The sequence below is a fragment of the Vicia villosa genome, unplaced genomic scaffold (genome assembly GCF_029867415.1).
Source record: "Vicia villosa cultivar HV-30 ecotype Madison, WI unplaced genomic scaffold, Vvil1.0 ctg.000032F_1_1_3, whole genome shotgun sequence".
Taxonomy (NCBI): Eukaryota; Viridiplantae; Streptophyta; class Magnoliopsida; order Fabales; family Fabaceae; genus Vicia; species Vicia villosa.
Window position 1 is genome coordinate 119,972 of NW_026704967.1, and position 72,089 is coordinate 192,060.

General features: G+C 34.4%; 7 protein-coding genes across 17 annotated transcripts; 2 read left to right on the forward strand and 5 right to left on the reverse strand.

Annotated features, from left to right (window-relative positions):
* Nucleotides 1–2,695: 2,695 nt before the first annotated feature.
* Nucleotides 2,696–5,148, forward strand: LOC131622565 (uncharacterized). Its single transcript, XM_058893602.1, has 9 exons — nt 2,696–3,016; nt 3,114–3,179; nt 3,784–3,864; nt 3,975–4,028; nt 4,124–4,192; nt 4,271–4,333; nt 4,412–4,497; nt 4,603–4,668; nt 4,763–5,148. Exons 1-9 carry the CDS (start codon nt 2,798–2,800, stop codon nt 4,791–4,793), a joined length of 735 nt encoding a protein of 244 aa, XP_058749585.1. The 5' UTR covers nt 2,696–2,797; the 3' UTR covers nt 4,794–5,148.
* A 1,511-nt stretch (nt 5,149–6,659) lies between these two features.
* LOC131622564 (LRR receptor-like serine/threonine-protein kinase RGI2) lies at nt 6,660–10,767 on the reverse strand. Its single transcript, XM_058893601.1, has 2 exons — nt 7,705–10,767; nt 6,660–7,392 (listed from the first exon to the last, which is right to left on the reverse strand). The coding sequence occupies exons 1-2, from the start codon at nt 10,523–10,525 to the stop codon at nt 6,935–6,937; spliced, it is 3,279 nt and encodes a 1,092-aa protein (XP_058749584.1). The 5' UTR covers nt 10,526–10,767; the 3' UTR covers nt 6,660–6,934.
* Nucleotides 10,768–18,098: 7,331 nt separating this feature from the next.
* Nucleotides 18,099–24,778, reverse strand: LOC131622566 (LRR receptor-like serine/threonine-protein kinase RGI2). The gene is made up of 2 exons (XM_058893603.1): nt 18,966–24,778; nt 18,099–18,868 (listed from the first exon to the last, which is right to left on the reverse strand). The coding sequence occupies exon 1, from the start codon at nt 24,560–24,562 to the stop codon at nt 22,655–22,657; it is 1,908 nt and encodes a 635-aa protein (XP_058749586.1). The 5' UTR covers nt 24,563–24,778; the 3' UTR covers nt 18,099–18,868; nt 18,966–22,654.
* Nucleotides 24,779–25,196: 418 nt separating this feature from the next.
* LOC131622537 (glycosyltransferase family 92 protein RCOM_0530710-like) lies at nt 25,197–27,971 on the reverse strand. Of its 11 annotated transcripts, XR_009289925.1 has the most exons (5): nt 27,015–27,971; nt 26,766–26,840; nt 26,592–26,645; nt 25,941–26,003; nt 25,200–25,794 (listed from the first exon to the last, which is right to left on the reverse strand). XR_009289925.1 is itself a non-coding variant. In XM_058893577.1 (3 exons), the coding sequence occupies exons 1-2, from the start codon at nt 27,593–27,595 to the stop codon at nt 26,750–26,752; spliced, it is 672 nt and encodes a 223-aa protein (XP_058749560.1). In that variant the 5' UTR covers nt 27,596–27,971; the 3' UTR covers nt 26,037–26,645; nt 26,747–26,749. The 11 variants fall into 11 exon arrangements, 3 of the variants coding, with proteins under 3 accessions (XP_058749560.1, XP_058749561.1, XP_058749559.1); XR_009289922.1 differs by having other exon boundaries at nt 25,197–26,003; nt 26,747–26,840; XR_009289924.1 differs by having other exon boundaries at nt 25,198–26,003.
* Nucleotides 27,972–35,575: 7,604 nt separating this feature from the next.
* Nucleotides 35,576–42,255, reverse strand: LOC131622567 (LRR receptor-like serine/threonine-protein kinase RGI2). Its single transcript, XM_058893605.1, has 2 exons — nt 36,443–42,255; nt 35,576–36,345 (listed from the first exon to the last, which is right to left on the reverse strand). The coding sequence occupies exon 1, from the start codon at nt 42,037–42,039 to the stop codon at nt 40,132–40,134; it is 1,908 nt and encodes a 635-aa protein (XP_058749588.1). The 5' UTR covers nt 42,040–42,255; the 3' UTR covers nt 35,576–36,345; nt 36,443–40,131.
* A 9,080-nt stretch (nt 42,256–51,335) lies between these two features.
* LOC131622539 (uncharacterized) lies at nt 51,336–53,654 on the forward strand. The gene is made up of 6 exons (XM_058893579.1): nt 51,336–51,800; nt 51,908–52,022; nt 52,809–52,890; nt 52,982–53,033; nt 53,145–53,199; nt 53,327–53,654. The coding sequence occupies exons 1-6, from the start codon at nt 51,420–51,422 to the stop codon at nt 53,407–53,409; spliced, it is 768 nt and encodes a 255-aa protein (XP_058749562.1). The 5' UTR covers nt 51,336–51,419; the 3' UTR covers nt 53,410–53,654.
* Nucleotides 53,655–59,925: 6,271 nt separating this feature from the next.
* LOC131622540 (dof zinc finger protein DOF1.2-like) lies at nt 59,926–61,677 on the reverse strand. Its single transcript, XM_058893580.1, has one exon. It carries the CDS (start codon nt 61,479–61,481, stop codon nt 60,510–60,512), a length of 972 nt encoding a protein of 323 aa, XP_058749563.1. The 5' UTR covers nt 61,482–61,677; the 3' UTR covers nt 59,926–60,509.
* Nucleotides 61,678–72,089: the final 10,412 nt, after the last annotated feature.

Consider the following 72,089-nt stretch of genomic DNA (forward strand, 5'->3'; position numbering starts at 1 on the left):
AAGCTATGGTTGGGTAGTTCACTTGCAGAATCACCATTATCATTCTATGTCTTGCTAGGATCACCTGCATCTTAAAATTGAACCCTTCATTAAACCATACATCAAAACCTTCATTAAATTCATTCATCCTCTCTTTTACCTTATCACATCCTCATCACACTTATTTCCCTTATTTTTCTCTCCCACCCTATCCATAAATATGGAGTCACTTGTAGATGGTTCGAGCTCAATGAATATTTCAACATCAGACTTATTTTTTCGGGATAATAGCTATTTTGCCCCCTGCCATATGGACGAGGTTTGAAAAACGCCCCCTGTAAAAAAAAAATTTGGATTCGCCCCATAACATATGAAGATTCCCCTGTTTTACCCCTTCAAGAAATTTAATATTCAAAATTATTGAGGTGGCAACCATTTTTTTAAATTAATTATAATGACGTGGCATGCTTAGTTGGAATTTTTTATTATTTTTAATAATTTTTAATGACGTGGCAGGCTTAGTTGGAGTTTTTATTTATTTTTTATTTATTTTAATTCCATGTGGCATGTTTTATTATTATTTAATTATTTATTTGTTAAAATGTCAAATATTAAAGCCAAAATTTTGTCATCCATGGGTATTGAACCCATGACCTAGTAATTACAGGGGGGCACCACCAACCACTAGCTTACTTTACTTTTGTTGTTCAATTCTTACTTTAAGTATTTATATTATAGTAATTTCTGAAAATATGTTTATTAAATATTTATTTAGGTTCTTATATTTTAATATACGTTTTAATATTATTGTTAATCAATGGTAATGTTTTATTAACCAGTATATTAATGTTAATATATTTATTTAGGTTATGATTTTTTATAATATGTTTTATTATTATTATTAACTAATAATGTTTTATTAACTAATATATTAACATTAATATATTACATGAATTGCATATTTACTGATAAATATTTAAAAATTATTAAATATCATTGATATTTAAAAATGTTAATATTTAAATAACTTTAATTATTTAAATTATTAATTAAAAATAACATTAATAAATTAGTTTAAACTAGTTTATTACATTAGTTTAAAAGGTACATTATTTTTTTAAAACATAGCCTATGAAACATGATTAACAGTATATTTTAAAACATAGCTTATAAAATATGACTAAATTAATTTGGTTCAGTATTTTTTAAATTAGTTTATAAAACATAGCCTATAAAACATGACTAAATTAAATTAGTTTATGTAATTAAAACTAAATTAAACTAATTTAAATTAAAACTAAATTAATTTATATTTTAGAATTTAATTAATTTTAACAGTAAAATAAATATTAATTGTAATAGTATTAATTAATAACAATGTTAACTAATAACTATAATATAACTATTATATTTTAACTGATATATTTTATAATTTAATTAAAATAAATATTTAAGTAGATAAATATATTAACGTTAATATTTGACAAAAGTAAAATAGAACAACAAAAGTAACTGATAATATTTGATAAAAGTAGATAAATATAACTAGTTTATTATAATATAACTACTTAAAGTAAGAATAGAACAACAAAAAGTAAAGTAGCCTAGTGGTTGGTGGTGCCCCTTGTAATTACTAGGTCATGGGTTTAATACCCATGGGAGACAAAATTTTGGCTTTAATATTTGACATTTTAACAAACAAATAATTAAATAATAATAAAACATGCCACATGGAATTAAAATAAATAAAAAATAAATAAAAACTCCAACTAAGCCTGCCACGTCATTAAAAATTATTGAAAATAATAAAAAATTTCAACTAAGCATGCCACGTCATTATAAATAATTAAAAAAAATAAAAAAATGGTTGTCACGTCAATAATTTTGAATATTAAATTTCTTGAAGGGGGCAAAACAGAGGAATCTTCATATGTTAGGGGGCGAATCCAATTTTTTTTTTTTACAGGGGCGTTTTTCAAACTTCGCCCATATGGCAGGGGGCAAAATAGCTATTATCCCTATTTTTTCTCATTAAAATTTGATAGTTGAGTTGTATCCCCATCATTCTTAAAGGGTTTTAGATTTTCTTCCAACACTCATGTTTCTACATCATTTTTACAACCTCATCATCAAAATTTGAAGAAGATAATTAGTGGAATTGAGATAAAAGTCATAAAGAGGTTGAAATTAAATTATAATGGGTTGATCGTGAAAGTGATGTAGACATTCGTGAAAAAAAAGGTGAAGCAAGTGATGTAGTTCATGATGTTGGAACATACTATGTGCATAAAAATATCAATACCGGTATTCATAATCTATTAACAATATTCATAATCTATAATTGAAATTAACAAAGACAATATGGTGTTAAGAATTGTTAAATTTTTAAGTGATTAAGGAGGTTTCTAACCCCCGCAATATAACACATTTTTTTGCAGTCCAATACAATATTGATTTTAAATAACGTGGCAAGCAACATAGTGTGTCACGTCAGCTTCCGCTAGATCAAATAGATAGTAGGAACTAAAATTGTGGATGAAAAATTTTAAGAAGATCATTCTTTAAATTTTATTTTTTTTATAACTAAACTTGAATGTTGCGATATATTTACGAGGACTCCAAAAACATAAAAAAAACTATTATTTGATGAAATTTTTAAGGACTAAAGTCTAATTATGGTCTATTTATGAGACAAAAATGTATTTAACTTTGATTTTTTTTTTTTTTGGGCGTGGGATATATGGGTGGGGTGACCGGCGAAGAAGATGATGCTGGAAAATTGAGGCTGAGGTGAATATTGGAGTGAGTAAAACCCATTATGGCACTGAGAATCACTTCCTTTTCGTCACCGTTTGTTCAGTTAGGTTCTAATGCTTCTGGATTCTCACTCTCTCAATCATGCTCTATTTCCAAACATCCTCTGCCCTTCAAACTCAATACCAGAAGAAAATACTCACACCCCACAAGCTTCGTCGTTAGAGCTGCCAGGACTGAGTCTAAAGGTGTCACCTTGGGTTTCAGAGCCCCTCAATTTCAGGTTTTAGCCTTGGATTATCCCTTTTTATTAATTTATTTGTTCTTTCAAATATGAGATTAATTACTCTTTTTCTTTGGATGGATTGAAAATGATATAGCTTCCAGAGCCTCTTACTGGGAAGGTTTGGACATTGGAAGATTTTGAGGCTCATCCAGCTCTATTGGTAAGGATTCTTCATTCTTTCTGATTTTTTATCATCTTTCATTGTTCTATGTTAGGCATACTGAATATATAGTAAATATGAGTTCATATGAAATGTGACCATTTATAAATGCTAGTATGTTTAGTGTAATCTTATGAGAAAATGGAAAGTGCACTGATCATGTATGCCGACAAATAACAAAAATATTTTGAAATTAATTGTATGATTTGGCATAATGATGAGTTTTTATTTGACCGTAAAACTATTTTACACCGTCAACGCATGTCCATTATACTATAATCATATTCATTAATGAAAAGTGATTGAATTTGAATGTAACCATCAACGTCGGTGTCACCAAGTCTTCATTCATATAAGCTATTTAGGTCCAGCTATAATGTGCAAAATGTCCTTACTTCATGGACTATTTTGTTGTACGTGGGTAAGTTTTATCGACTGTTCTTGTGCTTATTCCCTATGAACTACTATATATTGCTTAAAACATGAGTGTTTGGAAATTCTAATTAAGACCTCTCTCTTGTTTTCTTATTTAGTGGAAACTATATCGTTCTCGATGGTGAATTGATAGTGTTTGTTTTATCTCCTGCTTTATGTGGTCATGCAGGTTATGTTTATTTGCAACCACTGTCCATTTGTTAAGTACCTGAAAAAAGATATTGTAAAGCTTACTAAATTCTATATGAAGGTAGCCAAACAAATTACCCTGGTAGAAATTTTGTTCTTTTTTTGGTAGCAGGTCCATATTGTAAAGTTAAAATCATTATAAATTTTTTTTTTCATCCGCTTTTTCTTCAGAAAGGACTCGCTGTCGTTGCTATATCTTCAAATTCTGTAGCTACACACCCCCAGGTAATAGTAACTATATATGAAATGAATCGTATCCCTGAATATAGCTACGTTGAAACTATTGAATGATTTGTTCAACTGGGGATTCTGCGCCACAGGATGGACCAGAATTTATGGCAGAAGATGCTAAATTGTTTGGTTATCCTTTCCCATACCTATACGATGAGGTATGATTCCCTTTAAAACTCTGATGTTATCTATGTCCGTAATTGTAAAACTCTTTGATGGAATGTTCTTTATTGCAGTCACAGGAAGTTGCACGAGATTTCGGAGCAGTTTGCACACCAGAATTTTACGTTTTCAAAAAGGTAATTACAGCCAGTTACTGTTGTCCTCTAAATGTCGAGGTATGTTGTATTTTCTATAAATTAATCAATTAGTAACAGGATGGTCGAAGGCCGTTTGAGCTGGTTTATCATGGTCAGTTTGATGATTCAAGACCAAGTAATAATAACATACCAGTAACTGGAAGGTTAGTTTCTTAAAACTGAATTAACATTTTACATTTATATGAACATTTTTAATCTCTTCAAAGTAGTTTAACCTTTTGATTTAATATGTTCATTGAATTATAAAGAGACTTGAGCTTGGCGATAGATCGTGTTCTGAGTGGCCAGCCAGTACCATCAGCGCAAAAACCTAGGTACTTTGTACATACAATTTCCCCTTTTGATTGTTTGAGAAAATTTCAAATTATGGTAACTGTCATGGTCATGTTTTCTCCTATTTGTATGAAGTGTTGGATGCAGCATAAAGTGGCACCCATGAAAGAAGTTTTGATCTGTACATTGTAGCTACCTTGTTCGAGATATCAATCAGTGAGTTCAAGTTTTCCTTTTGGTTCTATATTTATGTAATACATACACCTGTTTATTCTTTTCTTTCGGTTCAGTGATCTCGGTTACGTTGAATTCCGAAAGTGTCATTTGAAAGGAAATGGTGTAATATGTAATTCTTATATTTACTGAATATGTCATGTCATTTAAGTTGTATAGGTTGATGATTTAGGAATATATGTAATGTGAAAGCATTTAGTCCGAAGAGGTTCTGGTTTTCCTGTTCTCTGTTTCTTGTATGTTGTAAGTCGTTATATTAAGAAATTATTCTAAAATTCTTTTGAAAATGCAAACTTCTTTCCATGCTTGGCCTAACTCTGGTGAAGCAGCTGAATGAAGACAGTGACATTTGAAGTTTGAGAATAGATTTAACGTAAATGCTGACTAATTTTCTTATTGGTTAGAACCGAAAAAAACGGAAAAGAAAATCACTAAAAGGGGGAATATGACACTGAAAACGTGAAAGGGCCACTACTGTCCTTTCCTTCCCACTGTTTTGTTAAATCTAAAGTCATAAAATTATAACCTATGGTGTATGTATGATGATAATGATGTTACACATGAAGTTAACTGAACTGAGTACATAATATTTTTGGGACAAAAGAACTAGATACATACATTACCTTTTGATAGTTGCTAAATCCAACTCCCTAATATGTGTTTTTATTTATTTATTTAGGAGCATATAGGGGGCAGATTGAGCAATAATCTTCTTACCTTTTGTTCTGGGCCGGACCTAGGCCCGATTCTTAATGAACTCTATTACATAGATGTGTGTACAAAAAATGCACCGCCAACACACCCTAGTGTATCTGTTCTATCAATCCCTGCATTAGTAGCATCAAATGCCGATCTGTGAATCACGTCGAGGATCTCTCAACGGACTCGAGTAGTTTTTGGCCGATTCTTCTAAAACCCGCTTATATAAGGGCACATGCACCAGGAAAATGTAGACATTCTTCCATGTAAAACTTTTCATCCATCTCGTTTATTAATTGACTTAAACGTTGAAGTGTTTGCATGTACACCACCTCCTATCATATAGCACAAACCTCCATCCTCTTTCGCACTTCATCAACCCATGTTATTGTCGATCTTGGTCCACCTCATATCACACAACACCTTCCAAATAGAATAATTCTTGATTTTCATGTTTCTTGTATGGGAAGATAATGATTACTTAACATTGATGTTGCTTGTTTTTCTAACTAGGGGAGATATAATGAATTATAAGATGTATCAAACTATGTGTGGACCAAGGATGGTCTCCTATCACATGAATAAAAGCAAGACATCTTTTCAATAACATGGAGCACGACCTATCTTTATCTTTACATTAATAATTCTAAAAGATTGTGGCCCATATTTTTGCTTCTTTTCTCTTCATATTTTTTGTGCCCTATAACCTTATAATGCCACGAATGAAGACAACATCAACTCATTCTTGCTTTTTCTCTTGCCCATCTCTCCCCGTCCCTTGAAAACCTATGTCCCTTTATGAGGTCCCTTCTCTAACAAGTCATTCATTCCCAAGGTTAATTGAACCTACACCTCTTACAAGTACCACTTCTCATAACCACAACTTCTTTCAACAAGGGAATATTGAATATTAAAGGTATTCCAAAACCTACTTACTAAGGAAGAGAATACAACAAAATAAGACTCTCCGGCTTAAGGGTTAGTCTCTGCAGTTGCGCGCAGAGGATATCCGATTCATACTAAAAGAATACGACAAAATAATAACTAATATTTTTCAAAAAATAAATACATATATTATTCACAATTAATGATAAGCCCTTTGTGAACATTTGATTAGTTTACTTCTTCTGACCACTCATGTCGGCAAAAGCAGGATCATAGATTGGTATGATTGAGACTAATGCATCATTTTCTTCCTGAATTTTAGTGCACTCCATATTGAAAAAAATGTATTGCTTTTATTCATGTGATAGGAGAAAGATTTTATCTAAAAAAATAACACAATTGTAATATGGAATTTGCATAAAATATAAATACTATAATCTATACAAATAAATAATTTGTGACTTAAGAAATTAATAATCAATTTGTTGACTATGAAGAAGAAGATGATGATTCTATCAAAAGTTCACATGATCTTGAGAAACTAGAACAATGAACCGCTGCTTTTGGATTTGTAACCATGCCTTTATTATGCAGAAGATTGGGTTTATCTATATCATCATTTTCATGGCTAATCTCTTTGAGCATTGCTGTTACATCTTTCATTGTTGGTCTTTCTTCTGGTGATGGATTCACACAGAGAAGGGCCACACCTAACACTTGAAGCATCTCTTGTGTTCTTGTTCCACATTGCAATAGTAATTGCTGATCAAGAATAGATGTGAATTCGCTTTTCTTCTCTCTGATTTCGCCGATAACCCATGTTACAATGTGAGCATTCTCTGGAATTCTGTTATCGGTTGGTTCCATTCCGGTTAACATCTCGAGAAGCACGACACCGTAACTGTACACGTCGCTCTTTTCCGTGATCCTTGAACTGTATCCATATTCTGCAGTTTCACACATGATACTGTCATTAGCCAAAATGGACATAAAATAACCGCAACATGGTTTATTCTTATTAGACGACAATGTAAAACTAATTTATACTGACAATGCATGTTCTTAGTTCTCATTAGACCGATGTCCAATGTGAACTCATCATATTGCCTCGTAAACCTATGCGTTTTTTTAAAAATAACTGCATAATACTTGATTCTTAAGCTACTGATTTTTTAAATTCTTTTTGACAAAAAAATGATGCAAGACTGATAAGCTCGTATGAAATGGTCTTTTTCGAATCTTAAAAGTTTTAAACTCACCAGGAGCTATGTATCCGTAAGAACCTGCAACGACATGTGAGGCTCTTGAGCAATCTGAGGAAATGACCAATTTTGCAAGGCCGAAATCAGCAAGAAAAGCTTCAAACTGTGGACCGACCAAGATGTTGTTAGCCTTAACGTCGCGATGGACGATTGGAGGGATACAATCATGATGAAGATATTCCAAACCATAAGCTGTTCCAAGTATGATCTTATACCTTGCATCCCAATCCAAGAACAATCTCTTTTCATGGAGCAATCCAAACAAACTTCCATTACATATGTAATCAAACAACAGCAATCTAGTTCTTCCATTGTTGCAGCATCCTAAAAGTCTTACTATGTTCTTATGCCTTATCGATCCAAGCGTCTGAACTTCTGCGGTAAAAAAATCTCGCTCTGGTGGCTCTTCATTCTTTATTGGCCATAGCTTCTTCACCGCAATAATCTGTTTTGTCGGAGTCTCTACGCGGTAAACAACACCCGAGCAACCTTTTCCGACGATATTTGAATCTGACAACTTGGAAACCACATCGTTGATATTGAAGTTAAGCTTCTGGAATGGAGTGAAAGACCATTCCATTTCAACTTCATCGAAATTATTTCTCCCATAAAAACTGTCCCCTTGAATCCTTAGTGCTAAAATAACTCCACAAGTGACAATAGCAGAAGTTAAAATAACACCAAGGAAAGTGTAGATGATAATATTTCTTATCGATTTGTTTCCTTCGAGACTTCCGCTCGCACGACACTTGCTGTTAATGCAAAGATCAGGGTTGCCGGCGAATGCAGCAGAAGGTAAATCTTCGAAGAACTTCGTGTTGGGAAGAGTACCAGAGAATCTATTGTATGAAACATTTAGAGACACAAGATTATCAAGGTTACCAAGTACTAAAAGAGTACCTGTGATCTTGTTGTAAGATAGGTCCAAGATTGAAAGTTTTGAGAGATTCGAAAAAGTCTTTGGGATTGAACCTGTAAGAGAATTCCAACTCAAGTTCAATAGTATATCCAATCCTTGCAAGTAACCAATCTCGCTGGGAATAGAACCTATGATCTTATTGTTACTTAAGTCAAGCAACTGCAAATCCTTACAAAGTCCTAGCGACTGAGGGATCGAACCGGCGATAAGGTTTCCGCTTAGAATCAACTTATTTAACGACGTAAGCTTGCCTAAGCTCTTGGGAATGCTTCCGGTGATTCGGTTTGAAGAAAGATCCAAGACGTTAAGATCGACTAAGAATTTTAATGATGAAGGAATGGTTCCTTGAAGCTCATTTTTATGCAAGTCAAGCATTTCTAAATGAGCACAGTTACCTATCTCATAAGGAATATCTTCACTGAGTTGATTATCTGACAGCTCCAGAAAGGTTAAACTTTTCAAAAGGCCAATTTCTCGCGGAATTTGACCGGTGAAATTGTTTGATCCAAGTCTTAACCTGATCAAGCTTGTGCATTTTCCAATATCGGGCGGAATTTGACCTGAAAGACTGTTTGATATCAGCAACAGCTGAGTTAAATTCTGCAGATGAAAGAGAGAATTCGGAATTGGACCGGTGAGGAAATTGTGCGAAAGATCAACTGCTTCGAGTTTCTGACAGTTAGATAATTCTGTTGGTATATTTCCATTAAGCTGATTTTGCCATGCATAGAAAAGAGTGAGTTCCTTCAAGTTCCCCATAACAGACGGAATCTCGCCAGAGAATCGGTTATTATCGAGCTCAAGTTGCTTCAGCTTGGAAAAATTGCCAACATATGAAGGTATTTCGCCGTAAATGTTATTATCAGACAAAAGAAATTCCTCCAATGAGAGAAGATTACTTAGAGTCAAAGGTAACTTACCAATCAGAGAATTCAAAGAGAAATCAATCACCTTCAGATTTGTACAGTTTCCGAGGCTTTCCGGAATCGTTCCAGTTAAATTGTTCTTCCACAGCAGTACCCTCTTAAGGCTTTGCATGGAACCGAATTCGTAAGGAATTTTTCCAGAAAGCTGATTTTCATACAGAAACAAATCTTCCAAAGCTGAACAGTTTTGAATCTCTGCTGGAATTTGACCTGTGAGATGTGCTGTGTAGACTGAAAGTGTCTTCAGATTTTGTAGTTCTCCTATACTTGCCGGAATCTCACCGGAAATTCCAGTAACCGCAAGTCCGAGAAAAACTAAAGCCTTACAATCTGATATCTGCATTGGAATTTCTCCGAAAATACCTTGGTTTCCACCGGCTCGCAGCGACTCAAGAGCCTTCAACTGTCCTATTTCTCCAGGAATCATACCAGAAAGCTGGTTGTCAAACAGTTCCAAGTGCTGAAGCTTCGAACAGTTACCAATCGTGGTTGGAATTCCACCGTGTAACGAATTCGAATTCAACGATAACCATCTCAGTTCATATAACTTTCCTATTTCATCCGGTATTTTTCCTGTTAAACTATTGAAACTAAGATCAAGAGTAACCAGTGACGACGACAAGTTTCCAACAGAACTCGGAATCTCACCTGTGAGATTTCCATTCGAGATAACAAGAGTTCTAAGATGGTTAAAAGAAAGAAACTGTGTAGGAAACTCGCTACGAAGATCGATAGACGTTATTACGATCTCTTCAACAAACTCTTCTGCAGAACACTTTATATAATCCCATCTGCAAGGATTTCTGTGAGCTGGATCCCATGATGAGAAAGTAGTACTAGTGTCCGAGTTCGAAGAATTGAAAGTCGAAAGCCATGAAAGTAAAGAGAGACCTTCTTGGTTAAGAGAAGAAATGAATGGAAACAAAGAGATACTTAGAAACAAGATAAGAAAATTTAGTGCATTGTTCGACATGACTAGATCGGTGTTCAGCTACTGTTCTTCTATCTCATCTAAACATTAAACCAGCACTAGTTTTTCTCTGTATCATGGATATATTGATATTGAATATTGAAATTTTAGTATCTTCATTTAAAGTTTCACCAACGAAGACGTAGACCGTTCCTTTATCCTCAATCATCGTATTATTTATCTTTTATATTTAAAATGGAATTATAACAAGTTCTGGAACAAATAATTGACCAAACTTGATACAAGATTATGCAGTGTACAATATATATGTAATGCAAAAATAAAATTAAAAAGCATGTATGAAAATGACTGAAATGGCATTTTTAGTATCTAATGGGTCCTCTGCATGTGCTGTTATTTGTATGGAGATACCAATTGGGACAATACAAAAGGAAAAAAAAAACTACTATTATATGATGGAACATTCTTATGGTGCATAAACATTGACACATAAGAATGTACAATTCAGCAAACTTGTAGGGTAGTGTGGTTTATAGTCCCATCCTATCTATTTTCCTTATATTAATCATTTTTCACAGAAATAAATGAACTCATAAATCTCTATTCCATAGTTGTATAATAATAATAATAATGAAACTTTTAAACTAAACACTTGAACTCGAATGGTAAACGAGCTCCTGCTAGGGAACGAAGCTTCAAGAAATTGATGTATTTATTTCAAATTTAGATCTCTTACGTCAATTTTTGTTTATATTTGAGATTGGAGTAATACATTTTTTTTTAGTTTAATATAAAAAAAGAATAAGATGGATTTGCCGAAAGTATTCAATTTTGTTGTTTTCTTTTTAGGTGCAAGTGACAGAAGTTGCTATGAATTTTGTAAGCATTCATGATGATGGTTCATCTAACTTGGCATAAGAATCAAATATTGAGAAGGACTAAGCATCGTTAAATAAACAAATGTCGAAGTCATATATATAAGTGGAAAGTGGTAGAAACTAGAAAGTAGTAGAAACCACAAAAAGCTTCAATCTTTTCTGTTCATATATGCATGGTAGTAAGATAAGATCTCAAAATCACCTATTTGATGGAATTATTTCTTATAATGAAAGTCAGTGCACTTGTTAAATACATGAACCTTGCTCTCATTCACACTAATAATAAAGATTGTTCATGCTATGGTTCACAACCAAACTATATAAAGATATAGAGAAACTGAACCGAACCATTTTGATGTGTTCGGAGTCGAACTAAATCAAACCATTAGTTTAGTATATCAGTTATGAATTTCGAACCCTACAAAATCGTTAATAAATTATTTATTTAAGAGAACCTTCTCTAATAGTCATTATATTTTGAATTTTTTTTAATAAAAAACTATTTTAGGCAATTTATTTAAGAGAACCTTCTCTGAGTATTTTTTTTACATTATTTTATCACTAATATTTAGTGTACAAATATTTAAATTAAAATCATAAATTTATTAAAAATAAATTAAAAATCATACAAAATTAAATATTATTAGACGTCATATTTCCCATATTGAATTTTAGATTAATTTTTTAAAACCAAATAAAATAGAAATCAATTTTTTAAAAAATATTGTTCATATATAAATTCTTATTTTTGTAATACTAGTTTTTTATTTAATTTTTTTTTTACTATTTCATATGTTTATTTGTTCAAATACATGTTTAAATTAGTCATCTAAAATCAAATTATATTGGGTGTAATTTTTCTGAGATCAGATAGATTTTTTCTTCAAAATTGACTAAAACCACATTTCAAACACCTTTTATTTAACTTTTTATTACTTTATATTTGATTTTGTTGTTATTTTACATTTCTTAATTATAATATTTATAAGTTACTTGAGTGTTAAGTCAGAACTTGAACCTATGCTCTAAAATTTTAGATTAATTATCAATAAAATTGATTGTCAACAACAATAGTGAGACAATGTTTAAATATTGACTAGAAATTATATAATAAAATAATAATTAAATATTAATTGAAATATTTATTTCATTTTCAAAATAAAAATTATATTTAAAAAAACTTTATACTCAACTATAATTAAACTATTAAAAATAATTTAAAACAACTCAAACAAATGATTCTTAAGTTAAAATAAGAAATGTATACTCTATTTTAAAAATAGAGTTCAGGATGAAACATGAGGAAAATCCTTACCAATTAGATCAACCTACATTAATAATGATTGAGTAATTATTATGTGACTTTTTAACTGTGTGATAAAATAATTGTTAGAGAACTTTAATATGAAGAAAGCAAACAAAGAGGAAAATTTAAAAGACAGAAAAGGATCTGTCATAGCACGTACCTTACAAAGATGTTGAGTGATTTGGGGATGAAAACAAGTTGAGTATCAGTTTAGGGATTATGTAGGGTATACAATGTGGGGACAATTGATTCCCTAACCACAATTAAAATTAGAGACTAATTTTTACATTATTCAATGTCATTTTTTTATTCTGTAAAATATTTTTTCTATTACATATTTCTTGGATGATTGATTATTAAACTATGCATATGTGTATAGTCAATAAATATCTACTGTATATGATGTAGAAGTTTAATAATTTTATCCATAATCATTAAATTGTTGATATTTAATTTGTGCGTGTGTGTGTGGAAGCAATAATTACAAGAGTGTCCTAACTGTACATGTGAATTGTGTAATGATGGGTCATATCATATGCACAAACATTTTTGTTTATAGCATTTGGCTTTTCCAGAAATCACGAGAGAAATTTGTCATAAAAAGAAGAAAGAAATCACAAGAAAAACAAGCAAGCAAGATTCCCTTCCTCCCCCTCTCTCAGATTAAACTTATCATGAAAATTGGAAACATTCTTCTGATCATTACTCACTAATAAAAATATTGTGTTGATTTTTAAGCTTTTTGAATGAATCATAATAACTTCTGAAATTATATTTTTATGTTTTGATCTAACAGTAGGTGAGTGGACAGATCCGTGATTCTTAACAACCAACATAAAAAGAGATTCTACCTGCAAACACTTCAATTTTTAAGTCAGTTCAAATGAAGAGGTAAATAAGAAAGAATAAAGAATATAATACCTGACCATCCTACAAATGAGTTTTATAGTGAGCCAAAGCGCTTAGCTAACGGTCTCCCTTATGGACTGAGTGTTCAGGCCCACTACGGATGACTGCCAGGATTCTCACGTAAAAGTAGGGATGAACAACTCGTGCTCATCGTCCTGGGTCAACCTCTCCGCACTCCACGGACAAGGGTTGAGTTTGCCCGTTACGAAGGGCAAAACAATTCCTCTAGTCACGCGAGGTGTGCGGGTACGGTTGGTGACATATTCCCGGGTGAGGAGCTCGTGAGGAACGTGTTCCCCACTGGTCCCAATGGATTGGGCTAACACTTTGGACCGTCCTCGACATAGACATGGATTGGGTTGTGTTCGAAGGTGGGTCAGCCATAGGCCCAGTCTAGAACATGTTAAATTCTTTAACATGCATTTTTAACATGGACAATCCGTCTGTTTAGGTCGATAGCAGATCTAAAATTTAAATTCGACACAAACTGCAGTTTTTTTTTAAATTTTCAATTTTGACCGATAAACTTTTGATTTCTCATAGATTCGATTAAATTGATTTAGCAGATAAATCAGATAGATTTGATCGATTTAATATTTGTTGCCTAAACCCGATAGTCCATTTTTTTTAATAAAATTCACAAATATATATTTTTTATTTAAAAAATTATCAGATAGTCTAAAGAACTATTTTTTTACTATTTCATAACATTTTTAATATCATTTGACATTAATTTTTTTATTATCATATTTTAAACCACAAACTAAATAATACTCAAAATTTCATAGTGCACGTCTTGTATTCTTCTAAGTACACAATGCCAACATTAAATTATAAAAATGATAATAATCTGACAATATTATGAACAACATTTTCATAATTGGTCAGCTCTATAGTAATAAAAAAAATATTAGTTGAATTTGGTTGGGTTCGGTTTTCGATGGGTCCAAAATAATCAATTGAGCCCGACCGAAACAACCTTATACAACCCAAATTAAGTAATTGAATCCACCCGATCCGATCCGATCCATTTGTACAAAAAAGAAAATCGGTCAACGGTTTGAATCAGGCGGTTCAAATTTGTTTAGCCCTACTTGGTAGTATTTGCTTTACTGAAACTAAACTACATATTAAGAAATTACTATAATTTTTCCGATCGATGTATGTCTCTTTATTTTTTGGATCATCCTACGGAGTACAATCATAATGGTGGGTTGCCGCTTTTGAGCGGTGAATGAATCACACAGTTCCTTACATGAATCTATGCTCTAGTCTGAGAGAGTTTTAAACTAGGTCATGACAACTCCCTTAGAGGTCAACACAAAGAGCTTACACTTCATAACTCCATGGACGTAGTAATAATCTAACATGTTGTATGTTCGACGTGTTTGTCTAAATCCCCTGTACCATTGAACTATTTCTCATGGGACCTTGAGAACATGTTGTCAAGAATGCGTACAAAGAGTGGGTTCTTCTTTCGCTCTGAGGTCGGAACATCTAAGACATACCTTTCCATTCTCTGTGAGTGGAGTGCTAGCGAGCTACGAGGTCGGTGAACCTCTGATGGAGTGTGACTTTCACATCTCCCTCCAGAGTTAGATGGGGAAGTCTGATGTCTTCTGCTTCAATTACGGCTCGGTGATCTCGGAGTTGTCTCATATGGTAAGGTTGCGTCTACTAGAGCCGACTGTGTTATGACTCAATGATCGCCAGGAGAAACCACCTCGCATGTAGTGTTGGTTCTCGGAGGAGGGAATTGCAAGTTTTCTTTCAATTTTGAGTATCATGCCCGTCAGGGCTTGGGAGTTTTTCTATTGTACCAAGTTGTACACAATGTTCAATAGGTCCGCAACTTCTTGCATGCCTAGGTTAGCATGAAATTCTTGAATATTCGACATCATCTCTTGTCCAAGTATTAATGATAGTGATACCAAATACTTCGAGGGATATTTAAATTTTTAGTTGGAAATTTTTTTTAGATTCTCTTTAGAGAATTACTTACATTTGTCTTTGTTTGAGAAATTATTTTGAGCGGTCAAATGACCATTATCGAATTCTTTTTGGAGAGTTATTTGAATTTCTCCTCATTAGAGAAATTATTACGAGTGATCATTATATTAAATACTACGAGTGATATTTATACCATATTTGAATGGTCTTTGTACCATCAGAGAGTGTATTTCTAGAAAGACTGATATTGATACCATAATAGTAAAATATAGACTATGTTGTTTTATCCTGGAGACGTCATGATTGAGTGACTGCTTTACTCAATTTTGAGTAGTATTGCAAAACATCTTAAAGAGAGTGACCTAATCAGCGAATCGACATGATAATTTTTTCTATGGTAATTTTTCAAAATCGTAAAACAACAATTTAAGACGTTTCAAACTGCCGTGACTATCGAAGAAATTATTGGTACTTCTACGACTGTTGTTTCTGACAAATTGTTCAAGTTTGAGGGAAGTCACTTCAAACATTGGCAACAAAAGATGAAGTTCATCTTAACGTTGAAAAAAGTTACCAACGTTCTGACCGAGGACACTGTGTTGCTCCTTCTGAATCAACCGAACAAACTAACAGTAAGAAATATGAGGATTCAGATGAAACACTTAAGAAAGAAGTCATCTTATGGAAAAAGAATAATTATCTCTACAAAATCATATTTTGAATAGACTTGCGGATGATCTAGATGATTATTTCAGTAGATACGATTGGGTTATCTAATGTCTGTCAACTATTTTTATCTCATTGTGTTATCAATGAAGATTTGTATATAGTGATCTTACTGGTGGAATTTTCTTAACTATTTCTTTGCTAGTTGCACAAATGTCAACAAACACTATAGATTCCTTTAAATAATCAATTCTGTAACACCCCATACATAACTGACTAGTATATTATGCATGAAACGTTAAATTGATACTGAATACATACAAAAGCTTTAGATATAGAAAGATCCATAATACAATACAACATGAAATTCTAATAAGAATTGTAAAACATTTGTCTTCAATGGATCTGCACAGCGGAAAGAGAGATCTGACTAGGTCTTCGAGCCCACACCAATTCAAGCCATCAATCTGAACCTGCTATCTGCCAAAAGCTACTAAGCTGCACCTGAAAAATGTAAGTTGATTGGGGTGAGATTACTAAATCTCAGTGAGTCCTCCTATCCTATGGGTCCACTCAGATCTACAGGGTACATGCATCAAAACCGAATCCACCATTGATTCGGGGTTATCCTCACATCCGGTACAAGTACGGAGAAAACAAGGAATCGTCCACCATAGGACTCATCATACACAAGTATCGACAAACAGGTATGCCAAAACCCATACCCATGTACGGGGAATCCAGAAGTCGTTACAAACCTCGACTAGATTATAGAATGAACGCACCCTCGATAGGTTCACCCATGCCTATTGTCAAGAGACTCGTACAAGCACACTGCAAGAGTAGTTAAGCGGGTTCGCACAAGCCTATCTGGCCGCGAGATGAAATTACCCGAAATGGCGTCATTGTCCCGGTAACCACCTTTACGCACGTGTGTTAACACCAAGTACCGAACCGCCATCTTGACGCATGAGCCCACCGGGCGAAAGCCTAGTAGTAGTCTACATGACTTCACTAGAGGTGAGTTACCGAAAAAGTATTGGCCTACGTGGCCACATAATCTCACCATACCGAGCACGCAAGTGTGTTAACGCCAAGTGAGTAAAACCCCGTACGGAATCTCACGAGCACACTGCAATGGTAGCTCAGGTGCGCAACCTTTGATCACATCATCGAACTATTCTACGGACTCCATGGTCCGGGAAAATACCTTGACTTCATAGTAAGAGGTATATCCCAATCTAGCCCCCGGTCACTTCGATTCAAGCATACGCACACACAACAAGCGTAAGGTCATAAGACAATTCAATCCGAATGTTTAACCAAAACATTTGGATATCACCACATTTTCATGTTCCATCACATTGCATTCATCAAGCATTAAGGATCAAATAATGGTAGTTACAATATCACATTCGAATCATGCATAATTCACAATTTCCAAATAATCAAATGGAAGTATTGAAATTAAATACTTAACAGCGTCACATACTACCAACAGGTACGCATAAACAATAAGGGAGGAGTCCGGTTACGAATGAAAACCAGAACTGCACTCAAGGGGTAAGAAACAGAATTCTGCAATCAGCATCTTCTGCTTAGCGGCTCCTGTCCGCTTAGCGGGTTCGCGATATTTTATTTTTCCACAAACAGCATCTTCCGCTTAGCAGCCTCACGTCCGCTTAGCGGACTCGCGATTTTCTGGAAAAATGTTCATCATCCGCTAAGCGGACTTAGCCCGCTTAGCGGACCATAGCAGAATCAGAAAAATGCAGAACGCACCAGTTCCGCTATGGGGGTATTCTAACCCCTAGAACTCACCTGCATGCAACAATTACGACATGTATTGACAATAGGTATCACACACAACCAGCAATTATCACATAACATATTTTATCATCACAAGTTCATGGATTATTCTCACAAAATCCCTAACCCCAATTATGACCCTAACATGCAAATTCCCTAAGCCACTATCTAAGGACTCACCAGGGCCGGCCCAATACATTTCGAGGCCTAAGGCGAAATTTATAATTAATTTTTTTTTAATTAATAAAATTAATTTTTTAAAATTAAAATAATTTAGATGTTTTAAGATTCAAATTATTAAATTATTATAATCAATTTTATTTTAATTGATAATAAAATCATTTCATCTAAATACTCTTCTTATTATTTAAAAAATTCATAATTAAAAAGTAATACCGAAATTATTTTAAAAATTGTAGATATAAAGTCTCTTATTATATTAAAAAACTAAAAAATTCATGACTTATATGTGTGATTTTAACATTAACAACTCAAACAATACATATTGTAAATGGTTATATACTCTAAATATTATAAATTATTATTATTATTTACATTAAATATTGTTTAATTAATATATTTAACAATGTTTTTTTTTTTATAAAAAAAATCCAATCAATGAAAGCTATATAAATATAACATAAAAATGTGAGGCCCTAGGCGGTAGCCTTGGTGGCCTACCCCTAGGGCCGGCCCTGGGACTCACCTTGGATTTAATGGAGGTTAAGATCATGTTCTTGCTGCCATTGAACTCCCACCATAGCCAAAGTTTCACTTCATCTTCATCAAACCCGTATCTACTCTCTTCATACTTTCAGCATGACTGACACAACTTCAAGCTCAATTTTCTCCTCCAAAACAGAAGCTCTGAATGCGAACCATAGGTGCAAATCGAAGAGAAATTCGTTAGCTTTCCAACGGGACCAGAATCAGCTCAATCGGATTTACGAGCAGAGAGATATACCTGATTTAGTGGAGCTGTACAAATAGTTGCGAAAATGGAACTTGCTTCATGAGTTCTTCTTCCTTTCTTGTTTCCAAATTCTGATGTGCAAGCCAAACAACCCCCTAAGTTCATGCAATTAAATCTAACATCCTTTATGTCCACATGCAAGCATTAGATAAGTCTATTATGCCCTCCAACTTAACCTTATTTACAACAATGCCATTTAGTTCCATTCTAACCAATCCTCTTTGTTTCTAACCACTCCACTAATTCTTCTAATAACCATTCTTTAGATTAATAGAGAATAAGACCAATGATCTCTCTCTAATTACCATTTACTCATTTAAATGATAATTATCGGTGTCAAAAGATCGGGATATTACATTCTCTCCCCTTAATTAGAATTCGTCCTCGAATTCCTTCTGTTCACCACGAAAACCAACCCCTCATATCTATCCAACCAAGGGAAAGAATGTTACTCACACTCCTGTTTAGATAATTTCACTACTCTGTCTGATGGTCATTCCATACGAATAAACATAATCTGCCAAAATACTTGCGTCCCACTATACATGATTAGAAACCTTAACCGTCAAGCAACACATCTATTCAGATACTTCGCCTTGACATACCTTGGGAAATATCCTTCCAGGGTCCTTGACCTCCACTGCTCTGCACTGAATCCTCAGAACTTCAGAAACCCTAGTAATCCACTCATATTGGATATCTGCTGTTCAAACTCTATTGTGTTCACCCTTGTCTAACACACTTATTGATTCACTCAGGCTCCTTAAATTACTTCCCATCCAAGCATTCTTGTCACAATATTCCGTTCTATGACGACGCTTCAAATTATTCTCTACCAAAGTACATACAATGACGTTAGGCGTTAGCCAAATATCTTGGTCCTAACTTCTGGTTTCCAAAATGTTAGGATGGTTGTCTCAAGTTTACCCCTTACTTATACAACTGAATCTCCTTACTTAACTCTCGCCTCAGTGCTAGACGTATCAGTCATCACCACAATCCATGATAGCGTAGCATCTTGCAACTATAGCCTTGACATTCGACAACCTCACACAAGATTCTACTGATGAGAGGTGAAATTCAATAGATGACCTGTAACCATTGCCCGAGTGTTCCTGCACGATCATAGTGCACAAGGCTTAACCACAAAGAACTTGTGCCAGCTGAATGTCTCCACTAGCCTCCAGCATTCTGGCGATCACGATACTATGTCCAACCCTTGATGCTTACAAGTTCAACTGATGATCTACGAACATCGGATCACATGTCATCCACAAGGTCTCTTCCCAATCTGGCCCACTGTCGGTATCTCTCGTGGTTATGGTGGATCCCCGAGAGAGACTGACAAAACGAAATGCTGCTCCGACGAGTTCCTCTTGGGAAGATACTTCCATCCCAAGAGAAGATCCTACAATTAGTCCGTTCATTCCTACCTCAGACCTATTTGGTTCTTCCTCGATCCGTTGCGCTACTCTGATTCCAACAATTCACACACCTTGAAATCCTCTGAGTTACGCTATATCCATAGTTCAGTTAGTTTCCATTAATACACAATAATTCCTTATCTATAGCTGTCCAAATACAACATGTGCCAGGAATCCATATACATCCATCGCCGACTACAACTCCTCGAAGTTGCGTATTCCCCAGAACCAAGCTTCTACTTACTCTGCCATTCCATATAGTTCATCTACCATAATTTAGGTACACGTTTCATTCTCAGGACATTGAAACCCAAACACTCACTGACTTAGAGGTTCGTCCCTGTCACTGATTTCCACAACGTACAACTGCTATGTTTTTCATTCCAACCAATCTTTGTTGCTCAACCGGGTGTATCGAATCCTTCACGATGTACTGCAGCTCATGATGACTCTAGCAGTTTTACACAACTTATACCCAACCATACACCTTCATTCTCTTAGTGTGGTATCACCTCTGATAACTCGTGCGACTTACTGATACAACAATCCTCCCATAGCCAAACTCCATTCACACAGTCATTTAATGTATGTTCCACCTCTAAATCAGACACTGAACTGACTTCCTCGGAGGCTGCATCCTTCATTGCAGTGCTTTCAACGGTCAGAGTGTAGCCACAATGCAAGAAATTGCACTTTGCACTTCGAACACCTCTCTTATAGACTCCTTAGCAGTTCTCAAACCAAAATGTCTATAGTTTACCAAGATTGACATTTCTTTAACCCGAGTATCTACAACACTCTACTAGATACATCACACATCGAACTAGTCCAAGATACAATTCGCATATTCCATCACTGGTCGCCAATACATGATAGCCACTCACCATGTTGACCAGGATATCATGACCGCACATGAGTCCTACTCTAGACACTCATACAAAATTGCCAACTTAACACTTCACGAAACAAGAACGTCCCCAAGGTACAATCTGATACTAACTCATGCGATCACGTTCACTCAGAGTCTCTATAAGCATAGCATTGAATCTTGATCCATCACACCATCGCCTGTCTAGTTATTCCTCTACTATTGAGCGCGACGTATGGATCCTTATTCCGCATACCTTGTGAGAGTCTGGATCTGCGTCTCACGAGTGCCAAATCAGAATTTTACCTTGAGCTTCATACCACCTTTGTCCCACACATGTCGGAAAAAGGATGACTCACGCATCTTGTGCACGATAGCAATACTGTGGCATTATACCCGTCTGGTAGTACCAACATGGTGGTCCAACTCCGAGGCCATGTATCCAGGTAAACCACCTCAGTGGCGTATAATGATCCCCGCACGTATCCTATTGTCGCAACCGACAAATGTCTGAACAGGCCTCCAATAGGTTCTTCGTTTCTCATCCTTCGAATCACACTCCTCAGGATGCTAAAACCTGAGGGTGTTACACACCAAGGTTTACTTACTCAGAGGGCAATAAGCCAGACACGAAGGGTTAAGATCCCATCTTGGATTGTTATGCTATGCGCGCACTCACTTGTCTCACGCATGCATAAAAGATTATAAGGATAATCCAGTAGGAATAGTATAGTTCTAAACAATCAACACAACTATGATCATCCCCTGGATACTTCGGATAGATGCTAGTTCTTACTCACCTGAACGGCCAATGCCAAGCGTAGTTCTATGGCTTCACTCGAAGTCAGATGAATCATAACTAGCAAGGAACTTAGGCTACTGCGTTTCACACTTCTACATCATTTTGTCTTCCATCTAGCGTAGTTCTAGAACTTAAGCACAAAATGATAAGAATGGAAATGCATGCCCTATACCATCAATCAGGTATCCAAGATTCACCCAATCGTAAGTTACCAAATCCGCACCTTCCATCAACCTTTCACTAGGAAACAACTCTTGCTTAGGGTACTTCAAGTTGTATCAGGATCTAATACTCCGCCTATCCAATCATTGTCCGTACCAGCGCAATCAGAAAGGTCTGACTCATCTGTCCGCCTTTCCAAAGGTCATTCTATCCTATCAGCTCACCAGTCACACCTAACACCGGCAGCATCATCGGTACTGAATCCTACTAATTCCCAGCTCAACACCTTCGGAGAATCTCACTTACAAGGCTCCTACTCAATACTGTTTACCGTTACCAAGACTTAGAGAAAATTTCACTTCGTCCAATCAAAATCTTGTGAGTTCTAGTTGTCTCGATCCACACCTTGGTAGTCCGGGTATCACTACTTCACGTCAACCGCTCTCCTTAAACTTGACGACTCCAACTCATTTGGGATTGAACCTGTAAGAGAATTCCAACTCAAGTTCAAGAGTATATCCAATCCTTGCAAGTAACCAATCTCATTTGGAATAGAACCTATGATCTTATTGTTACTTAAGTCAAGCAACTGCAAATCCTTACAAAGTCCTAGTGACTGAGGGATCGAACCGGCGATAAGGTTTCCGCTTAGAATCAACTTATTTAACGACGTAAGCTTGCCTAAGCTCTTGGGAATGCTTCCGGTGATTCGGTTTGAAGAAAGATCCAAGACGTTGAGATCGACTAAGAATTTTAATGATGAAGGAATGGTTCCTTGAAGCTCATTTTTATGCAAGTCAAGCATTTCTAAATGAGCACAGTTACCTATCTCATAAGGAATATCTTCACTCAGTTGATTATCTGACAGCTCCAGAAAGGTTAAACTTTTCAAAAGGCCTATTTCTCGCGGAATTTGACCGGTGAAATTGTTTGATCCAAGTCTTAACCTGATCAAGCTTGTGCATTTTCCAATATCGGGTGGAATTTGACCTGAAAGACTGTTTGATATCAGCAACAACTGGGTTAAATTCTGCAGATGAAAGAGAGAATTCGGAATTGGACCGGTGAGGAAATTGTGCGAAAGATCAACTGCTTCGAGTTTCTCACAGTTAGATAATTCTGTTGGTATATTTCCATTAAGCTGATTCTGCCATGCATAGAAAAGAGTGAGTTCCTTCAAGTTCCCCATAACAGACGGAATCTCGCCAGAGAATCGGTTATTATCGAGCTCAAGTTGCTTTAGCATGGAAAAATTGCCAACATATGAAGGTATTTCGCCGTAAATGTTATTATCAGACAAAAGAAATTCCTCCAATGAGAGAAGATTACTTAGACTCAAAGGTAACTTACCAATCAGAGAATTCAAAGAGAAATCAATCACCTTCAGGTTTGTACAGTTTCCGAGGCTTTCCGGAACCGTTCCAGTTAAATTGTTCTTCCACAGCAGTACCCTCTTAAGGCTTTGCATGGAACCGAATTCGTAAGGAATTTTTCCAGAAAGCTGATTTTCATACAGAAACAAATCTTCCAAAGCTGAACAGTTTTGAATCTCTGGTGGAATTTGACCTGTGAGATGAGCTGTGTAGACTGACAGTGTCTTGAGATTTTGAAGTTCTCCTATACTTGCAGGAATCTCACCGGAAATTCCAGTAACCGCAAGTCCGAGAAAAACTAAAGCCTTACAATCTGATATCTGCATTGGAATTTCTCCGAAAATACCTTGGTTTCCACCGGCTCGCAGCGACTCAAGAGCCTTCAACTGTCCTATCTCTCCAGGAATCATACCAGAAAGCTGGTTGTCAAACAGTTCCAAGTGCTGAAGCTTCGAACAGTTACCAATCGTGGTTGGAATTCCACCTCGTAACGAATTCAAATTCAAAGATAACCATCTCAGTTCATATAACTTTCCTATTTCTTCTGGTATTTTTCCTGTTAAACTATTGAAACTAAGATCAAGAGTAACCAGTGACGACGACAAGTTTCCAACAGAACTCGGAATCTCACCCGTGAGATTTCCATTCGAGATAACAAGAGTTCTAAGGTGGTTAAAAGAAAGAAACTGTGTAGGAAACTCGCTACGAAGATCGATAGACGTTATCACGATCTCTTCAACGAACTCTTCTGCAGAACACTTTATATAATCCCATCTGCAAGGATTTCTGTGTGCTGGATCCCATGACGAGAAAATAGCAGTACTAGTATCCGGATTCGATGAATTGAAAGTCGAAAGCCATGAAAGTAAAGAGAGACCTTCTTGGTTAAGAGAAGAAACGAATGGAAACAAAGAGATACTTAGAAACAAGATAAGAAAATTTAATGCATTGTTCGACATGACTAGATCGGTGTTCGGCTACTGTTACTGTTCTTCTATCTCATCTAAACATAAAACCAGCACTAGTTTTTCTCTGTATCATGGATATATTGATATTGTAGTATCTTCATTTAAAGTTTTACCAACGAAGACGTAGACCGTTCCTTTATCCTCAATCATCGTATTATTTATCTTTTATATTTAAAACGGAATTATAACAAGTTCTGTAACAAATAATTGACCAAACTTGATACAAGATTATGCAGTGTACAATATATATGTAATGCAGAAATAAAATAAAAAATCATGTATGAAAATGACTGAAATGGCATTTTAAGTATCTAATGGGTCCTCTGCATGTGCTGTTATTTGTATGGAGATACCAATTGGGACAATACAAAAGGAAAAAAAAACTACTATTATATGATGGAACATTCTTATGGTGCATAAACATTGACACATAAAAATGTACTATTCAGCAAACTTGTAGGCACTAGTGCAGAAAGTACTTTTTACATCGGGCGAAAAATACTTTTTACATCGGGTCTGGGCCCGATATAAAGCCAGGCGATGTAATAAGTCAGAGACATTTTACATCGGGCCAAGGACCGATGTAAAAAATTAACATACCACTTCGGTTGAATTCAAATGTCTGATGTGAAAAATAATGCAATTATTTTATAAAAAAATATATACGCCATATTTTACATCGGTTTTCCTGTCCGCCCGATGTAATAGATTGTTTTTACATCGGTTTTCCACTTTGCCCGATGTAATAGATAGTTTTTACATCGGTTGCAAGGCTTGTCCGATGTAATTTGTTTGCTATCTTTCTTAAAAAATCAGGCTATTTTTTAGCGGAATCGAGGCGGATTTCCTGTAATTTTTTTCTCCAACATCACACAGACCACATTTAGATCGCTATTTTTCGTATTTTTTCAACATCACACAAATCGCTATGTTCATATTCTTCTAACCAGTGAAGAGTAATTTCATTACACCAAATAGCTAGGATGCACATATATATTCTTCAAAATGAACAATTGATATAGAAAAGTACTAATCTAGGATACACACAAGTGTACAAAATTACAAGGAAGTTTACACACGGTGGACTACTACGACAACAAAACAAGTGAAAACATATAAAATATCCAACCATTTATAAGTCATTTCCCACACTTGAAATACCAACATGAAATCCACAAGAAGATGAGTTGTAGCTTCAGTAGACAACACCAAAATCATATTTGCTGACAATAAATAATAACACAAATTAACATCAACAGACAACACAAAAGTCAAAAAATTAACATACCATCATCACTACATCAATATACAAACTTATTTCCAATCTAGATCAATTTTAAGTGAGTTGATTTTACTGTTGAGGTAATACCCTGCAAGTTCTTCTGTTGGATGATATCTAAATCCTGGAGGTACACTGATATGATGTTATCTCCTGAAAATTAATAAACAAAACAAAATAAATGATCAATTTTACAATTTATATACATATTTTCGTTTTATATCTTCAAATGCATAAAAATTATTAAACAAGGATCAAATTCTTTTTAGCATTAGAATTTGTAATGATAGTTAATAAATACCTCATACTATGTGTGGATCCCACTATTAACAACATATAAAACAAATGTATAGGTTTATTATAGCCTTAAGTCACAGTTACATTTTATCTTTACACTCTCAAGTAATATTTGTTGATGGTGGAGAAAGACATACCTGTGGAAAATAATCGTTGATCATACAATAACACATATAGCATAGCATATAGCATGCTAGATAAAGTTCCACTCATCATCAACAACATAAGGTGCTTTTCACACTAATTTTTCAAGGACATTATACTCATATGGATCTTGCTCATTCCTTTAATCCATATTTAACTAGCACTAGCTAATTATGAATATTGATCTCATTTGAATCTATGCTGTTAAGGAAATCATGATGAAAATTAAAACATTCCAGACATGATTTTTATTCAGAAATGAAACTATAGTAGTAAAATAATACACTATAGTATAGTCACCTCAATGCCAAAGCGAGTTACAACTGCCACTCCCTTTGCAATAGCCATAGTTAACTGCATCCAACCCCACAAAAAACAAAGTCTAAGAAACTTAGAACAACATCATATAGCAAAAAACTCGTTTCATGTGTTTATTAGGAAGTAATTATCCCCACGCATCAACGTTTAACGAACCGAGCTCTGCAGAAATCGACCAATTCGACAGCATCAACATCATCAGCATCAATTTCCATCTGTAGCATAACGAACCTGCAATTTCAACAAGAACCAAATAGAAACAAGTTCAATCCACACGCAAAAATTCAAAAAGAAAAACACATAAGCAACAACAACCAACAGTAGTATAATTTCAAAGCTGAGAAGCATACAGAGGAAGGAAGAAGAGGAGAAAGCAGAATTGCAAAAGATCAAAAGAAGAAGTACCATTCCCTCAACGCACAAGCTTGATTCCAAACCATATTACTACAAACACAAAGCTCATGCTTCTCACTACTCTCCTTACGAACACTTCCATTACCAATTCTAGCTACTGACGACAAAAGGGTACGAACTTGCCGCCTCAAATTCCCACTCAGATTACTCACAGTGACCCGAACTCCACGAGCTTTCTCAGGTTTGTTTCTAACACTCTGCGGCAAAACACACCTCACGATTTCTTGAGCCACCGAAACCACTCTTGTACTAAGCAAAAAGGAAGCTCCAACACCATCTTTGTGGAATCTTCGTAACCCAAAATGACAACAAAAACTCGTCGGATCCGAGATCTTGTGTGGTCGAAGATTCAACCCTTTCACAAAAACAACAACAGTATCACCGTCCAACATCGCTTCATACGCAACCCTATCCCAAGACTGCGGCGTTTGTTTCTTTAAAACACCTAAATTCCGACGACCCACTTCACCAAACCGCCACAAGGTGACAACTTTAACCCCGCCGGAAGTCGAGTCGTTCGTTTCATGAAATGGGCATCTCGCTACAGATCGAGATTCGTCGTAATAGTCCATAGATTTAATCGACTGAACATGAACATCAAGGACCGATTCAACTCAAGTTCATGGGTTGGATTTTTTTTATTGAGGATTATGAGGTAGTGATTTGGGAAGAGGATTTGGTGTTGAAGAGACAAATAAAGTGTTGTTTTTGAGGATTGAAGAGGGTCATCAAGAATTGACAAACATGCTGAAGGAACAAAGGGAGTACAGTTGAACAAGAAAGATGAACAGGGGAAATGAAGAAGAGAGAGTGAGTTGGGAGGCGGAGGGATCTAATCACTTTTAGGGTTTTCTTGTTTCAACATGACTCAGGAGATTGAATAGTGGGAGCAACACGGTCAGCGGCGCAGGGAGAAAGATAACAAAAATCATGCGGAGGGAGAAAATAACAAAATGATTTTTGTTTTGTAAGACAAATTAGGGTTCACGTTTCACATCAGTGAAAATACAGGGCCGATGTAAAATCGTTTATAACAAAAAGTCATCTTATTTACCAAACTGCCACCTTGTAATTTTTTTTACCAATGGACCTTTTACATCGGGGCAAATAAATGGCCGATGTAAAATTCTTTATAACAAAATTTCATTTTATTTACCAAACTACCACCGTGTTATTTTTCACATCAGTGGAAATAAAGGTCTGATGTAAAATCCTTTGACAAATATTTTTCACATCATATATTTTGAAATCTGATGTAAAATCTTTTAATCAAATGTCTTATTTTTAGTAGTGAGGGTAGTGTGGTTTATAGTCCCATCCTATCTATTTTCCTTATATTAATCATTTTTCACAGAAATATATGAACTCATAAATTTCTATGCCATAATTGCATAATAATAATAAAATTTTTATGCCATAATTGCATAATAATAATAAAATTTTTAAACCAATTACTTGGACTCGAATGATAAACGAGTTCCTGCTAAAGAACAAAAATTTGAAAAGTTGATGTATTTAGTTCAAATTTAGATCTGATACATCAATTTTTGTTTATATTTGAGATTGGAGTAATACATTTGTTTTAGTTTAATTTTATAAAAAAGGAATAAGATGGATTTGCCGAAAGTATTAAATTCTTTTTCAATTTTGTTGTTTTCTTTTTAGGTGCAAGTGACAGAAGTTGCTATGAATTTTGTAAGCATTCATGATGATGGTTCATCTAACTTGGCATAAGAATCAAATATTGAGAAGGACTAAGCATGTTAAATAAACAAATGTCGAAGTCATATATATAAGTGGAAAGTGGTAGAAACTATAAAGTAGAAACCACAAAAAAGCTTCAACATTTTGTGTCATATATGCATGGTAGTAAGATAAGATCTCAAAATCACCTATTTGATGGAGTTATTTCTTATAATGAAAGTCAATGTACTTGTTAAATACATGAACCTTGCTCTCATTCACACTAATAATAAAGATTGTTCATGCTATGGTTCACAACCAAACTATATAAAGATATAGAGAAACTGAACCGAACCATTTTGATGTGTTCGGAGTCGAACTAAATCAAACCATTAGTTTAGTATATCAGTTATGAATTTCGAACCCTACAAAACCGTTAATAAATTATTTATTTAAGAGAACCTTCTCTAATAGTCATTATATTTTGAATTTTTTTTAATAAAAAACTATTTTAGGCAATTTATTTAAGAGAACCTTCTCTGAGTATTTTTTTTACATTATTTTATCACTAATATTTAGTGTACAAATATTTAAATTAAAATCATAAATTTATTAAAAATAAATTAAAAATCATACAAAATTAAATATTATTAGACGTCATATTTCCCATATTGAATTTTAGATTAATTTTTTAAAACCAAATAAAATAGAAATCAATTTTTTAAAAAATATTGTTCATATATAAATTCTTATTTTTGTAATACTAGTTTTTTATTTAATTTTTTTTACTATTTCATATGTTTATTTGTTCAAATACATGTTTAAATTAGTCATCTAAAATCAAATTATATTGGGTGTAATTTTTCTGAGATCAGATAGATTTTTTCTTCAAAATTGACTAAAACCACATTTCAAACACCTTTTATTTAACTTTTTATTACTTTATATTTGATTTTGTTGTTATTTTACATTTCTTAATTATAATATTTATAAGTTACTTGAGTGTTAAGTCAGAACTTGAACCTATGCTCTAAAATTTTAGATTAATTATCAATAAAATTTATTGTCAACAACAATAGTGAGACAATGTTTAAATATTGACTAGAAATTATATAATAAAATAATAATTAAATATTAATTGAAATATTTATTTCATTTTATAAATAAAAATTATATTTAAAAATACTTTATACTCAACTGTGTGCGTGTGTGTGATCTAGCGGTGAAACGCTTGGGTCCTGAGAGTGTGCTCCTCTCAAGGTCTCAGGTTCGAAACACGCTAGATACAAAATTGCTTATTAAAAAAAAAAAACTTTATACTCAACTATAATTAAACTATTAAAAATAATTTAAAACAACTCAAACAAATGATTCTTAAGTTAAAATAAGAAATGTATACTCTATTTTAAAAATAGAGTTCAGGATGAAACATGAGGAAAATCCTTACCAATTAGATCAACCTACATTAATAATGATTGAGTAATTATTATGTGACTTTTTAACTGTGTGATAAAATAATTGTTAGAGAACTTTAATATGAAGAAAGCAAACAAAGAGGAAAATTTAAAAGACAGAAAAGGATCTGTCATAGCACGTACCTTACAAAGATGTTGAGTGATTTGGGGATGAAAACAAGTTGAGTATCAGTTTAGGGATTATGTAGGGTATACAATGTGGGGACAATTGATTCCCTAACCACAATTAAAATTAGAGACTAATTTTTACATTATTCAATGTCATTTTTTTATTCTGTAAAATATTTTTTCTATTACATATTTCTTGGATGATTGATTATTAAACTATGCATATGTGTATAGTCAATAAATATCTACTGTATATGATGTAGAAGTTTAATAATTTTATCCATAATCATTAAATTGTTGATATTTAATTTGTGCGTGTGTGTGTGGAAGCAATAATTACAAGAGTGTCCTAACTGTACATGTGAATTGTGTAATGATGGGTCATATCATATGCACAAACATTTTTGTTTATAGCATTTGGCTTTTCCAGAAATCACGAGAGAAATTTGTCATAAAAAGAAGAAAGAAATCACAAGAAAAACAAGCAAGCAAGATTCCCTTCCTCCCCCTCTCTCAGATTAAACTTATCATGAAAATTGGAAACATTCTTCTGATCATTACTCACTAATAAAAATATTGTGTTGATTTTTAAGCTTTTTGAATGAATCATAATAACTTCTGAAATTATATTTTTATGTTTTGATCTAACAGTAGGTGAGTGGACAGATCCGTGATTCTTAACAACCAACATAAAAAGAGATTCTACCTGCAAACACTTCAATTTTTAAGTCAGTTCAAATGAAGAGGTAAATAAGAAAGAATAAAGAATATAATACCTGACCATCCTACAAATGAGTTTTATAGTGAGCCAAAGCGCTTAGCTAACGGTCTCCCTTATGGACTGAGTGTTCAGGCCCACTACGGATGACTGCCAGGATTCTCACGTAAAAGTAGGGATGAACAACTCGTGCTCATCGTCCTGGGTCAACCTCTCCGCACTCCACGGACAAGGGTTGAGTTTGCCCGTTACGAAGGGCAAAACAATTCCTCTAGTCACGCGAGGTGTGCGGGTACGGTTGGTGACATATTCCCGGGTGAGGAGCTCGTGAGGAACGTGTTCCCCACTGGTCCCAATGGATTGGGCTAACACTTTGGACCGTCCTCGACATAGACATGGATTGGGTTGTGTTCGAAGGTGGGTCAGCCATAGGCCCAGTCTAGAACATGTTAAATTCTTTAACATGCATTTTTAACATGGACAATCCGTCTGTTTAGGTCGATAGCAGATCTAAAATTTAAATTCGACACAAACTGCAGTTTTTTTTTAAATTTTCAATTTTGACCGATAAACTTTTGATTTCTCATAGATTCGATTAAATTGATTTAGCAGATAAATCAGATAGATTTGATCGATTTAATATTTGTTGCCTAAACCCGATAGTCCATTTTTTTTAATAAAATTCACAAATATATATTTTTTATTTAAAAAATTATCAGATAGTCTAAAGAACTATTTTTTTACTATTTCATAACATTTTTAATATCATTTGACATTAATTTTTTTATTATCATATTTTAAACCACAAACTAAATAATACTCAAAATTTCATAGTGCACGTCTTGTATTCTTCTAAGTACACAATGCCAACATTAAATTATAAAAATGATAATAATCTGACAATATTATGAACAACATTTTCATAATTGGTCAGCTCTATAGTAATAAAAAAAATATTAGTTGAATTTGGTTGGGTTCGGTTTTCGATGGGTCCAAAATAATCAATTGAGCCCGACCGAAACAACCTTATACAACCCAAATTAAGTAATTGAATCCACCCGATCCGATCCGATCCATTTGTACAAAAAAGAAAATCGGTCAACGGTTTGAATCAGGCGGTTCAAATTTGTTTAGCCCTACTTGGTAGTATTTGCTTTACTGAAACTAAACTACATATTAAGAAATTACTATAATTTTTCCGATCGATGTAGGTCTCTTTATTTTTTGGATCATCCTACGGAGTACAATCATAATGGTGGGTTGCCGCTTTTGAGCGGTGAATGAATCACACAGTTCCTTACATGAATCTATGCTCTAGTCTGAGAGAGTTTTAAACTAGGTCATGACAACTCCCTTAGAGGTCAACACAAAGAGCTTACACTTCATAACTCCATGGACGTAGTAATAATCTAACATGTTGTATGTTCGACGTGTTTGTCTAAATCCCCTGTACCATTGAACTATTTCTCATGGGACCTTGAGAACATGTTGTCAAGAATGCGTACAAAGAGTGGGTTCTTCTTTCGCTCTGAGGTCGGAACATCTAAGACATACCTTTCCATTCTCTGTGAGTGGAGTGCTAGCGAGCTACGAGGTCGGTGAACCTCTGATGGAGTGTGACTTTCACATCTCCCTCCAGAGTTAGATGGGGAAGTCTGATGTCTTCTGCTTCAATTACGGCTCGGTGATCTCGGAGTTGTCTCATATGGTAAGGTTGCGTCTACTAGAGCCGACTGTGTTATGACTCAATGATCGCCAGGAGAAACCACCTCGCATGTAGTGTTGGTTCTCGGAGGAGGGAATTGCAAGTTTTCTTTCAATTTTGAGTATCATGCCCGTCAGGGCTTGGGAGTTTTTCTATTGTACCAAGTTGTACACAATGTTCAATAGGTCCGCAACTTCTTGCATGCCTAGGTTAGCATGAAATTCTTGAATATTCGACATCATCTCTTGTCCAAGTATTAATGATAGTGATACCAAATACTTCGAGGGATATTTAAATTTTTAGTTGGAAATTTTTTTTAGATTCTCTTTAGAGAATTACTTACATTTGTCTTTGTTTGAGAAATTATTTTGAGCGGTCAAATGACCATTATCGAATTCTTTTTGGAGAGTTATTTGAATTTCTCCTCATTAGAGAAATTATTACGAGTGATCATTATATTAAATACTACGAGTGATATTTATACCATATTTGAATGGTCTTTGTACCATCAGAGAGTGTATTTCTAGAAAGACTGATATTGATACCATAATAGTAAAATATAGACTATGTTGTTTTATCCTGGAGACGTCATGATTGAGTGACTGCTTTACTCAATTTTGAGTAGTATTGCAAAACATCTTAAAGAGAGTGACCTAATCAGCGAATCGACATGATAATTTTTTCTATGGTAATTTTTCAAAATCGTAAAACAACAATTTAAGACGTTTCAAACTGCCGTGACTATCGAAGAAATTATTGGTACTTCTACGACTGTTGTTTCTGACAAATTGTTCAAGTTTGAGGGAAGTCACTTCAAACATTGGCAACAAAAGATGAAGTTCATCTTAACGTTGAAAAAAGTTACCAACGTTCTGACCGAGGACACTGTGTTGCTCCTTCTGAATCAACCGAACAAACTAACAGTAAGAAATATGAGGATTCAGATGAAACACTTAAGAAAGAAGTCATCTTATGGAAAAAGAATAATTATCTCTACAAAATCATATTTTGAATAGACTTGCGGATGATCTAGATGATTATTTCAGTAGATACGATTGGGTTATCTAATGTCTGTCAACTATTTTTATCTCATTGTGTTATCAATGAAGATTTGTATATAGTGATCTTACTGGTGAAATTTTCTTAACTATTTCTTTGCTAGTTGCACAAATGTCAACAAACACTATAGATTCCTTTAAATAATCAATTCTGTAACACCCCATACATAACTGACTAGTATATTATGCATGAAACGTTAAATTGATACTGAATACATACAAAAGCTTTAGATATAGAAAGATCCATAATACAATACAACATGAAATTCTAATAAGAATTGTAAAACATTTGTCTTCAATGGATCTGCACAGCGGAAAGAGAGATCTGACTAGGTCTTCGAGCCCACACCAATTCAAGCCATCAATCTGAACCTGCTATCTGCCAAAAGCTACTAAGCTGCACCTGAAAAATGTAAGTTGATTGGGGTGAGATTACTAAATCTCAGTGAGTCCTCCTATCCTATGGGTCCACTCAGATCTACAGGGTACATGCATCAAAACCGAATCCACCATTGATTCGGGGTTATCCTCACATCCGGTACAAGTACGGAGAAAACAAGGAATCGTCCACCATAGGACTCATCATACACAAGTATCGACAAACAGGTATGCCAAAACCCATACCCATGTACGGGGAATCCAGAAGTCGTTACAAACCTCGACTAGATTATAGAATGAACGCACCCTCGATAGGTTCACCCATGCCTATTGTCAAGAGACTCGTACAAGCACACTGCAAGAGTAGTTAAGCGGGTTCGCACAAGCCTATCTGGCCGCGAGATGAAATTACCCGAAATGGCGTCATTGTCCCGGTAACCACCTTTACGCACGTGTGTTAACACCAAGTACCGAACCGCCATCTTGACGCATGAGCCCACCGGGCGAAAGCCTAGTAGTAGTCTACATGACTTCACTAGAGGTGAGTTACCGAAAAAGTATTGGCCTACGTGGCCACATAATCTCACCATACCGAGCACGCAAGTGTGTTAACGCCAAGTGAGTAAAACCCCGTACGGAATCTCACGAGCACACTGCAATGGTAGCTCAGGTGCGCAACCTTTGATCACATCATCGAACTATTCTACGGACTCCATGGTCCGGGAAAATACCTTGACTTCATAGTAAGAGGTATATCCCAATCTAGCCCCCGGTCACTTCGATTCAAGCATACGCACACACAACAAGCGTAAGGTCATAAGACAATTCAATCCGAATGTTTAACCAAAACATTTGGATATCACCACATTTTCATGTTCCATCACATTGCATTCATCAAGCATTAAGGATCAAATAATGGTAGTTACAATATCACATTCGAATCATGCATAATTCACAATTTCCAAATAATCAAATGGAAGTATTGAAATTAAATACTTAACAGCGTCACATACTACCAACAGGTACGCATAAACAATAAGGGAGGAGTCCGGTTACGAATGAAAACCAGAACTGCACTCAAGGGGTAAGAAACAGAATTCTGCAATCAGCATCTTCTGCTTAGCGGCTCCTGTCCGCTTAGCGGGTTCGCGATATTTTATTTTTCCACAAACAGCATCTTCCGCTTAGCAGCCTCACGTCCGCTTAGCGGACTCGCGATTTTCTGGAAAAATGTTCATCATCCGCTAAGCGGACTTAGCCCGCTTAGCGGACCATAGCAGAATCAGAAAAATGCAGAACGCACCAGTTCCGCTATGGGGGTATTCTAACCCCTAGAACTCACCTGCATGCAACAATTACGACATGTATTGACAATAGGTATCACACACAACCAGCAATTATCACATAACATATTTTATCATCACAAGTTCATGGATTATTCTCACAAAATCCCTAACCCCAATTATGACCCTAACATGCAAATTCCCTAAGCCACTATCTAAGGACTCACCAGGGCCGGCCCAATACATTTCGAGGCCTAAGGCGAAATTTATAATTAATTTTTTTTTAATTAATAAAATTAATTTTTTAAAATTAAAATAATTTAGATGTTTTAAGATTCAAATTATTAAATTATTATAATCAATTTTATTTTAATTGATAATAAAATCATTTCATCTAAATACTCTTCTTATTATTTAAAAAATTCATAATTAAAAAGTAATACCGAAATTATTTTAAAAATTGTAGATATAAAGTCTCTTATTATATTAAAAAACTAAAAAATTCATGACTTATATGTGTGATTTTAACATTAACAACTCAAACAATACATATTGTAAATGGTTATATACTCTAAATATTATAAATTATTATTATTATTTACATTAAATATTGTTTAATTAATATATTTAACAATGTTTTTTTTTTTATAAAAAAAATCCAATCAATGAAAGCTATATAAATATAACATAAAAATGTGAGGCCCTAGGCGGTAGCCTTGGTGGCCTACCCCTAGGGCCGGCCCTGGGACTCACCTTGGATTTAATGGAGGTTAAGATCATGTTCTTGCTGCCATTGAACTCCCACCATAGCCAAAGTTTCACTTCATCTTCATCAAACCCGTATCTACTCTCTTCATACTTTCAGCATGACTGACACAACTTCAAGCTCAATTTTCTCCTCCAAAACAGAAGCTCTGAATGCGAACCATAGGTGCAAATCGAAGAGAAATTCGTTAGCTTTCCAACGGGACCAGAATCAGCTCAATCGGATTTACGAGCAGAGAGATATACCTGATTTAGTGGAGCTGTACAAATAGTTGCGAAAATGGAACTTGCTTCATGAGTTCTTCTTCCTTTCTTGTTTCCAAATTCTGATGTGCAAGCCAAACAACCCCCTAAGTTCATGCAATTAAATCTAACATCCTTTATGTCCACATGCAAGCATTAGATAAGTCTATTATGCCCTCCAACTTAACCTTATTTACAACAATGCCATTTAGTTCCATTCTAACCAATCCTCTTTGTTTCTAACCACTCCACTAATTCTTCTAATAACCATTCTTTAGATTAATAGAGAATAAGACCAATGATCTCTCTCTAATTACCATTTACTCATTTAAATGATAATTATCGGTGTCAAAAGATCGGGATATTACATTCTCTCCCCTTAATTAGAATTCGTCCTCGAATTCCTTCTGTTCACCACGAAAACCAACCCCTCATATCTATCCAACCAAGGGAAAGAATGTTACTCACACTCCTGTTTAGATAATTTCACTACTCTGTCTGATGGTCATTCCATACGAATAAACATAATCTGCCAAAATACTTGCGTCCCACTATACATGATTAGAAACCTTAACCGTCAAGCAACACATCTATTCAGATACTTCGCCTTGACATACCTTGGGAAATATCCTTCCAGGGTCCTTGACCTCCACTGCTCTGCACTGAATCCTCAGAACTTCAGAAACCCTAGTAATCCACTCATATTGGATATCTGCTGTTCAAACTCTATTGTGTTCACCCTTGTCTAACACACTTATTGATTCACTCAGGCTCCTTAAATTACTTCCCATCCAAGCATTCTTGTCACAATATTCCGTTCTATGACGACGCTTCAAATTATTCTCTACCAAAGTACATACAATGACGTTAGGCGTTAGCCAAATATCTTGGTCCTAACTTCTGGTTTCCAAAATGTTAGGATGGTTGTCTCAAGTTTACCCCTTACTTATACAACTGAATCTCCTTACTTAACTCTCGCCTCAGTGCTAGACGTATCAGTCATCACCACAATCCATGATAGCGTAGCATCTTGCAACTATAGCCTTGACATTCGACAACCTCACACAAGATTCTACTGATGAGAGGTGAAATTCAATAGATGACCTGTAACCATTGCCCGAGTGTTCCTGCACGATCATAGTGCACAAGGCTTAACCACAAAGAACTTGTGCCAGCTGAATGTCTCCACTAGCCTCCAGCATTCTGGCGATCACGATACTATGTCCAACCCTTGATGCTTACAAGTTCAACTGATGATCTACGAACATCGGATCACATGTCATCCACAAGGTCTCTTCCCAATCTGGCCCACTGTCGGTATCTCTCGTGGTTATGGTGGATCCCCGAGAGAGACTGACAAAACGAAATGCTGCTCCGACGAGTTCCTCTTGGGAAGATACTTCCATCCCAAGAGAAGATCCTACAATTAGTCCGTTCATTCCTACCTCAGACCTATTTGGTTCTTCCTCGATCCGTTGCGCTACTCTGATTCCAACAATTCACACACCTTGAAATCCTCTGAGTTACGCTATATCCATAGTTCAGTTAGTTTCCATTAATACACAATAATTCCTTATCTATAGCTGTCCAAATACAACATGTGCCAGGAATCCATATACATCCATCGCCGACTACAACTCCTCGAAGTTGCGTATTCCCCAGAACCAAGCTTCTACTTACTCTGCCATTCCATATAGTTCATCTACCATAATTTAGGTACACGTTTCATTCTCAGGACATTGAAACCCAAACACTCACTGACTTAGAGGTTCGTCCCTGTCACTGATTTCCACAACGTACAACTGCTATGTTTTTCATTCCAACCAATCTTTGTTGCTCAACCGGGTGTATCGAATCCTTCACGATGTACTGCAGCTCATGATGACTCTAGCAGTTTTACACAACTTATACCCAACCATACACCTTCATTCTCTTAGTGTGGTATCACCTCTGATAACTCGTGCGACTTACTGATACAACAATCCTCCCATAGCCAAACTCCATTCACACAGTCATTTAATGTATGTTCCACCTCTAAATCAGACACTGAACTGACTTCCTCGGAGGCTGCATCCTTCATTGCAGTGCTTTCAACGGTCAGAGTGTAGCCACAATGCAAGAAATTGCACTTTGCACTTCGAACACCTCTCTTATAGACTCCTTAGCAGTTCTCAAACCAAAATGTCTATAGTTTACCAAGATTGACATTTCTTTAACCCGAGTATCTACAACACTCTACTAGATACATCACACATCGAACTAGTCCAAGATACAATTCGCATATTCCATCACTGGTCGCCAATACATGATAGCCACTCACCATGTTGACCAGGATATCATGACCGCACATGAGTCCTACTCTAGACACTCATACAAAATTGCCAACTTAACACTTCACGAAACAAGAACGTCCCCAAGGTACAATCTGATACTAACTCATGCGATCACGTTCACTCAGAGTCTCTATAAGCATAGCATTGAATCTTGATCCATCACACCATCGCCTGTCTAGTTATTCCTCTACTATTGAGCGCGACGTATGGATCCTTATTCCGCATACCTTGTGAGAGTCTGGATCTGCGTCTCACGAGTGCCAAATCAGAATTTTACCTTGAGCTTCATACCACCTTTGTCCCACACATGTCGGAAAAAGGATGACTCACGCATCTTGTGCACGATAGCAATACTGTGGCATTATACCCGTCTGGTAGTACCAACATGGTGGTCCAACTCCGAGGCCATGTATCCAGGTAAACCACCTCAGTGGCGTATAATGATCCCCGCACGTATCCTATTGTCGCAACCGACAAATGTCTGAACAGGCCTCCAATAGGTTCTTCGTTTCTCATCCTTCGAATCACACTCCTCAGGATGCTAAAACCTGAGGGTGTTACACACCAAGGTTTACTTACTCAGAGGGCAATAAGCCAGACACGAAGGGTTAAGATCCCATCTTGGATTGTTATGCTATGCGCGCACTCACTTGTCTCACGCATGCATAAAAGATTATAAGGATAATCCAGTAGGAATAGTATAGTTCTAAACAATCAACACAACTATGATCATCCCCTGGATACTTCGGATAGATGCTAGTTCTTACTCACCTGAACGGCCAATGCCAAGCGTAGTTCTATGGCTTCACTCGAAGTCAGATGAATCATAACTAGCAAGGAACTTAGGCTACTGCGTTTCACACTTCTACATCATTTTGTCTTCCATCTAGCGTAGTTCTAGAACTTAAGCACAAAATGATAAGAATGGAAATGCATGCCCTATACCATCAATCAGGTATCCAAGATTCACCCAATCGTAAGTTACCAAATCCGCACCTTCCATCAACCTTTCACTAGGAAACAACTCTTGCTTAGGGTACTTCAAGTTGTATCAGGATCTAATACTCCGCCTATCCAATCATTGTCCGTACCAGCGCAATCAGAAAGGTCTGACTCATCTGTCCGCCTTTCCAAAGGTCATTCTATCCTATCAGCTCACCAGTCACACCTAACACCGGCAGCATCATCGATACTGAATCCTACTAATTCCCAGCTCAACACCTTCGGAGAATCTCACTTACAAGGCTCCTACTCAATACTGTTTACCGTTACCAAGACTTAGAGAAAATTTCACTTCGTCCAATCAAAATCTTGTGAGTTCTAGTTGTCTCGATCCACACCTTGGTAGTCCGGGTATCACTACTTCACGTCAACCGCTCTCCTTAAACTTGACGACTCCAACTCATTTGGGATTGAACCTGTAAGAGAATTCCAACTCAAGTTCAAGAGTATATCCAATCCTTGCAAGTAACCAATCTCATTTGGAATAGAACCTATGATCTTATTGTTACTTAAGTCAAGCAACTGCAAATCCTTACAAAGTCCTAGTGACTGAGGGATCGAACCGGCGATAAGGTTTCCGCTTAGAATCAACTTATTTAACGACGTAAGCTTGCCTAAGCTCTTGGGAATGCTTCCGGTGATTCGGTTTGAAGAAAGATCCAAGACGTTGAGATCGACTAAGAATTTTAATGATGAAGGAATGGTTCCTTGAAGCTCATTTTTATGCAAGTCAAGCATTTCTAAATGAGCACAGTTACCTATCTCATAAGGAATATCTTCACTCAGTTGATTATCTGACAGCTCCAGAAAGGTTAAACTTTTCAAAAGGCCTATTTCTCGCGGAATTTGACCGGTGAAATTGTTTGATCCAAGTCTTAACCTGATCAAGCTTGTGCATTTTCCAATATCGGGTGGAATTTGACCTGAAAGACTGTTTGATATCAGCAACAACTGGGTTAAATTCTGCAGATGAAAGAGAGAATTCGGAATTGGACCGGTGAGGAAATTGTGCGAAAGATCAACTGCTTCGAGTTTCTCACAGTTAGATAATTCTGTTGGTATATTTCCATTAAGCTGATTCTGCCATGCATAGAAAAGAGTGAGTTCCTTCAAGTTCCCCATAACAGACGGAATCTCGCCAGAGAATCGGTTATTATCGAGCTCAAGTTGCTTTAGCATGGAAAAATTGCCAACATATGAAGGTATTTCGCCGTAAATGTTATTATCAGACAAAAGAAATTCCTCCAATGAGAGAAGATTACTTAGACTCAAAGGTAACTTACCAATCAGAGAATTCAAAGAGAAATCAATCACCTTCAGGTTTGTACAGTTTCCGAGGCTTTCCGGAACCGTTCCAGTTAAATTGTTCTTCCACAGCAGTACCCTCTTAAGGCTTTGCATGGAACCGAATTCGTAAGGAATTTTTCCAGAAAGCTGATTTTCATACAGAAACAAATCTTCCAAAGCTGAACAGTTTTGAATCTCTGGTGGAATTTGACCTGTGAGATGAGCTGTGTAGACTGACAGTGTCTTGAGATTTTGAAGTTCTCCTATACTTGCAGGAATCTCACCGGAAATTCCAGTAACCGCAAGTCCGAGAAAAACTAAAGCCTTACAATCTGATATCTGCATTGGAATTTCTCCGAAAATACCTTGGTTTCCACCGGCTCGCAGCGACTCAAGAGCCTTCAACTGTCCTATCTCTCCAGGAATCATACCAGAAAGCTGGTTGTCAAACAGTTCCAAGTGCTGAAGCTTCGAACAGTTACCAATCGTGGTTGGAATTCCACCTCGTAACGAATTCAAATTCAAAGATAACCATCTCAGTTCATATAACTTTCCTATTTCTTCTGGTATTTTTCCTGTTAAACTATTGAAACTAAGATCAAGAGTAACCAGTGACGACGACAAGTTTCCAACAGAACTCGGAATCTCACCCGTGAGATTTCCATTCGAGATAACAAGAGTTCTAAGGTGGTTAAAAGAAAGAAACTGTGTAGGAAACTCGCTACGAAGATCGATAGACGTTATCACGATCTCTTCAACGAACTCTTCTGCAGAACACTTTATATAATCCCATCTGCAAGGATTTCTGTGTGCTGGATCCCATGACGAGAAAATAGCAGTACTAGTATCCGGATTCGATGAATTGAAAGTCGAAAGCCATGAAAGTAAAGAGAGACCTTCTTGGTTAAGAGAAGAAACGAATGGAAACAAAGAGATACTTAGAAACAAGATAAGAAAATTTAATGCATTGTTCGACATGACTAGATCGGTGTTCGGCTACTGTTACTGTTCTTCTATCTCATCTAAACATAAAACCAGCACTAGTTTTTCTCTGTATCATGGATATATTGATATTGTAGTATCTTCATTTAAAGTTTTACCAACGAAGACGTAGACCGTTCCTTTATCCTCAATCATCGTATTATTTATCTTTTATATTTAAAACGGAATTATAACAAGTTCTGTAACAAATAATTGACCAAACTTGATACAAGATTATGCAGTGTACAATATATATGTAATGCAGAAATAAAATAAAAAATCATGTATGAAAATGACTGAAATGGCATTTTAAGTATCTAATGGGTCCTCTGCATGTGCTGTTATTTGTATGGAGATACCAATTGGGACAATACAAAAGGAAAAAAAAACTACTATTATATGATGGAACATTCTTATGGTGCATAAACATTGACACATAAAAATGTACTATTCAGCAAACTTGTAGGGTAGTGTGGTTTATAGTCCCATCCTATCTATTTTCCTTATATTAATCATTTTTCACAGAAATATATGAACTCATAAATTTCTATGCCATAATTGCATAATAATAATAAAATTTTTATGCCATAATTGCATAATAATAATAAAATTTTTAAACCAATTACTTGGACTCGAATGATAAACGAGTTCCTGCTAAAGAACAAAAATTTGAAAAGTTGATGTATTTAGTTCAAATTTAGATCTGATACATCAATTTTTGTTTATATTTGAGATTGGAGTAATACATTTGTTTTAGTTTAATTTTATAAAAAAGGAATAAGATGGATTTGCCGAAAGTATTAAATTCTTTTTCAATTTTGTTGTTTTCTTTTTAGGTGCAAGTGACAGAAGTTGCTATGAATTTTGTAAGCATTCATGATGATGGTTCATCTAACTTGGCATAAGAATCAAATATTGAGAAGGACTAAGCATGTTAAATAAACAAATGTCGAAGTCATATATATAAGTGGAAAGTGGTAGAAACTATAAAGTAGAAACCACAAAAAAGCTTCAACATTTTGTGTCATATATGCATGGTAGTAAGATAAGATCTCAAAATCACCTATTTGATGGAGTTATTTCTTATAATGAAAGTCAATGTACTTGTTAAATACATGAACCTTGCTCTCATTCACACTAATAATAAAGATTGTTCATGCTATGGTTCACAACCAAACTATATAAAGATATAGAGAAACTGAACCGAACCATTTTGATGTGTTCGGAGTCGAACTAAATCAAACCATTAGTTTAGTATATCAGTTATGAATTTCGAACCCTACAAAACCGTTAATAAATTATTTATTTAAGAGAACCTTCTCTAATAGTCATTATATTTTGAATTTTTTTTAATAAAAAACTATTTTAGGCAATTTATTTAAGAGAACCTTCTCTGAGTATTTTTTTTACATTATTTTATCACTAATATTTAGTGTACAAATATTTAAATTAAAATCATAAATTTATTAAAAATAAATTAAAAATCATACAAAATTAAATATTATTAGACGTCATATTTCCCATATTGAATTTTAGATTAATTTTTTAAAACCAAATAAAATAGAAATCAATTTTTTAAAAAATATTGTTCATATATAAATTCTTATTTTTGTAATACTAGTTTTTTATTTAATTTTTTTTACTATTTCATATGTTTATTTGTTCAAATACATGTTTAAATTAGTCATCTAAAATCAAATTATATTGGGTGTAATTTTTCTGAGATCAGATAGATTTTTTCTTCAAAATTGACTAAAACCACATTTCAAACACCTTTTATTTAACTTTTTATTACTTTATATTTGATTTTGTTGTTATTTTACATTTCTTAATTATAATATTTATAAGTTACTTGAGTGTTAAGTCAGAACTTGAACCTATGCTCTAAAATTTTAGATTAATTATCAATAAAATTTATTGTCAACAACAATAGTGAGACAATGTTTAAATATTGACTAGAAATTATATAATAAAATAATAATTAAATATTAATTGAAATATTTATTTCATTTTATAAATAAAAATTATATTTAAAAATACTTTATACTCAACTGTGTGCGTGTGTGTGATCTAGCGGTGAAACGCTTGGGTCCTGAGAGTGTGCTCCTCTCAAGGTCTCAGGTTCGAAACACGCTAGATACAAAATTGCTTATTAAAAAAAAAAAACTTTATACTCAACTATAATTAAACTATTAAAAATAATTTAAAACAACTCAAACAAATGATTCTTAAGTTAAAATAAGAAATGTATACTCTATTTTAAAAATAGAGTTCAGGATGAAACATGAGGAAAATCCTTACCAATTAGATCAACCAACATTAATAATGATTGAGTAATTATTATGTGACTTTTTAACTGTGTGATAAAATAATTGTTAGAGAACTTTAATATGAAGAAAGCAAACAAAGAGGAAAATTTAAAAGACAGAAAAGGATCTGTCATAGCACGTACCTTACAAAGATGTTGAGTGATTTGGGGATGAAAACAAGTTGAGTATCAGTTTAGGGATTATGTAGGGTATACAATGTGGGGACAATTGATTCCCTAACCACAATTAAAATTAGAGACTAATTTTTACATTATTCAATGTCATTTTTTTATTCTGTAAAATATTTTTTCTATTACATATTTCTTGGATGATTGATTATTAAACTATGCATATGTGTATAGTCAATAAATATCTACTGTATATGATGTAGAAGTTTAATAATTTTATCCATAATCATTAAATTGTTGATATTTAATTTGTGCGTGTGTGTGGAAGCAATAATTACAAGAGTGTCCTAACTATACATGTGAATTGTGTAATGATGGGTCATATCATATGCACAAACATTTTTGTATATAGCATTTGGCTTTTCCAGAAATCACGAGAGAAATTTGTCATAAAAAGAAGAAAGAAATCACAAGAAAAACAAGCAAGCAAGATTCCCTCCCCCCCCCCCCTCTCAGCTTAAACTTATCATGAAAATTGGAAACATTCTGATCATTACCCTGTCATTAATAAAAAAAATTGTGTTGATTTTTAAGCTTTTAGAATGGAACATAATAACTTCTGAGATTATATTTTTATGGTTTGATCTAACCTGTATCAGAGTAGTGAGTGGACAAGTCTGTGGTTCTTAACGACCAACAGAAAAAGAGGTTATACCTGCAAGCATTCCAATGTTTAAGTCAGTTCAGATGAAGAGGTAAATAAGAAAGAGTAAAGAATAGAATATCTGACCATCCTGCATATGAGAGTTTTATAGTGAGTCCCAGCGCTTGGCTAACAGTCTCCTTTATGGGTTGAGTGTTCAGGTCCATAACGGATGACTGCCAAGATTTCCACGCGCACCTTGCCACCAGACTAGTAGAGCATCCACTGCTGTGGAGGAGCAGGTGGTTAAGGTTGAGGTGGATGAAGTTGAGGAGGCAGTGCTAGAGGTTGGGGAGCAGGTGGCAGTGGTTCGGGAGTCGATGCCTGAGGTTGAGGTTGAGGTAGATGGGGTTGAGGAGTCAGTGCCTGAGGTTGAGGAGCCGATAACCGTGGTTGGAGAGTCGGTGGATGAGGTTGCGGATGCTGATGATCAGATAGGTTAGGAGCGGGTGGTGCAGGATACAGACACCACCACCGGAGCATCTACGGAGCCATCAGTACACACTGACGGGGCCTTTCCCGGAGGACCTTCTGACAGGTCCATGTTGATAAGATACGCTGACCATGTCGCTTGTAGGATATGACAAGGCGAGGTATGTAACATTGCTTAAGTGCTTAATTTTTATTACGCGATTTGATTTATAATAATTTTTTTAATTGTAATTTTTGTCAGGAGCGACCAGTGTTGAAGGTCGCTTCTCACGGGTCGAAGTTGAAGAACTTCCCCGAGAGACTGATGCCTGAGCAGGTGAGGAGGATAGTTGAGGACTTCCATCTGATAAACTTTGCTGGATGCTCCCTGACGATGTTGGACGCCTCACTGTTATCAGCTTTTGTTGAGAGGTGGCACCCGGAGACATCATCCTTCTATCTTTCATTTGGGGAGATGACGGTGACTTTGGGTGATGTGGATGCCCTATTTCACCTTCCGATTGTTGGTACGTTTTTCACACCAGTTCATAGGGACCAGGCGACGGCGGTGCGCATGGCGATGGATGCTTTGGAGATTGATGAGGTGGCGGTCCTACGTGAGTTTGGTGAGACTCGGGCTTTCACCTTAAGATGTCTTGGTTGAGAAGGACTTATTAAGAGCTTGTGGATGCAGGGAGGTACCTGGCTGCCGCTAGGGCGTACATGCTACATCTAGTGGCATGTACTCTCTTTGTGGACAAGTCTGGAGTTTATATAGATGTCCGCTATCTCTCTCTATTCAACGCCCTTGACACCCCATGTTGAGCTTGAGGAGTGGCGGCATTGAGGATGTTGTACACCGCGCTTGATGCTGCTTCTCGTCCTGACACCAGACAACTTGCTGGTTACTTGAGCTTGTTATAGGTATATTATAATTTTTTACATAGTTTTTTTGTGTTTTATTATAATTAATCTGAGCTTGATGATTTTTATTTATGCAGTGGAAGATCCAGCGTGTTGCGGCTGTTGAACCATGTGCGAAGAGGTGGAAGGCCAAACAGGCTATTCCATGAGGGTTGATTGAGTACAGACGAAGTCTGAATGCTCTAACGCTGGATGATGTCATATGGACACCGTATACAGATCAATGTTCTCATCGTCCTTTTGATGTATCTTCCTTATATTCAAGGTATGTCAGATGGGAGAGCCATGTGGCTAGACACTTGCTTGAGAGGTGTCTACGCCAGTATGGTTATATACAGGGCATCTCATGTCCGGTCCTAGAGGCTCCAGCTGGTGGCATTGATCGATGGTTTCTGAGTCACATCATCACTTTCCCCCGTGAGATCACTAATACATCCGTTGAGGTTCAGCAGCCTAGGCAGTGCAGGGATGGATATCTGGAGTGGTTCCACGATGTGTCACACCCTAGGTTCATACCACCTGTCGGAGCATCTGATGTTCCAGGGCCTTTAGGAACCAAGGATTCTTCCGATCCACCACCACCACCACCTCCACCTCCCGCAGGTGGCCAGGACAGCTGCCTACAATTCATCGTTGTTCACTTAGATAGCCTCTTGGGTTTGGTGAACCCTGATGGTGAGGTTCATAGTATTTTAGCTAGGTTGACCGATGTTTCCTGTGGAGGGCCTATGTAGATATATTTTTTTATGGTTGTATTATATGTATATTTTGTACGGTCATCTTTTTTATTGCATAATCTTTTTTTCTAGTACATGTTTCGATTAGATAAAGAAATTAAAATAACATCAATAACAAACAAACATAGTTAACAAACATCAGATGACAAACAACAAACATAAACAATACTCTGAAACTTAAAAACCTAGGCACTAACGGATGAGTTGTTAGACGCTGGCCTAAAGATCTAGAGGGGGGGTGAATAGATCTCACTAAGTTTTTACGGATTTTTCTACTGACTCGAGCGAAAGCGGTTCTGAATCGACTTGCGTCTATTCCGGACCGCTATTGCAAAGGTCGTATGTGTTTCAAAACCAAAAGTAAGTGGAATTGATGGTGAAGTAATATGATGGCTAACCAATACGTTTAACAACTGAAAACCAATTAACTTCTAGATTGACAACTTTGATTTGCAATGCAGTAAGATTGGATTAAGCAAAAACACAAACACTTGGTGATACGTTCAAATTGATAGTGATTCAAGTTGTGGTGAATTGTGATGTTTGTGCAGAACTTTAATTCACAATTTTAACACTTGAATCGTTGATCAATTTTGCACTTATAACCAATTATGAACAGAAAGTAAAAGAGAAAGTAAAAGCGACAAGAACACGATATTTGTTTAGGCAGTTCGTCGATCGTCCTCGCTACGACTACGTCTGCCCCCAATTCCAAATTGAAATTGGGTAATCTTTCATTAATGTTGAAAGTAGTATATACAAAGAAGATAACAAAGCGATAAACGATAAACCAATTATGTCGATCCTTTGAATCTTCTTCCCCCTTAATCTTGAACAAGATCAAGGTTATCCAAGAGCTTCACTTTGATTCCCTTCTGCAGTGTCTTGATTCCTTGAACTCCCCGTTCCTCAATCGTTACACTCAGCCGAATCCTCAATGAACGCCTCTTGATAAAACCCCCAAGAACCACCCGTCGTGGAGGACAAAACCCGCAGATTTTATTCACCAACAAACCCCACAAACCTTCACCCACTAGGAATCTTCAATTCCGTTCCATGGACGTTATCGAACTCATCACTAACCCGCAACGCAAGAATGATTATGTGTAATTGTGTTGGAGATGATGAAGAACGAAGATGAGAAGCATTTGTGTATCTTTCAGTCGTTGGTGTTGCTTGAATAATTACCCTTGCACAATATATATGATTGCATAACAGTTAGAACCAAGAAAAACTGATTTTTGAGCTTTCTTGATCAGTTAGGTCGACCACTTGTAGTGCTTAGGTCGACCTAACAGAGCTTGCAGAATTTTGCTCCCAGTTAGGTCGACCTGTTGAAGGAGTAGGTCGACCAGAATCCTCTTCTGATGCATTCTGGAGACATTTTCACAGATTAGGTCGACCTAGTTGCCATGTAGGTCGACCTAGCAGACTGATATGAAGATTTCTTCATTTTGAGTCGACCTAAATGGTCTGTGAGTCGACCTAGCAGAGGTATATGGATTTTCCTTCATTTTAGGTCGACCTAGGTTGACAGTAGGTCGACCTAACTGCTGATTTTCTGCATTTTTCATGTCCAGCTTGTGTTGAGTCGACTTATATGCATAGTGGATCACCTTGTGCTTTCATGAGTGATCAAATGCTTTGCTTTTCTGATTCCTCCTTGTTGTTTGAATGCTCATTTGAGTTTGCCATAAATCAAAAACATCTTTGAGTGTAATCTTGTATTCACAGATGAGTCTAGACGTTTCAGACACTTCATTACGTCGTCCACGGATCTTCGGATCTACGCGTCCTACTCGATCGGCCATTAAGTTATCCTACAGCGAAATGATTTCCACATGGCCTTCACATCTTCACCATTCTTCAACTCGATTAGGTTGTATTTCACCCTTCCATTTGTATCAGTCTAGTCCTCCCGAAACTAGATCTTTGTCACCCTTCTGTTATCGGAATCAGGCAGCAAATTATTCAATGTTTCTTTCAAGGTGGCAAAGGATTCGAACCCATCTGAAATCTTGGTTTCAACAGTAGGGTTGCAGTCATTGAAATACACTTCTACATTAATCAATTACTAAGGAAGAGACATTTTGTTGAAATGATATGTTATCTAATAACACTAAGACCCCTATTTATACAAATGGTGGTGTATTCTAGACCACACATATGTGTTGGTGCAACTAGGACCCTCCGAAAAGTGTCGGCAAAATCTCAACCGTTGAAAAAAAAATCAAATATTGAAACATACCGGAAATTTCATTTATACTGAAATTTCCGGTACTATCCAGAAATTTTGAAATTAACGGTATACTGAAAATTTCATTATAACTGAAATTTCCAGTATGTTTCACTGAAATTTTAGTATAACTGAAAATTCTGGTATCTTGTACCAAAAATTTCTCAGGATGTACCGGAAATTTTGTCTGGAAATTCTGTGTATCTCACCAGAGGTAAAATTGAAATAAAAAAATATGAGAGGGTGCCATGTATAAATGAGCGGTGACATGTAGATTTCTCCACTTTGATGCATATGTAATATGCCCAAACCCAACCTGTAAATCCAAATAAAAAAAAGCAATTTCTTTCTACACCTTTATGCATTGGAGCACACCTCTAAATATCATAAAATATCTTTAGACTTATTTGAAAATACATCTTCCTACGTATCAAATTCAAGTTTTTGCAAAAATTTAATTTGGACATATTTCTGAAATTTTAGGTGAATTCGGATGTATTTTCAAAAATACCATTTGTTTTAATTACCATCGATTTCTCAAAAAATTAAATAAATAAAAATAAAATTTTCTTAAAATAGAAAGTGGTTATTATTCTTATAAATAAATATTATTTATTATTTACTAAAATAATAATTATTTTCTATAATAACTATTTTTTTACTTATATATAATTCACATATTAATAATAATTATAATTATTTTTTACTAATATATAATTTATATATTATTATTTTTTATAATAATTATTTTCTATATTATTATATTAATATTTTAATAATAAAACAAAACGATCTAAAATATTTTAGTAATAAAACTATGTAAAAGAAAATCTATCAAAATACACTAAAAATAATAATACTTTATTTATTTTAATTCAATGTTTCTTTACTAAATTATATTATTTTAAATATTGGTTTTTATATTATTTATTATTTTTGTATTAAAAATGAATTATGTGATATAAAAAGTTTAAAATGTAATTGTTTTTACAAGCTTAAAATAAGAGCAATTAAGAGCTAAATTAATAGTCTATATATTAGAAACAAATATTTTTCAAAAGAGTTTCTCAAGCATAATAAACATATTCCATTACACTTGATGACAATAATTTAGTGCTTGAAAATTATAATATATGAATTATATATTAGTCAAGTAAATAAATGAAAATTGATGGTAATAATACATGATTAAACAATAATTTTGTTGAGAAATTGATGGTAGTTGGAACAACCGATATTTTCGGAGATATATCTCTAAATTCACCTAAAAAAATTTAGAGATATATCTTCGAACTAAATTTTTGCAAAAAATGAAATTTAGTGCGTATGAAAAGTAACTCCGAAATTAGGGGTATTTTGAAATTTTCTTTAGATACCTAGAGAAGGTATAAGGGTGTATGGAGAAATTACCCCGAAAAATTGGGCGCAAGTAAGTCTTTAATAATTAATTGCTGTTTGGATTAGGTGTGACTTTTGAAGAGAAAAAGGATATACCCTATCAGTGTATTATTTTACGCTGTATTATTTTAGCTGACAATCAATTAACATGTATCCAACCAAATCATACTTAAATTTTAAAAATACTTTAATAATTTATTATATTTTTACTAACGACAGTGTAAAATAGTGCATACCCATTACACTCTTTTTGAGTTCGAAACTGCTCAATATGATTTTTTATGCAGCATCTCAAGTAAAAGGAGAATTAATAAAAATAAGATAGCACTTGTTTTTAAAAATAAAAATAGACTATCCCATTACAACCCAAATTTGTTTGAAAAATGAAGCAAACTATTAAACTTTAAGAACATCTCTTATTCCTTACTTGAAATGGAAAATTTAAAGTAAATATACAAAAACCACTTAACAAGTAACTTTAACCCAAAAATAACAATTCTCTCTAGCTTCTTTCAATTTTCAAATGCAACCATGTCATCACTGCTCCACTCCCAAATCTCTTTTCCATTAGAACCTCGCACCAGCTCCAACAAGAACACCACCAAAACACGACCATGTATCGCTCAATTATACAACAAAAAGACACATTTCATCAATCTTGTTTCCAAACCTACATTTCTACCAAACCTAAGGAAGAATTGCTCAATTGAAAAATGGAAAGCGCGTGCCAGCGACAATGAATCAAGCGACGTTTCTCCTGAATTCCTCCCAGCAAGTCCTTCACCGGTTCACATTGTTCATGAATTCTATGAGGCTTTCAATAAAAAAGACACCGAAACATTGAAGCAACTACTTTCTCCTAAATGTGTCTATCAGGACCTACTTTTCTACACTGCCTATGAAGGCCAAGAGGTTTCTTTCCTCCATTTATTTCTTCTCTTTCATGATAACAACATGATACCAATGGAACAATTGGTGGTACTTTCATAGTAATTTTTATTTTTTTTCTTCATTTTTAGAGCATCATACACTTTTTGCAAAGTGCGATGGATGCAATGGGTCCAAATATTCATGTTTTTGTGGAAGATGTCAAGGAGACCAACCATGTCATGGTCACTGTGTTCATGCATTTAGGTTTGTAATTCTAACTAAGGTGGTTAAAATCGCGATTTAAAACCTAAACTCTTAGATTTTACTTTTTTAGGTCGGTATTTGATGTTAAATCGCAGGCAAAATCGTTTTTATGTAAAATCGTATAATTTTATACGATTTAAATCGCTCTAAAATCTGTAAGCTCGTGTAAAATCGTTGGAGTTTACTCTTTAACTTGTTTTAACTTTTTTTATTTTATTGAAATTTTAAAAAGCCCAACCGAATAAAACTTCTCCCATTTTAATATTTTATTCACTTTAAATAACCTTATTTTTGTGCATAAACATAGACACACTTATTTCAAATTCTGAAGTTGGGTTTAGCAAACAGATTAATAGCAAAGTATTATTTAAAATTTCAAATGTATTGTAGAACCAAAAGAAATATTAAAGTTTATCATTTCCAATTATCATAATTCTTACATGTTGTTGGATTTCTATACATTCAAAACATATATTAATTTTCTGCATTAAGTTACATAGTCAAAGCATAAATTTAATATATATATATATATATATATATATATATATATATATATATATATATATATATATATATATATATATATATATATATATATATATATATATATATATATATATATATATATAATATTATTGTAATGAAATAAACTCAATGATTTTACGTTTCGATTTTACTTAATCAAAACGAGTCAAGGTAAAAACTCGATTCTGACCACCTTCCTAACTTTCACCCCCTCAATTTGTTTATGAATGTTTATATATATCTTTGCATAATTATTTGCAGTATGGAAAGAAAAAAAGTTGCCCTTCACAAGTGGATGTAGATTCTTTACTTTTGAAGAAGTTAAAGGAAAATATTTTATCAGGTATTAATTATAATAATAATTGTTTGTAAATTCCTGAAATTACAAACATGTTAAGTTAATCTTTTATGGTAAATTTGTGTTGCGTGTGCAGCAAGATAACTGGCATGGAGGAATTTCCACTAAAACCTGGTGAATTTGTGCTGGTATAATTTTGATAATGATTAATTTATTTTTTTTCATTTAGATTTAAATACATATTTAGTCTTTTATTTTGGCTAAATTAAAGTTTTAGTCTCCGATTTTAATCTGTGTAGAAACTTCTAAAAGGAATTGGCAATATTCTGGATAACTATCCTCTAGCAGCAGGAGGTACATATATATTTGATTTGATATATCTACACACATTATACTTTGCTTTTCAAGTTATTCATACGTGAATATTAATTACATTTTACATTATAGTTGATATGATATAAATGTATGATTTCAATTTCAGCTATGCTTGATTCCCATGCCTCACGACAAGATGGGGCAAGTGACAAACATTTCGATTTCGATTTCTTTGGACCGAAACATTAGCATTGCTTAACTGTGTAAATTACTTACAGTATCGTCATATGTCGTTTTTCATAAGAAATAAAATTGTATTAATTGGTAGAAACTCATAGATTGGTGTTTATGCCATGCTTATTGTGAAGAACTGTGTACTAATGATCATCTAGATGATTGATCATGTTCCGTAATATTTTCATAAGAAAAGCTTAATTCGTTTGATGATGATGACTACTAATTCTAAGTTCTGCGTCAACTTTAGAAAATCAACAAACTTCCCAGCAAATCACATATGGTTTTCATGTTTGGTAAGTCTCACCCCACATGATTTCTCTTTGAATATTTTATATCAGAACATAAAATCATTAGGATTTTGGCATAATGCATATGGTAGAAAGAAGTAGAGCTGAGAACCGACATGCGAGTGTAATTCTTCTGGCTAATCTTAGACACTGATGTTTCCAACCATTAAGTATGTACAGAATTTTTCTCTGGTTTTCTTTGCTAGGTCAATGTTGGCTCTCAGATATTTTTCAAAATTTCTAAATAGCATATAATTTGCATGTTAAACAATGTCACATTTGAGCTGTTGATTAGCGTTCTTGGAAAATAAAATTGGAGTTTCTTGGCTATTAATCTTTCCCATTGAAAATTCAGAGAAAAGCACCAAATAATGCATGAGATAATGAGAGTGGATCAACGGAAGCCTATGCAAAAAGAAGAAGATCGTCGACAAAAAGATGACAAATTTTTGGTCTTGATCTATCTACATGCATAGATTTTAGTTGGATAACTTGTATTCCAAGTTATTAACAAATTGAGAAATTGAGAAAATCAAAGGCAATTTTGAGAGAGGCATTATTACAATGAATTATGATTTTAACGGTTGATCATAACTTGAAGGTGGGCCAGCGGCTTCGATCACAATGTTAGTAATGAGGAGGAGGCGGTGTACATGCAATGCACTCCGATGCTAAAGTCAGTAAGAACACATATATGTTTGAGTGTTTTGAGGATAAGATTTGAATTATTTGACCCTCTCAAATGAGAGAGTATATATAATGCCCCCAACGCTTGACCGTTGGTCCATATTTGTGCTCGACCGAGGATCCAGGCCCAAAATATCATATGTGACTGCCGAATCTTGGCATGAAAGTAGGGATTCTTGATGGTTGCCCGTAACTAACCGTTTGTCCCCGATGAAGGAGCTGAAAGGATGACTTGATATTGGCTTACGTGGAGGCCCGACTGATGACAACGATGGTCTGTTGTCCCCGAGTCAAACGAAGATGCGTCCTCGACTGAGGGGCGGGAGGAAAAAAACTTTCCTTTGCCCTCGGTTGGTTGGGCCAAGGCTATTGGGTTGTTCTAGTTGCAAAAGCAGATTAGGCCAATTCGGAACAAATTACATACACGTACATAAAAGAGTGCTATTTATAAGGCTAAAAAAGTCATAGCTAACTAACTAGTTGTAAAAGTGCTATTTATAAGGCTAAAAAAGTCATAGCTAACTAACTAGTTGTAAAAGTTAAGTTGTGACACACATTTGCAACACTTCCAAACTGTCACTAACAACAAAGTTAAAAACTAAATTTCATTTTTAACACCCTTCCTATTTCATATTTCTTAAGTTCTTCATTACCATTAATTCTTTGAAGCCTTCAAATATTGCATGCTTCAAGAGTTTGATTAGAATGTCAGCCAATTGCAATTCCATTTTGCAATAATCAATTTCCAACCTTTCTTTACCAACTTGATTCCTTAGGAATTGGTTCCTATTATCTATGTGCTTGCTCCTACCCTGCCTCATTGGATGGTTTGACAAATCAACTATTCATTAATTATCCACTAGCAATTTGATTTTCACAATGTCACTTGCATTCAACTCTTCAAGTAGCATCTCTAACCACACTGCTTGGGAGGTTTCATAATAGGTTGCAACATACTCTGCCTCTCATGAAGATAAATCAATAATTTCTTACTTATTTGAGCTCCATGAAATTGGTGTTGCTCTAATCATGAATAAATAACTAATTATGTTCTTTCTATCATCTTGATCACCACTCTCATCTAAGTCACAGTAACCATAACATTTGACCTCCATCTATATCTCATGGTCGCTTGTTCCTCTAATGCATCTTAGGATTCTCTTTGTTGCAAGTAGATGACATAGTTTGGTTCCTCCATAAATCTACTAACCAATCCCACACTATGACAAATATATGGTCTTGTAATGCAAAGATATCTTAAAAAGCCAATGATATGCTAGTAGAATATGTTGTCTTCATGTTCATCATTTGATTCATTCTTCAGTTTGATGTTGGTTTCTATTATGTGTCGGCCAAAGGCCCATAACGGGTAAGATCCATGTAACAAGCCCAATAAGGCAAAGCCCATTAAAATTGTCCATCATATATAACTAGCATATGTAAAGCATAAGGTACACACATTCTTTTCATACTTATATTTTACTTATTTTTGGACTCTATAACTAACTTGGGCATTGGTGTGTTAACCTTGTAGGTCCAATCCTGCGTCGTCGTGCCAAAGATCCGCACCACCGCATTAGGAGTTCATCAATATGAGTCATTCCCAATTATCCTATGAATTCACTTTAAGGAACTCCACAGAATCTCCCGATCTCACGCGACATCGAATCGTCGTCATCGATTGGATCCATCGGAAAATATAATGTAACGAAGATCTTATATTCCAAGACCTTCTCCAAGTACACGATGACACTAAATTATGAAGGGAAGTCATGTCGATTTTAGGATTTTGAGATCACAAAAAGGTGGACGGAATTCCTAACATTTTGCCATTACTGATCATAACAGTAAGTGTAGCGAATCACAACATATTTGGCCTTCTTGTAGACAATTCAAGTTCGTGCAATGACTTGTGCATCGAAAAGCTCGTGAAGTTAGGGCACCGTTAGTAAGATTTAAATTAGAGCGACGATAGAATCCTCCTCGCGTTCAACATATGCATAACTGACCCATACAGAGCAGCAAATCTACCGTTGTCACTTGGAGAAAGAAAATAAGAAAGGAAGGTAATTCTTCAATTCTTGATAGTTCTGTATAAATATACTTTCAGCGGCATTCTTGGTAAATCTTTCCTGAAAACATTATTCATAGGGGTCTCCCTACTCTCTCAAGGTGACATAACATAATGATATAGGAAGCCAATCATCCTTGATGCCGACTTAAGGACACCAACACGTGTCTGCGATTCCATATTAAGAAACCTCCTCGCCACCATAACATGTCAGAAGATTCTCGAGGAAGAGTTAATATGGTTGGCCTTGATGTACGGGAAGATAAGGTCTACCTAGTGGACATATGTGGTTCGTTCACTAGCACCCAATCCAAGGCGTTAAATTCAACTCCACATAGAGACTTTGAGCTTGTTCAACTTAATGAAAAATCTACATGGTAAGTGAAGACAGAGGTCAGACTCTCATTTCGGGTGAAGAACACACTAACAAATTTTTAGGGCTAACACATATCTCTTTTTCATCTTCCCTTCTAAAATGTCTGACATCGACCCAACTGTGGCCTGTCATCAATTGAACATCGATCCTAATGTCCGAAATATATCTTAGGAAAGAAGAAGCCAATCCTAGGAGAATTTTGGAAATATGCCTAAATAGTGTTCGAGTCTTGTTAGATGCTAATTTTTATTTCTAAAGTAAAATATACTAAATGGGTCTCCAATGATGTGTTAACCAAAAAGGCCTCGGGAAGTGGAGGATGAGTGTCGATTATACCGAACTTAACCATGCATGCCATAAGGATTCATATCTGTTACCAAATATAGACAAATTTCTAAGGTTTTCCCTTATAAAAATAGGGATAGAGGCCAACCCCGAGATATGCAAAGCAGTCATCCCAATTAACACCCCAACCTTAAAGAATGAGGTCTTGAAGTTAAATGGGAGGCTTACCTTTTTGAATAGACTATAGAATGTGAATGGGCATTTATTTCTTTATAAATAACCTTAGCCATCTCTAACGAAGTCTTTTATCTCTACCTGGTTGTGTTCGAAGAAGTTGTTAGCGTTGTTCTGATCAGGGATCCAGGTTCCAACTAGAATCCACTATATTTCATCTCCAAGGCCCTCGCCGAACCAGAAACACTCTATCAAAAGATAGCAAAAGTAGCCTTAGCATTGGTGGCTGCATCGAGGAAGCTCTAAAGGTATTTCCTAGCACCCTCTATAGTAGTTCTGATTGATTTTCCTTTGAAACATGTACTTCATAGACCAAAATTAGCAAGATGACTAACTAAATGGTCCATCAAAATGTCTGAGTATAATGTTTGTTTTGAAGAGATGAAAGTGTTAAAAGCCCAATTGTTTGCACACTTCCTAGCAAAAATGACTCTTGGCCCATCAGAGCCATCCCACACTTGGACGATATTTACAAATGGTTTATCTAACAGCTAGGGAGTGATGCTGTCTTCATTCTAAAAAATGAAGCTGACTTCGTGGTCGAAGTTTCCTTATGATTTGAATTCTTTACCACCAATAATCAAGCTGAGCATGAAGCAGTCATCGGCTGGCTCATATCATTGGAAGAGAAAGTTAAACTAAGGGTGTATTCCAAGCTACTTGTTTGATGCTATAATCCATTGGTGCAACGATATTTGATTATAGATGAATAAAAATTGGTGAATTTCAAGACGTATGAGGTTGTACATGTCCCAAGGGTGTTTGCTGCTATATATATATATATATATATATATATATATATATATATATATATATATATATATATTCTCTTGTTACATGCTCTAGGTGTTTGCTTCAATTCATAAAATGTTTTTATCATCTTATACACCACCTCTTCTAAAGGTCTATTTAGAAAGAGTGACTTTTCATCAAGTTGGTGCATCTTGCAACCTCTATATGGTGCAATGGCTATAACTACATATTGTTACAACTCTAACGTCTAGTTCATAGACTTCAATAAAATCAATTCCACACTTTTGAAGAAACCTTTTTGCCACAGATCTTTCCTTGTACTTTGCAATTTCACCATTTGATTCTACTTGAACTTGTAAACCCGCCTAACATCTATAACTTTATATTACACGAGTTCTTAACCAGTTCTCGAATTTTTCTCTTCTTAATAGCCTTGAGTTCTTCACTTATTATATCTTGTCTATTCTCATTTTTCATGACTGGAACATACAAATTTAAAATAAAACAGTGTGTATTTGGAAAGTAAACAAGATATTGTTGTCGAAAATTAAACTTATGAACAATGTCACTTTTCTTTTCGGTTGCGAGGTCCAGCTGAAAATAAATCTTATTTATTTTTAATTAAAAAATGCGTCTAATTTAATAAATTTCACGATAAGAATCTTATTATAAAATCTATTAAATGTTATAGGCTTTGTTGGGTAAAATTAGTGATTGGGTGATAAGCTAACTTATGGTTATTGGTTGATGGCTGTTAGCTTATAGCTTATAGTTGATAGCTGATGACTGATCGATAGCTGATAAGGTAATTAAAGTGTTTGGTAAAATTAGAGGTTTAACTAGTTGATAAATATAAAATGACAAAAGACATTTCTTAATTAATAATTAAATGCCCATTTAAAATAATTAAAACTTACAAGGTTATTAATGGAAGAAAAAAATATAAGCTATAAGCTATAAGCTAAAATGATATTTAAAATAGCGTCTGAAAAATAAACTATAAGCTAGTAAAATAAGCTATAAACTCGTGATGAAAAGATTATTATCAAACAGGTTTTTTAACATCATGCAAGCTTATGAGCTATTAACTATAAGCTCAAAATATTATTTGCCATACAGAGCAATGTGAAAGTGAAGTAAATGCATATAATTTTGTTGTTAAAAGAGCTTTTTAATAATTATAATGGATCTATCCAATATAATTGTCATTTATAATGGATCTTTATTTTGGGGAGACATATTGCTCTTAAACAAAACATACAATCCACTTCATCAACACATTGTTCAGAAGTCCCAAAGTGTAAGTGATAAAAATAATATGGCAAAATATTCATTTTCATCCCTTAACTATAGATTATGGTTCATTTTGCTCCGTTATCTTTTTTTTCGTGCCAAATTAGTCTCTTAATTTTCAAAACGATGCAAACAAGTCCCTTTTGTCAACTCCGTTAGTCAAAGTCTATTAAAAATCTACGTGGCACATTTTACCAACTATTATGGCGGAGTTAGCGTCGGAAAATCGACGCTAAAACTATTTCTGAATTTTAATTATTCTCCACCAGAATACCTTATAGATGATGTGCTCCATCAAGAAAAATTAAAATGCAAAAAAAATTGGGGAAGGAAATGAACAATATTTAAAATTCAGAAATAGTTTTAGCGTCGATTTTTTCGACGTTAACTCCGCCACATTAGTTGGTCAAATGTGCCACATAGATTTTTAAAAGACTTTGACTAACGGAATTGACGGAAAGAACTTGTTTGCATAGTTTAGAAAATTAAGGACCAGTTTAAAAAAAAAAAAAAAACCAAGGTGAACCATAACCTATATTTAAGGGATGAGTATTTTGCCAATATCCATGACTAATGGGAGACATGTATAAGCATATACTGAAGAATATAAGGATCTCAATTTATAGAGAAAAAAAATTACAAAAATATAATAATATCACCAACCACAGCGTCTCCTACGGCCGTACTTCCACACTAGACACATTTCTTTTCTTCTGATTTATCAGATTTTGGATCTATAATTTGAATACATAAAACATAAGATCCGAATTCTAAAATCCAAAGAATATTTCTGACAAATCAAAGGACTTGTAAGAGAACTGTCGGGATGGAAAAAAAGCTGGAAAAAAAAAAGCCACTGAACTCCAGTACCATGTCATGGTTATATATATGCAGGCTTGCAGCCAAAGCACAACTTTATTTGATGTATATCCATCAACCATAAATAATTTCTATAGCTAGCATTCTAATTTTCTACTTCATCATAGAATGCAGCTATAAATAACTCTCTCTTTCTCTCAACTTTTGTAATCCTGTTTGAAATAATAGGAAGAATAATATATAATACAACATATAAAACAAAAATATGTATAACTGGAAAATCGATTCTAAATAACTAACAATTTGTTTAAGGTCTTGAGTTCGACGAGAAAACTTCCATGGTTGAAAGATCAAAACAATCCCAAGAAGTGTTCCAACTCTCATTTATCAAATTGCCACTAGCAGAATTTGAATTGACAGTAACAGGTAATAATAATTGGTCATGAATATTATCACCCTCATTTAATGGCAATGGCATAGAGTAATCCATCTCCATTTGCATCATGGATGATGGTTGTTGTTGCCATGTTGACACCATCATAGCATCAGAAGAATCATGCCATAGAACATCTTGAACCACATCTTCATCAACACCCAGAAACCCCTCAAACTCACTCAAACTCAATTCCGGATCAAAAGGATCCCCATTTACAACCATTGCATCAGGCTGGAGCTGGACCACTGCATCATTCTCAGTTTCAGTGCTGTCCGGTGTCGACGACAAATTGTTCATATTGTTGGAAGAAGTTGATCCATTATTATTGTTAGCCTCACTCTCGGTTTCTATTTCCCCATGATCACCATGAGTACTACTTGTGTTTTGGTTTAAGAATTTGGCGAAAACAACGGCCATATCTATATCGCGTGAAACATTATTTTGATTCTGTTGATCACCATCAACAGAATCAGAGCCATCTGTGGAAAGGTGGCCAGTTTGTGAATTTCTGACCACCCTTCCACGACGATGTTTGCGACAGCCACCTCCAACAGGGACATTTCGAAGAGAGCCGCCTTTCGTCCAATAACGCCTACAGCCTTTACAGAAATACCGCGGCTGCGAGAGGCTGTAATTATTGTAGTAACAGAATTTAGTGTTTGTCGAAGCGCAACGAGGACAATTCGGAGCTATTTCAACATGTGGTTTCCACTTGGAATTTGATTGGTCCATTGAAGTTGTTGAGAATGGCATGGGATTAGAAAAAGAAGAAGAGGATAGCATATGCAACATTTGATCTAGCTCGCTACTAGTAATATTATTGTTAAGTCTTTGTTGGAACATTTGTTTAGATAGTGGTGATATTGGGATTGATGAGGTAAGAGGATCAAGAAAAATGAGGGAGTGAGAGAGATATTATAAGGTGCGTGTGTGTGTGTGGGGTGAGGAGAGAGGAATATGTGTAGGGAAAGCGTAGTTGTGTGAGTAACGTGGGCGGTTGGGGGAGTCGTTAGAATTAAGGAAGGGTGTGTGTAAACATGTGCATATGGTTAATTTAATTGTGAGAGTTTGTGATTGATGTTGATATGAATTTCATGTTATAGTGTGCTATTTCATAGGCGGATAGAACGTGTTTGATTTACTCATGTGGCGTTTCTTCATTGGGTTTTGTTCTTGAATGTGATTGAAGTTGATAAGTCAAACAATTGCTTGGTTATATAGTTATGATTGCTCATGCCAAATTACCAATTCACTATTGCAATTTGCAACATGTTCTTAATGCATGATAGCGAAATTTTGAGTGTGGTGTGATGAGCCAAAGTTGTCAAGTTGTGGAACTTGGGTTAATTTGAGAGTGGATTAATTGATTTGAGTATTTTTTGGGGTGATAAAAAAGTCGGCAAGAATGTAGTGTGAAACAATGTACAGTGTGTTGGATGTAGTGCAGAATTGTGGTTTATGGAATAAGTTTCAATTTCAATATAGTTTATGGAAAAGGCTAGCGTTACGGGTGTGGGAGCATGATCACCACGTGCTTCAAGAGGATACGTGTCGTATCTATAATCCCTTTTAGTTTTAAGTCTTTTTTAATTGATAAAATTAGACAAATTAAGCTAGATTTCGTTGCAATTATGTGCCCTGGTTTATTTAATTCAACTCTATAATGGTCAACGAACCTTCCTCTGATATGCTTAATTCCGTAGTTCATTGACTGAGAAAACGAGTGACGGAATTAATTATTGTAAACAAGTACTTCTTACTTCTCTAAATTAACATAAAAATTGGTCATTGCGTCTTCAATAGCTCCGAAGAAATTATGTGACAGTCCATATTACATCTTGTGGTACGGTGTACTTAGACATTTACTACTAATGTATAGCTATCATGTGTTTTTGGATAGACTTGAATTGTAATAATAAGAAATTTTTTCAGAGTTAAGTGTTATGAAGTTTATAACTCAGATGAGTAAACGGCTTATGAGTCGGTTGGGGATTTTTTTTTTTGGGTTTGGTTAAAAATATATATGTCGAAGAAGTCTCAAATTGTTTAGTTTTGTGAAGGATGAGACAGTCTATATATATATATATATATATATATATATATATATATATATATATATATATATATATATATATATATATATATATATATATATATATATATATATATATATATATATATATATATATATATATATATATATATATATATATATATATATATATATATAATTTAAATTTTTTTATACAAGATGCACTAGTCAAAAGCACTTTAAGTTAGTACTATATGACTTTCTATTGCTCTTGTATTAGAGTGTTATGATATGTAGTTGAATATTTGTTTTAGGGGGTGTAGGCGTACTAGGGGTCTAGGGTATTTGAGTGTATATTATGTGTTATAACAATTTTTCCATAGTGTTATTTTTTGGTTGTCGATTGACAATAGTCGTGATTTTTCTCCAATTTTTGAGTTTCCACGTTATTTTCTTGTGTCGTGATTGTGTTCTTTTTTTTATGTTTTTTTTTTATTTTTTTCAATATTTTTTGGAGGGGATGAGAGGGGAGAAAATATTTTAAGTTATGTTTTGTTTAATTTTTTACGAATGGAGAGGGTTGAAGATAATTAGATTTTCTTCTAGAGAGGGAAGAAAGAGGAATTAAGATAAAATTCTATGTTTGTTATGTTTGTTAATTTTTTATCTCTTATTAGAATTCCTCCAATTTTTTCAACAACTCTATTATTTTTATTAATATGACTCAATTTTCTTTATCTTTTCATGTATTTTATTTTGTTCATTTTTATTTATTATTTTATTTATAAGAACTTAACCGTTTAATAAATTATTGTGTTTAATTATATATCTATATATCACTATAGTATATATAGTATATAAGTTATATATTATCTAGAATTTAATTATAGGATTAGACGGATCACTAAGATGATAAAATAATTTATCTGATTATGGATCATATAATGATAATATTTTAAGGGTTAGAAGATAAATTAGTTTTAAAATCTCTGTCATCCCCTTGTTAACCAAACATATATTTGATTCAAAATTCTCCCTCCATTTTCCCACCCTCTTTTGAACTCATTTAATTAAATTACATCCACTCACCTCCTCTCATTTTCCCTCCTCTTTATTAAAATCTCTCTCTATCCCCCTTCTTTGAATCAAACGGACCCTAAGGATCTATTTGGAGGTTTGAAGGAGAGGGGAGAACTTTGAAAAAAATGGAAAGAATGAGTAGAAAGAATAAAAAAAATTGTTGGGAGAGTTTGGTAGGGTTTTGCTTTTATTCATAACACCAAAAATTTTATAATTTGAAGAAACTCAAAATTTGTATTGAATGACGGTTTTGAAGGGTTTACATAAATTTTATGTTGTTTTATTATTATGAAAATTAAAAATATTTTAATAATGATTAACACTCTTTTGTTTATAATTTTGATTTAAGATAAATTGGAAAAGAAAAAAAAAAGTAATATATATGATATTGAACCCTTAATATATGTGGAAGAAGCATAACTACACAAGTTTTGATAAGAATTAATTAGGCTTAATTGCAATTTTGGTTTTCTTATTATCATTTTTTTTTGGACTTTGGTTCCCCTATTTTAAAATCCAGAATTTTAGTCCTTTTATTTTAGGTTTATGAGGATTTTGGTCCCCTTCCAAATCCGAAGACAATTTTTAATAAAATGGAGCTCATATTAATGACATGTTCAACATGAAACTTAAGTAAAATTAGTTTTTTTTAACAATTCATTGCTGAACTGACACTAACACATCATCAATGTGAGCATCATTTTATTTAAATCTGTCTTTGGATTTGCAAGGGGGACCAAAATTCTCAAAAAACTAAAATATAGGGACTAAAATTCCGGATTTTAAAATAGGAGGACCAAAACTCAAAAAAATAAATAATAGGGGGACCAAAATTGCAATTAAGCCTAGTTGATAATGGTCATAGATTAACAATCAAGTCAATTGGCTCCTTTAAATTTAGGTCCTAACTTGTGCCAAATTCTACGTTGAACCTAATTAACTTACGTCATGTTCCTAGCATTACTAGAAATCTAGTTTTTGTGTCAAAATTATCCAAGGATAACAATGTGTTCTTCGAATTTCATTCTACTAAGTGCTATGAAAATTTCCAAGCATCAAAAAAGGCGCTTCTTGAAAGCTTCCTTGATGAAAGTGGAATGTACTACTTTAATAGTCTTCCTTTAGAACCCTCGAGCAATTTCAAAGTCAAAAAATCTCAAAATATCTGTCCTGCTATAAATATTACTACATCTGTTAATACTTCTGATAACGCCAGTTCAATTCCTAATAATATTTCTATATGGTATTCTAGACTAGGTAATGCAAGGCCTATATATATTCATAGCATTCTTGACTTATATAATATACATTTGAGAAATAAAATTTTTGTTGAATTTTTCAATTTATGATGTCTAGGAAAGTCACGTAGAGTGTATGCTCCTTTGTTTGAAACTACACATGTCTGTCCTTTTGAATTAACTTACACTAATTTGTGGGGTTATTCTCTTACTCCTTCAAACTATTTCAAACCTATATTAACACTCAATTCAATGCTAAAATCAAAGCAGTCCAATATACTACGGGGGAGAATTCAAACTTTTTACCAAATATCTAAATGAACTTAGCATTTTTCATAGGTTGAATTATCCACACAGATCATACCAAAATGGATCAATTGAGAGAAAGAGTAGGCAAATAGTTGAATATGCCTAAATTTACTTGCGCATGCATCCTAACCAATCAAATTTTGGGACCATAGCTTTATAACTTTTGTGTATCTTATCAATAGGCTTCCTACAACTACCATACCTTAGTTATCTTCACCTTTTTATGCTTTCTATAATATGACACCATATTACAAGTCAATGAGAATTTTTTGTTATACCTACTTTCCATTCTTGAGACCATACATTTAGCATAAGCTACAATTTAAAAGTTCTCAGTGTGTCTTTTTTAGTGTTTCCCCTACACATAAAAGTTACAAATGCCTTAACAATGAAGGAAGAATCTTCATTTTTAAAACTCGCAGTCATCAATGAAACTGAGTTTCCCTATTATGATATATCCTTCACCATATAGAACTGAGTCCGCCAATTCACCAAAAATTCATAGTAGCCCCTCGTCACCTTTAAGCATATTCAATCCAGTTCAATATCTATGGCGAAATCAGGTTGAATAACCTATCAACATAAGTACTAAAAATGATCCATAAAGAGTAATTGTATACACTGATCCAATTGTGCCAAATTAGGTTTTACCTACTAAACAAATACATGAACTTTCAAATGTTCCAAATGGATATAAAGCTTCTATGTACCTCTGCTAGCCCATCTAACCTACCTAGGTCTACTAATTTTTTAGGTTCTCAAGTCAAATCAAGTTTTTGAAAACACATACTCTCTCTCTCTCTCTCTCATACATACACACACATACATAATAGGAGGTAGACACTCAACTAGCCTCCTTAACAATCAAGATCCTAATACCTCTCTACTAGTCAATGACCAGCCTATGCTCACACACGCCAAGACTGGTAAATCCAAACCTAAGGTATTTCTAATTCACTCAGAACCCAACACTACAAAAAGAGGCTTTAGCTTAACCTGATTGGTTTGAAGCAATAAAATGTGAGTATAGCTCACTTATGTAAAGTGATAGTTGGACTCTTACAAACTTGTCTCTCCATAGACAAACTATGATATGCAAGTTGGCAAGGCTTTGATTTTCATGAAACCTTATTTCCTATTGTGAAACCTACCACCATTAGAATCATCTTGTCTCTAGAACTCACATAGAAGTGGAAAATCCAACAGATAGACAATAATAATTAATTCCTTTATGGTGAACTTGAAGAAGAAGTCTATATGCAACAACCACAAGGATTTGTAAATTCTAACTCAACTATTTTGTGTAAATTAAATAAGGCCATATATGGCTCAAAGCAAGCCCAAAGACTCGCCTAATAGGTGCGATCATAGGATATTCGACTCGCCTACTAGGTGTTTTGGGACTTAGTATATTCTTGAGCTCAAGGATTACACGACCTCGAAACCCACTAAGCTTTGTTTGGAGAAATCTAAGAAACATATCCACAAAATTATGATCACTCTCTCTTCAAAACATGTTCAGAATCTCGAAAAGGTTTGCAGTGATTCGACAATAATAGCTAGAAGACTCGAAGACGTCTTTGACAGAGGTGGTTAAAGGTTGTAAATACGACTTCAATCGTAAACAAGCAGTTTAGTGGCAGTTCAAAAATTGATGACACGTGGAAGAAAATAAGAAATAGAAGTTCATGTAATAGGAAACATGTCGAGTTCTAGGGTAGTAACCGTTATCAACGATTATTGATGTAGGTAGTATATAAGTCAATTTCAGTTATGTAATAAAGGTTCGCAAATTTTATCAGTATTCCCTATAGAACTCGAGTATCCAAGTCAAAGAGAGAAAAGAGTTTGTGAGAAAACATGTATGAATCTGCGCCCCTTTTCTAACTTTTAGTCAAAGCATTTTTTTCATTACTTGTATTGTCTTCCTTGTTTATCTTAAACAATTCTACATTGTTCTCAATTGGAACTTCTATCAAATTTACCAACATTCAAATATCAAAGATCCAAGCACAATCATACATTTTCTTAAACTTCCGGCCCAAATTGTTCATAAGACTTTTTCAAGTTTAAATCATTAAGTGAACTAAAATTTGTAATTTGATTTATTGAAAAATGCCAATAAATAGGTTAACGCTCCTATGTTCAGCCACTGGAAACTGAGCAAACATGAAAATGGCACAATGCAAGAACCCTCCTTATATAGGTTAATAGTTGGAGCTCTACAATATGTTACACTAACCCAACCTTATATTGCTTATTGTGTAAATAAAATCTGTCAATTTATGGCCTATCCACTTGATAATCATTGAAGTGTAGTAAAAAAATAATTCTACAATACCTAAGTGGCACAACGACACATGGTCTACTTCTTTCTCCTGCAAATCCACTTCAAAATTCTCTCTAAGAGTTTATAATGATTAAGATTGGACAAGTGATGATCAACCATTTATTCACATAATTACTTTGGTCCTAATCTAATTTTTTAGAGCTCTAAAAAGTAACCACTAGTAGTCAGATCAAGCATTAGAGCTAAGTATCGGACTCTAGCACGCACTACATCTAAACTACACATTAGCTATCTCTCTCCATATGTGATAGTTTTAGGGGCAGTCATGCTATCAAATAATCATCTATCTTATTAGAATCAAACACATATTTACTTTTTACGTAAAAGAGTTGTTGCAAGCAAACTCTTTATTGATTTACTTTTTTATATAATAATGAATGTATTTTTTAATATTTGTGAAAAATAACAAAATGATTTATAATAGAAAACAAAGGTAACAGTAATATATAAAAGTTGTCATTTAAAAGCCATTATGTTCTAAACACAACCAATTGTACTTATTTAAATGTTCAATAAAACTGAGTGGTGCTAACTGCTAAGAAATTGAGATACGATTGGTAAGTAGGGAATTAATGTTAAACATTAAAGAAACATAATGAGAGAGCATGGTGCACAGCTAAGTGTTGCAATCATAGGAGATTCGATCTACCGATCGAGAACATTCGAGTCACGTGGAGGTTTAACGTTACTTTCACGAAAGATACAATCATACGTATGTATTCATAGTTGGGGATCAGTGCCTTCCACGTCTCAAACTCATTCCAATTCATATTTCTTTTCTTTTTCTATGCATGCTTTGGTAATTTTTTAACTGGCAGTAGTTAATACTAATATGTTATTGTAATTCATTATTAGTTCTAACCTGAACCAACCATACGATTTTCCTCAATGTGCATGCATCAACAAATTCAAACGGGAGCTCTAAGCACTCGTTATACAATTAAATTATGTGCTACTATATACATGGCATGTGCTTGCTGATGAAAATTGGCAGTCAGAAAATCTGAATGAGTATAAATAAAGCCATCATGATTGGAGTAATAAGTGCAACTTACATTGGGTCTATATGCACTCACTAGTTAATGAGATGAGGAGTAAGACTTTTTTCTTTTCTTCTGATAAATGAGTTTGATCATCTCATCTCAATTGAAATATTCGGAATTAAATTACTCATAAAAGTTAGTTTGTTAATCATTGTTCTTGATCAAGATTCTTTTTGCGTAGCTTCTAACGTATTTCATTCAGGCGGAATCCAACTACTATATATGATCTTCGGTTTTAACGTTTTGACGACTGCTATGATTGATGAGAGTCAACCACACTAAGTTTTTAGTATTTAAACTAGTAACAAATCCGTGCGTTTGCACTGGTACGAGATGCGCATTTGTTTTAGATTATTTTTTAATAAAAAAATGTCTAATATCCGTGAAGAAATGATAATTGAATGTATAGAAAAATGTCTGTTATCCGTGAAAAAAATAATATTTGAATGTATAGAAAAATGTCTGGTACCCGTGAAAAATAGTAATTGAATGTATAGAAAAATATCTGGTATCCGTGAAAAAAATAATAATTGAATGTACAGAAAAATGTCTGATACCCGTGAAAAAATAATAATTTAATATATAGAAAAATGTCCGTGAAAAAATAATAATTGAATGTATAGAAAAATGTCTGGTACCCGTAAAAACATTTAGATCAATAAAATTTTTTAATACAAAATACAATTTTGTTATAAAATATGTGAATAATAGAAGCTAAAAAGATGTAATAAAAAAATAGAAGCTAAAATAATTATGAAAAAAAAGTATGAGAAGTCCATCCATATTTATAAAAAAAAACATATATACAACACCTAAATAGAAAATAAGAGAAAAATAAAACCAAACTTACATTTTTTATTTTCTACTACACCCAGTTCTTCTTTATTTTTAAGAGATCCAGAATAAATTTTTAAAAAAAAAAATCAATTTTCTTACCATTTCTTCCCAACAAACACAAAATCGAAATCTCAAACAATAACCCCAAAAATCAAATTAAATTTTTTATACAAATTAAATTGAAAGAGTACATTGTTATTATTCTCTTCAGTGGATATTCCTTCTCTCCGAGTGTTTTTGTTGTAGCAACTGCAGTTGTGTGGCTTATTATCTATAGTCAGTATGTAAATCTAATAGATCTGAAATAGATTAAGAGCATATAGGTTGTTACCAAAAAAGAAATGAAGGAAAATGGAGAAGGCTATATACCTTAGGAAAGTGTAATGTCTCATATGCACTAATGGAGACGGCAATTGAATTTAAACTTATATATGAAAATCTTAATCAATCCAAATAACGCACCATTGTGTAAATTGAAAGAGAAGTATACCACTTGCATAAAGACCAATGAGTTTTTGAAATAGATCTGAAAAAATCAAAAGATCTGAAGGAGGAACCTACCACTTGCATAAATTGAAGGAGAAGAACATCAGAGGAGGAGCATGCTGAGTTTTTGAAACAGATATGAAAAAATTATAAGAAAAATGTTATGTTGCAATGGTTTTGAGAGATATGAAGATTTGATTGAAGAAGTATAGGAGAGAAATGAAAACAAAATAGAAAAACAGAGTCTAAAAAGCAGGTAGATTTGAGGGGCAGAGCATGCTTTTCTGAACAATTTGTATAGGTAATGATAATTTTTGGAGTGACATTTGAGGGGCAGGATGACATTTTCTATACTTATCTAGAAGCAATGAGATCAAGAAGTTAAAAAAGAAAAGAAATGCAATCAGCCTATCCACGTGGAGGGCTGTGTGACCAGAAGGAAAATATGGGAATTTCCAGAACACCAAGTATGAGAAGGCTATACCTTAGGAAACTGTAATGTCTCACATGCACTAATGGAGAAGGCAATTGAATTTAAACTTGTATATGAAAATTTTAATCAATCCAAATAACGCAGCATTGTGTAAACTGAAGGAGAAATATACCACTTACATAAAGACCAATGAGTTTTTGAAACAGATCTAAAAAAATCAAAAGATCTGAAGGAGAAATCCGTGCGTTCAGGAAGAAATCTACGGGTGAAAAGAAAAAGGAGTATTGAGAAGAATAAGAAGAAGAAGAAGAAGAAGAAGAAGAAGAAGAAGATGAAGAAGAAGAAGAAGAAGAAGAAGAAGGAGAAGAAGAAGAAGAAGAAGAAGAAGTCTGACAAAAGCGAGACTACAAAACCTTTGAAAAAATATGATTACTCCTTGTGGAACTATGTGCTTGCAGGTTTATTCAGAAAGTGATAAAAGCTCATAAATAATAAAGATATGTCTAGGCCTGATAACATCACAGTTTTGATGATTACAACACCTAAGTATAACAAGCTTGGTGAGAAGAAATGATTGAAGTTAATTCAAGCGGTCAAATATGCACAAGATGGTTGATCAAGCTATTCTTCTGAATCAAGCTAAAGAATTAGGGCTTTATGACCACTAGTAATATCCTCTGATGATGGTTTCTGACTTGAAGATATATCAATCCTCATCCATAATAAGATTCAAGTGAAGTACTCATATGAGTGGTATATCTGGCAAAGGGACTTGAAGCTTCAAAGTCTGAAAGAGAGATAGTGTGAAAGCTTGCTTAATAATGTCTAGGTTAGTAATCAGTATTTTGTAAAATCATAAGAGCATTCTTGTAACTGGTATAGCTAAATCACACACACTCACACATACATAAATTATTTTTGAAGCATATATTTTTAAAATAAAATCACCTAAATTGATTTTGGATCCTATCCATATGAATTGGGAACAATCAACATATGAATTGGAAGCTGTCATATTCATTAGGGCTAGTTTTATAACTGCTTAATCGATTAGAACAAATTCAGTAAAAGTCATTTATTTTATGTTCCTAATCGATTAGGATATTAATTTTGACCATGGATTTTTTCTTAAATTGAATCATTGTTTGGACTATAAATAGAGGTCTTCCACTTTATTTTTAAACATCCAGAATATATGAGATATCTCACATTCATCTCTCTCAATCTCTCTCTAAATTATTTCTCTTTCTCTCACATATTTTTAGCTTTAGCGCTTTTAGAACCGTTCTTGAGTTTAGTGAGGAAGTTGTTCTAGAAGGGATATTATAGTAAATTCACCAAGAATTCTTTTTTCTCATGCGTAAATTATTCTTCCTTAGGAAGTAACCGTTTAGGTTTTGAGCTAAATCTATTAAAATCTCTTCTTGGGGGATTCATATAAGTCTCTGTTTGATTCGTGAGCTCCGCCACTTGAAGAAAAGCTATCATTTTGGGTTAGTGAAGAATAACCATGAAAAATATTCACATTGGTTTTTGAGCTCAGCCCTGTACAAAAGCTTAGTCTGTTCGATATCATCCCAACATAAATATTAATTTGGCTTAGAGACTAAGTGTTCAAAGATTTATTCGATGTTTGACGTGAA

Coding starts and splice junctions, on each gene's coding strand:
- LOC131622539 (XM_058893579.1), top strand. CDS start 51,420: ATGTCATCACTGCTCCACTCCCAAATCTCTTTTCCATTAGAACCTCGC. Junction 52,023..52,808: donor CACTGTGTTCATGCATTTAG/GTTTGTAATTCT, acceptor AATTATTTGCAG/TATGGAAAGAAAAAAAGTTG. Junction 53,034..53,144: donor AACCTGGTGAATTTGTGCTG/GTATAATTTTGA, acceptor TAATCTGTGTAG/AAACTTCTAAAAGGAATTGG.
- LOC131622567 (XM_058893605.1), bottom strand. CDS start 42,039: ATGTCGAACAATGCATTAAATTTTCTTATCTTGTTTCTAAGTATCTCT.
- LOC131622566 (XM_058893603.1), bottom strand. CDS start 24,562: ATGTCGAACAATGCATTAAATTTTCTTATCTTGTTTCTAAGTATCTCT.
- LOC131622564 (XM_058893601.1), bottom strand. CDS start 10,525: ATGTCGAACAATGCACTAAATTTTCTTATCTTGTTTCTAAGTATCTCT. Junction 7,393..7,704: donor TTACGGATACATAGCTCCTG/GTGAGTTTAAAA, acceptor GTGAAACTGCAG/AATATGGATACAGTTCAAGG.
- LOC131622565 (XM_058893602.1), top strand. CDS start 2,798: ATGGCACTGAGAATCACTTCCTTTTCGTCACCGTTTGTTCAGTTAGGT. Junction 3,017..3,113: donor TCAGAGCCCCTCAATTTCAG/GTTTTAGCCTTG, acceptor AAAATGATATAG/CTTCCAGAGCCTCTTACTGG. Junction 4,498..4,602: donor AACATACCAGTAACTGGAAG/GTTAGTTTCTTA, acceptor TGAATTATAAAG/AGACTTGAGCTTGGCGATAG.
- LOC131622537 (XM_058893577.1), bottom strand. CDS start 27,595: ATGGACTATTACGACGAATCTCGATCTGTAGCGAGATGCCCATTTCAT. Junction 26,841..27,014: donor GCTTGTGCGTTGAGGGAATG/GTACTTCTTCTT, acceptor TTGAAATTGCAG/GTTCGTTATGCTACAGATGG.
- LOC131622540 (XM_058893580.1), bottom strand. CDS start 61,481: ATGTTCCAACAAAGACTTAACAATAATATTACTAGTAGCGAGCTAGAT.